The sequence below is a fragment of the Chiloscyllium punctatum genome, chromosome 36, assembly GCF_047496795.1.
Source record: "Chiloscyllium punctatum isolate Juve2018m chromosome 36, sChiPun1.3, whole genome shotgun sequence".
Lineage (NCBI taxonomy): Eukaryota > Metazoa > Chordata > Chondrichthyes > Orectolobiformes > Hemiscylliidae > Chiloscyllium > Chiloscyllium punctatum.
Window position 1 is genome coordinate 59,158,176 of NC_092774.1, and position 72,089 is coordinate 59,230,264.

Consider the following 72,089-nt stretch of genomic DNA (forward strand, 5'->3'; position numbering starts at 1 on the left):
GGTATTCACGCATCGACGAGTGACGTTAAAACTCGAAAAGGACACAATCCATCGTGTATGGGGAGTGCACCAAGTACTGCTGAGAGTGATTTTGGGAAGCAAAAAAAGTGTGTAAATCCAGGATGAACCTGCAATGTAGTTGGGGTAGGAGTCATGGCATAAAAGTATTCCTACATAAAGACTCATTCTAAGAGAATAAATGAATCAAGAAAAGGGTTCAGTAAACTCGCGTGGTATTTGAGCAAAACTCAAGGGAAAGGATTGCCGTCTCCAGAGTTCTTAAGAGACAGCGAGTTTAAGGGTGATTTTAGACTTGGAGCCACCATTAGTTGAGTTGGACTCGCCGAAGACGTACTGGGTACGTGGTTTCTTGGTTTACAAAAACTAAGGCATTGAGGCAGATGTGCTAAATGCGAGAGGGGACCTTCGGAGGTAAAAGCAAGTCAAAGGGAAAAGATAACGGTACCACGGGAGAGAGCGAGCGAGCGAGCGAGCTGAACACTTTTCCAGTAACGCTGAAAATGGGCTCCTGCAAGATCAAACAAAAGGAGAGTCCACACTGGACTTGGAATGGCCAACGAAAAATACAATACATGCTAAATAATTACGGTCCAGAGTCTGTAAAGCAGTTAGTATTGTGAATTAAGGAATGTGGTTTTCCGGAGGGAGGAAGTTTTAGTAAAAGGCAGTTGGAAATATTGAGGTCGAGGTTGGAGGAGAGAGAGGAGGAGAAAAGGAAGGGAAAAAATGGAACCTATGAATTGGAGTGCTTAGAACATGTGGAAGGCTGAGGCTGATATCAGGGAAAGGAAATCTCAAGTCAAAGATAGATCAAATACACGTGCATACACCAGCACACATGCAGACGCACGTGGAAAACAACCTAATGAAGTTGTGCAGTGCCTTCAATCTGTTTCAGATCCTGACCTTGATGACTACCCTCCAAGACATACAGCCTCCCCCCCCCCCCCCATGAGATCCGCCTGGCGAAGGTCCCAGGTCAGCGGCTGTCGCTGGATCAATGATAGCACGTCATACATGCAACCAATTGAAGCAAGAAGCCCAAAAGAAGGACAGCCATTCCAAGACGGAAAGGCATCCAGGGTCTGTCCACGATCATCCCCTGACAGATGACGAGTCAGAGGGTACTGGTGTACGATCGTCCAACCAGGTAGTTCTGCAATCCCCAATGGTTGAAGTCACAGGCCCAGAAGAGTATCCAGTGTTGGTCCACCAGCCATGATCCATGAAGGATCTAGAAAGTGCCTATGGGCAGTTGCCTGACCCACGCAAGGTTGGAGGTAATAGGTTCGCTGAAGAAGTGACAAAGTTCTGTACTGAGTTCCATCCCACATCGCATTAGATGAGACATCTCCTGGGATGAAAACAGGGTGCCGACGTCACCAAAATCAAGTATAAATGGCCAGCTGTAAATGTCCCTGCCAGAGTAGCCGACCCGCAAGCGGACAAGAACGGAGACTTTGATGTTTTTGTGGCAGCCACCCGTAGGGAGGCATTCCCAGTGCAAATGGACATGACCAAAAGTGCAATGTGTAAACAACAAGGTGAGATGCTGTATGAGGCACACCTGAGAAACAGCTTCTTCAATGAAATGAAGGACAATATAGCGATAAAGGTAAAAGACACATGTAATACCTGGGACATGGGAAAGCTGAATTTGATAGAACAACACGCGATACAGGCTGAAAAATTGCTTACGCAAGAGAAGGATAAGTGGAAACTAAAACAGCAAGCACATAAAGCTCAGCTTACTATGATGCAAATGGTCGCCCAGCCATTGGAGGGAGGTTGCGGAAGAGGAAGAGGTGCGGGCAGAGGTAGATCTGGCAGGTGCTTAGTTTGCGGAGCAATGGACCACTGGACGAGACAGTGCCCACACAGATACCCTCAAGCGGCCCTGGAGGCTGAGCGACAGGGTGACTGACAGGGCAAAGCTGAGGTGGAGGTGGACAGCCCACGAGGTACAGGGAAGCCTCTTTCCTTTATGCTTGGCAATAAAAACTCACTTGTACTAATCTCTTCTACAAACCTTACAGGCACTGAGCCATGTCCCACCTCTATATCAAGCACTGAGATTGTGAAGTGTGGACCGTCTGTTCAATATCACAATGATGCGTAATAGTCGATGTCTACCTCTATGTTATATGGGGAAGGTATATCTGGTACCTTTTAAGTAGATACAGGGGCAACATACTCAGTCCCTAAATTAAGCCAGTTTAGACAATCGATGCAAATAAAGAGTGAAAGGTTCCTGAACACAATGAGTGCATCAGGAGTCGTGGTGCGGGAGAGATTTTCTACACCCCTATTGTGCGAAACTAGTAACGGGAAACATTCCAATTCTCCTTCCTGTTATCGGAATTTTGACCTTTAAATCTGATGGGTTGGGATCTCATAGGGAGACTGGGGTTGGATTTGCTCAGTACCCATACAGACTTGCAGGTAATTCAAAAGGGAAGATTTACCCGTGCAGGCTGTAAACTATGACCCACAACCCCTGATGTATGTCCATGAGTGGTGATTAAGCCAGACAGTGATAAGTTCAGTGAGCAATTCACTCGCCCTGGAAGCAAGTAACTATGTTAATCTTATTAACACCAATTTTCTTGCTGGAGATATGCTGCACTGCACAGCACACATACATACACCGGTGACGGCCCTGACAAACCATCTGAGAAAGATTGGTTCAGGGGATTGGTGAAACCAGATCAGTTGGTATTGCGCGAATTTCATTGGAATGATAACAGATGTGCAGTGTGAACTTATCTCAGGTATCTGTAACAGCAAGCAGACCCTAAGTTTTTGATGTGGAAGGCTCTTTTCCTCATGTGTCACTGGTGGCAGAATTTGGGACCATGGGTGCTAAAGGCACAAAGAACGAAATGTTGGGTCTTCAGAGACTATGTGGGTATCTGGTTCAATGCAGATATGCAGATACATAGGAAGAAACTAAGTTGGCTAACTCAGGCAGATGGGGCAGTCCAAGTAACCCCTGCTAGCCCTGAAGAGCCTCGGAGGATAGCCTGGCATTTCCCTAAGATAGAAGTCTCAGACCCAGGATTAAAAACGGTCCCTGAGTTGTGGGCAAAAGGCAAGCATGATGTGGGGCTCATACGAGGCTGTGAACCCACACAAATAACCCTGAAGTCTGAGTATCGTCCTTACAGAGCACAACACCCGTTAAAACCCGAGGCTATCGAAGGAATTACTTCAGTCTTTGAATCCCTCCTCAAGGCTGGGGTGATAATCCCCTGTGAGAACTCACTGGTGAGAATCCCCATTTTTCAGGTCAAAAAGACAAACATGAACCGAAGGAATGCAGGTTTGTTCAAGACCTGCAGGCAGTCAATAATGACGTTGTCCCACGCACCCCAAATGTTTCCAACCCCTATACTATATAAGCTCAAATTCCACCAGACAGTAAATGGTTCTCAGTTGTGGGTTTAGCAAATGCCTTTAGTGTACCGGAACACCCAGATAGTCAATTCTGATTTGCTTTTTCATTCAAAGGGAAATCATATACAGTAACCTTGACAAAGACACGTGAAGGTAAGTCCCCCACCATATATAACAAGGCTGTACACAGGAGTCTGGAGACTCTTGTTCTAACCCCAGGGTTAGTGCTCCTGCTGTATGTAGATGATTGCTTGATAGCGGCAACAACAAAGGAACAATGTGAGAAGGATAACCTTGTGTTGCTCCGCCATCTAGCGAGAGAAGGGGACAAAGCCAGTCTCACAAAGCTACAATTTGTGTAACAACAGGTAAAGTGCTTAGGTCACTTAATATCTGGACAAGGGAAGGCCATTGGTCAAGACAGAGCTCAAGCAATCCAGCAAATTCCAAAGCCTCACACAAAGAAGCAATTGCTATCATTTTTGGGCATGTGCTCCGACTGTAGAATGTTTATCTACATTACGCAACCCTTGCAGCGCCCCTAAGTGACATAGCCCATGGCAAAGGAATGCAGAACTGACTGCAGTGGACCCCAGAGGCCGAAAATGCCTTTGTTGAATTGAAAAAGGAGCTCCAAACTACACCTACACTGGGGATTCTGAATCCAAACAAGCCTTTTGTACAAATGGTAGATGAAAAGCATGGCTGCATGACATCTGTGCTGTTACAGGATCATGGGGGATGATTGAGGCCAGTAGCATATTTTTCGTCTAAACTAGACCCCGTAGCGGCAGAATTGCCTGAACGTCTGCGAGCCGTGGCTGTGGCTAAAAAGGCTGTTGTTGCATCCAGGGATATAGTCGGCTATGGAGAATTAACCCTTCTGGTCCGACATGGAGTATCCTTACTGCTTTCCGAGCAAAAGACAGCACACGTGGCGGCAGCACGTTGGTTCAAATACAATAGTGTTATTGGAGATGCCTAACATTACAATTAAGCAATGTAATGTCCTTAGCCATGCTAGCATTCTCCCCACAGAAGGAGACGGAGACCCACATGATTGTGTCGCTGTAACTAATGAGATTTGCAGCTCTCGACCAGATTAGTAGGATTCACCACTTCAGAATCCAGATATGGAGTTTTTTTGTGGACAGGTCCGCATTCAGGAGCAAGGACACAGGCCAGAATTGTGTTGGGTATGCTTTAGTGACTACCCATGATCACTCCCTTCTCATCTGTCAGCGCAAGCAGCGGAGCTGATGGCCATGACTGAGGCCTGTAAATTGGCTGAGGGAAGGACAGTGAATATTTACACTGTTAGCAGATATGCATTCGGGGTTGTACATGATTTTGGAACCCTGTGGAAACAAAGGGGTTTCTTAACCTCCACCGGAAAGCCCATCACACACAGTGGCCTGATCTCTGACCTCCTGGAAGCAGTCCTATTGCCTAAATCAATCGCTGTGTGTAAATGTGAAGCCTATACAAAAAATAACGATTTTATTTCTCAAGGCAATGTGAGGGCAGACTCAGCAGCAAGAACGGCAGCCTAGCAGCCGCCAAGTGAGCAGATAGACATGTGTATGACAAAAATTTGTACTCCAACAGCAAACGTATGAGAGTTACAGTCACAGGCCACGCCAGAAGAAAACCGTGAGTGGACGAAAGCAGGATGCAGTGTGAGGAAAGGAGTATGTGGTGACCCCAATGGTAAACCCTGTCCACCACAATCATTATTTCCATTCTATGCCAAAGGACCATGTGTCAAAAGGGGGGGGATGTATGACAGTATTTCGGCACACTGGTACATTAAGGGATTTACTCATTACTCTCAGAGATATTGTGAACGATGTTTATCTGTGCCACTAATAATGTGGGGAGGGGAATACAGATCAGTCAGGCAGCACACCCCCAACCCCTTGAACATTTACAGATTGATTTTATTAAACTAATGCCCAAAGGGAAAAGGTATTGTCTGGTAATAGTTGATATCTTTTCCAAATGGGTGGAAGTGTTCCCCACGTCTAAACAGGATGCCAGTGCAATAGCCAAGGCTTTGCTAACTGTGATAATTCCAAGATGGGGCATCCCTGAAAGGCTTAGGAGTGACAATGGGACACCATTTGTCAATAATGCTTTACAGCAGACCAGTGATTATTTGGGAATAAACATGAGACAACACTGTGCCTACCACCCAGCAAGCAGTGGGGCAGTGAAACAAGAGAATGCTACCCTCAAAAAATAAATTGACAAAATGCTGTGAGGAACTCGGGGTGACATGGACAAAGACACTTCCAATTGTGCTAGTGTATATGAGATCTGGGAGGAGAGGACGAGCTAATCTTAGCCCATTTGAGATTTCGTTTGGTAGACCGCCCAACACAGGAACTGGCCCAAGATCTAAGGTAAGACAGATAGCAGGCCACTGTGAGGATGAGATGCTGTGTTACTGTATAAAACTCTCTGCACTTTTGTCTCAAATGCAGAATCAAGTAAAAGCAGCACTACCCCAACCAGCAGAAGGGAACCTGCACGATCTAGAACCTGGAGACTGGATAGTGATGAAAGAATTCAGGAGGAAAAGCTGGAAGACAAAGAAGTGGCTGGGGCCGTTTCAAGTGCTCCTTACAACACAGACAGCTGTTAAGATCACTGAAAGAACCACATGGATACACGCCAGCCATTGCAAATGTGTAGCTGGACCTGAGGAGACATCAGACAGCACCGGAACCAAACTAGCATCTACAGGAAAACAACACACATGGACCAAATACTTAACTACAGATGCAATTATCACAACATCCGCAAATGAAGCTGCATTAGGACATTATTTGACTAAGCCACCACACACCGCAGCACGGAGGAACTATGAACAGTAGAAGAGAAATACCTACACAGCACATTTAAGAAGAACGGGTACTCAATCAACCAATCCACTTATTTCTCAACAACAAACCCAAACAACCAGACATGATGTACCCAGAAAATCCTAGCCATGTTTGTGGGCGGCATGGTAGCACAGTGGTTAGCACCGCTGCCTCACAGCTAGAGACCCGGGTTCAATTCCTGCCTCAGGCGACTAACTGTGTGGAGTTTGCACATTCTCCCTGTGGGTTTCCTCCGGGTGCTCTGGTTTCCCCCCCCACAGTCCAAAAATGTGCAGGTTAGTTGAATGGCTATGCTAAATTGCCCGTAGTGTTAGGGGCAGGGGTAAATGTAGGGGAATGGGTCTGGGTGGGTTGCGCTTCGGCGGGTTGGTGTGGACTTGTTGGGTCGAAGGGCTTGTTTCCACACTGTAAGTAATCTATCATATTTCTTGGCAACATGGTAGCCCAGAAACCTACCAACACACTTAATAGCAGTGAATGAACTTAAAAGAACCCACACAAACAACCACCAAAACGAATGCCATTTACGAAATACCATGCAAAGAATGTAACAAAGATTATGTCAGACAAACAGGCAGAAAACTAGCCACCAGAATACATGAACATTAACGAGCTACAAACAGACATGACCCACTATCACTAGTATCTCTACTTACAGATGAAGGAGACCACTACTTTGACTGGGACAACACACCCATCCTAGGGCAAACCAAACCAACATACACAAGCATTGCGCAAAGCATGGCATCCCAACCAGAACTCCATCAATAAACATATCGATTATGGACCCCATCTACCATCCTCTGGGGCAAAGAATCAGAAATGATATCACCCTAAGAAACCAAAACACAGAAATAGAAAGCAGGATATAACACCAACGCTTCAGCAGAGGCTTACTGATGATGTTATCAAGTATGGTGTCGAAACATCTGAAAATGAACCTTCTAGATCAGCGAGCAAACTTACATCTAAAATGACACAAAAGCTGCCACGAGGTTGGAATTCTCTCCCAGAAATGACAGTTGATGGTGCCCTCACCAAGATGGCCGCCCGCGCTCCCCGCCCCAATACAACATGCGCCTTACCCGGGTTGCCCGGGCAACGCAAAAGGTCCCTTCCCAATGAAGTGAACACTGGGCCGGTGGGTTTTTTTTCCGAGGCCTCAGGCCTCCCCCTAGGAGTTTATAAACTCCCCAGTCTCCCTCCTCCCGCGGTTCCCAATCCTACCCTGTCTCACTGTCTCCTCTCCCCGGGGGCAGGAGCCAGGTCTTGGCGCTCGGGCCTGGCGACCTCCCCGGGATGTTTCTGAAACCTGGTCCTGTCCTGAAGGAGGATCACCGGGACCCGAAACCCGTCCTCACATTTCTCCCGACACGAGCTGCCGGACCTGCTCAGCTTTTCCAGCGGGTCCTGTTCTTGTTCCTTCAGCCGCCGGCGCCATTCCTCTCCCACACTCAGTAACACTGCCTTCGTCCGGCCGCGGGACCTTCACTGCACATGCGCCAAGGGGCGGGGTCCCTGCCCTTACGTCATCATTGGCTGTGGAGTCCTCTGACCAATCGGAGACAATAGGGGCGGGGCGATCATCTCATCAGCTTTTAAACTTTTCAGCCTGTTCAGAATGTTATTCTAACCTCTGGAAGGCTGAAACTTTGGGAAACTTTCAAATCGAAACAAAAGGATATTAAGAAAGGAATAAAAATAGCTAAGGTAGATTTTACGTTTACAGAGGGTAGAAAGTGTAAAATGATTGAGTACAGCATTGAAGTAGTCGAGCCTGGAGGTGAGGAAGGGACCAAAGAGGGTTCCAGCAACAGCTACTTTGAGAATGGGACAGGCTCGAATCAGATGCCAGAGGTGGATACAGGGTGTCTTCGTGTTAGCACAGATCAGAAGCTCCTCTCAGCATCAAATGCAGCTAGTTGCGAACAGCCTGACTGAATCTCAGTGAGTGACAAGGGAGAGAGATGGAGGCTGTAGCTCAGGAATGAAGATTGGTGCAGAGACTGGAAACAGTGGCTTAATTCTTCCCAACGTTTATTTGTAATGGATCCATCAATATGAAGAGTCTCCAGAACCAGAATGGACTATTAAAGTATTGAAGGTTCAAATTGGTTTGGCCGAATGGCCTTACTTCCACTCCTATGTCTTATGGTCTCATGTTTTCAGCTGGAGAGAAGGAACATGGTGGGGTTTAGCGAATCCACCTTCACCTTGTTAGAAATGGGGAAAAGTGTTGTTTTTGCAGATATAGAAAAAACATACAGAAAAGGGGTACAGCAAGAGAACTATTAACTCTGCAGGTACTTAGGGAAGAGTATCTCTACTTTTCAGTGCATGATTGTGGATAATTAAGTACTAACTTTAATGTAGATTTATTAAAGAAAATAATTCCTTTTACTGTAATGTTTAAAACAACAATTTCAGCAAAAAAAGCTAAGATTACTGAAACATATAAGCGAAGCATGAAAAAGATACATTGTTAAGATGTATGTACAAGATTGGAATGTACCTATGGATAATGAAAGAAGGTACAAAGGGGAACTTTGAGATAAGAGTTTAGCCTTATGACAGCACGTGCAAGGGGGAAATTGCCAACTTGGAAAGAAAGGGGCAATGGGCGTGGAGCATAGATGGGTAGAGGTGAAAAAGTAAGAGAGATTGTGTAATTGGGATTCTGGAGAGATGACCTCACTCAGCTCAAAGGGTATAACTGTACACTAACCTAAGTTCTAATTTGCGCTCATTTGCTTATGCAATCGAAGCCCTTACTTGCAATTTCGTAATAAATTGTCTTGTTTCCAGTTTTGGTGGTCTCGTCTAAATTTTATTGAATTTTGTTTCTAACAGATTTGGGGGCTTGTCTGGGATCCCAAGCTCCGGTTGCTCGGCATTCTTGGAGAAACGGAGAAGGTGCACCTCGCTGATTTCGGCGATCTCTAGTTTCCCTTTGTTGCCGAGGCAGCTTTGGGCGAGCGTGATCCAGGCTGGGAGACCCTGGAAACAAGACGGGCAGACGTGGCAGGTTCGGTCAGGTGACTCTTGTGCACAAGTTCCGGGTAAGAAAGGTCTTAAAAGATTTATCTGGGCGACTGGGGTAGGCAGCAGTATTTGCTGCCATTCGGATATATCCGGGGATCCGGGGAACCGGGGTGCTGGTGACTGGAATAGGCTAATCAGTCAGCCAGGATGGGTAGCTGTTGATACTGTTGCAAGGTGGATGTATCCGGGTGGCTGTAGTTGCTGCCAGTATGATATATCCGGGGATCTGGGGAACCGGGGTTCTGGTCGACCGGGGTTGGTAGCGGTATTTGCTGCCAGGTGGATACATCCGGGAGATCGGCAGCGGTATTTGCTGCCAGGTGGAGGCGTCCATGTATCCGGTGCCAGTTGGATATATCCGGGGAACCGGGGTTCTGGGCGACTGGGTGAGGCGAACCCGATCAACCAGGGTAGGTAGCAGTTGTCACGGTTGCCAGGTGGATATATCCGGGGTATTGCCGTGGGATAAGGGCGGGCGAATTCGACCAGGTAACTCTTGTGCACAGACCAAGGTAAGGAAAGGGACCTTTAAGTATTGGCTTGGTGGTCGGGGACGTGCAAGAAGTACGGGATGTACGAGAAGTACGGGTCATTGGCAGCTCTTAAATTAAAGTGTTTAATTGGCCAAGATTAATCTGATGAGTAAGGTGTCTACCTGATTCGATCACCCAGCCTTAGACCGGTTGTTAAGAGGGGAAATCTCTCACGCGAAGGTCAGGACTCTGAAGTGGGTGTGGAAGAAGGTGACACTAGACCTCAGTAAGGTTAACTAAATTATATAAAGAAACGGCCGATCATAGAAATGGGGAATAAAAATAGTGATTTAGATTGAGAAGAGGACATGAGAGGGACGTCCGAGGACCACATCCCAACGGACAGTCCTTTAGGAAAAATGTTAAGAGATTGGAAGTACAATCCTCAGAAGCGAGGAAAGGATAAAGAACAAATGATAAAATGTCAATGAAAAACAGACTTACAGTCAGTAGGAATTAGATTATGCTTCATGTCTGAATGGCTAGTAGCTGAAGGGCTACTGAAGGTGCACTTCGCAACTAACTTATGGCCAGACGCCCAGAAAAATATTCAAAAGCTAGAGGAGTCATTGCGGGAAACTCAAAGTGTCTGTGTGTCTGTGTGTCTGTGAGAGAGAGAGAGAGAAAAGAGCTGGACAGCTCGTAGAAAGTTTAACCCTTTGTGATTCAGTGTGAATGCACATTTGTTTGTTGGTGTTTGAATGTTCCCTGAAGCTTGAGATCTGGGACTGTTTTGAATCTGATTTCTATTGTGGAAATGTTAACATGATTTCTTTTATGGTTAAGGATTTTGCAAGATGATGAAATAAAATGTTCTTTTTACAGGTCATGACTGCCTTACTATCAGTTTCTAACTAATCTCTTTTATCCTTACATAGAAACCATTTATGGAGGACAGTTGAAGTTTTAACTTGAATAGACAAATCCTTTAAAGGCAGCTCTGGTTATTTAACGACCTATAGCATTGTAATTGAGCAACGACTGGTCAGGACTACTTGGGAGGACTAGTTTTGGATTTGAATCAGGGGACTGGAACCAGGTGATTGTGGTGGATTTCAGAGTTGGGAACTGTGTGCATTTTGCATTTTGAATATTAAACACTGAATAAATGAATTTATAATATATAAATATATATTTACAAGTAAGATTCTAAAATGTATAGTTAGGAACAGGCTTTAAAGAAAAGCAAGCATCAATTGATGAATTGTATTTGAGATTACAGGGAGCAAGAAATATTGCAATATTTCTTTAAAAGAATCAAGGTCTAAACAAAACATTGGATGATGAGGAATGGCCATGGGGTGACCCTAAAGCTGTTCAGTTGGTTAAATCGGCTCAGCAATTGATCTGGCAACGTAACATGAGAAGCAGAAACAGAAGGCAAAAATAATGATAAGCCACGGTTAATGAGGTAATAAAGAAAAGGACAAAACTAAAAGGAGAAGGAAACCGGAATGGTGGCGGGCAGCATGTTGAAACTAAAGTGAGGAGACAGGATCAGGGAGGAGATGTTAAGGGGTCTGGTAGACAGGAACAAGGATCCAAGTGGAAATCCCCACAGGCGGGATGTTATTACTGTGGAAAGACAGGTCACTTTAAGAGAGAGTGTCCAGATCCGAAAAAGGAAGTAAAGGCAGTGCCGTTTGTGAATCTTGATGAAAAATAAGGGTGTCAGGAGTTCCTGCCCCCGGGGACCCACCAGGAACCCTTGATAAATTTAAAGGTGAGACCTTACAAAGAGGACGTAGTTTTCCGAGTCAATACGGGGGCAGCAAGGTCATCCTTCAATTTTAAGCCCAAGGGAGTGGGAACAAAAAAAAGTTAATTGGATTATGGCAACAGTTTTGTGATGAGAGGCACGAAGAATCAGTTTTGCGCTCATGACGAGATATTGCCACCAAATTGGGGATTTAATTAACTGCAAAAAGTGCGATGGAATCTGTTGAGGTTCTTAAAAGTGAATGTGCTCGAGAAAAACAATTACAGAAACAGAATGAGAAGTCACAAGTGACTGGTAAGCAAACAGAACTACGCGATTACAGTTTTTAAAATGTTTCAATCACTTGTTGTGTTTCCATCCTGAATTATATAATATATAGTTAATAATTAATATTTATAATAATTCAATTGTGTTAGCCTGAATCAATATTAATTGGCAGGATTCCTTCATACATTCTCAGTGACCTGTCATATTGATTCATGCTTAATTTAAAACATGACTGCATTAATTCATTGTTAATTAAAGAATGGAAAGCTACATTACTGGCCAGAGTGTGTGCAGGCAGTGGCAGCAACAGCCTTATTGGTAGAGGAGAGTCGGAAACTTACTTTTAGGGGAGCCTTAGCAGTCAGCAGCCCCCATCAGGTACGGTCAGGAGAAGAAAGGGGCTTGATTAGAAGAGCTGCTCTGAGGGAATGGAAAAGAGAGACATCCGGTGGGTGAGGGAGTGATACCAGCCAAAAACAAATTCCCCAATGTGGACCCACGTTGGAAGGGTATGGATGAACACGATAGAGGAAAAATGAGGGACTTATGACAAATGGTCATTTTGGGTATTAAAGAAGCAGCACCTAAATCTCAGGATTCTTTTAAGCCTTTGAAGTAAGACAGGAAAAGGAGGAAGCCCCGTCAGCCATTTTACAGAGATTAAAAGAAGCCAGTAGAAAATATTCGGGAATGAATCCCGATGATCTGGTAGCACAGGGTCTTTTAAAGGTCCAATTTGTGACTAAATCATGGCCGGACATACAAAAGAAATTACAGAAATTAGAAGGCTGGAGTGAAAAACAGATAGAAGATCTGTTATATGAGACACAAAGTGTGTGTGAGAAGGGAAGTGGAGAAACAAAAACAAAAAGCTAAAATAATGGTTGCAGCAGTTGAAGAAATTACGATAGACAGTGTCCAAGGTTCGGACGACAAAGAGAAGCGGTATCATTGATGATTTTTGATGAAGATTAGGGGAGTCAGGGGTTCCCTCCTCCTGTGACCCACCGGGAACCCTTGATAAATTTAAAGGGGGGACCTGAAGGAGAGGAAACAGTATTTTTAGTGGATACGGGAGCAGCACGATCATCCCTAAGCTTTAGACCTAAGGGTGTTAAATTAACTAACAAAGGTCTCAAGGTTTCTGGAGTAAAAGGCAAAAAATTCTTAAATCAGAATGCAGGTCAATGGCTCACAGACTCTAGGATCTTGAAATAGGAGACAATTTTAATAGAACAGGATGACCTTGTGTTAGTCACAGACAGTTGCTTGAATCCAGCTGCATTTCTGTGGTGGAGAGAGGGGGTGGCCCCTGTCAATCCAGAACATGACTGTCTTGATATTACAGAATATCAGACTAAAGTGCGAATGAACTTAAGAGATGTACCGTTGCATGCGAGAGCTCGGTTGTTTATCGACGGGTCCTCCCGGATGATTGAGGGTAAAAAGCACAATGAATATACTGTAGTAGACGGGATAGAGGGAAGCATTATCGAGGCGGAAAGATTGCCTAAAGGCTGGTCAGAGTTCAATGATAGGTTTTTAAAGAACTATATTGTGGCGCTCGGCTCTTCTTTGTCTATTCTTAGGAATAAAGGCCTGTTGGTACAGACACTGCCACTCGGGTTTGCAGTACATCGAATACAACCGGGTGATAGGGTCCTGATCAAGACCTGGAAAAATACCAAACTGCACCCGAGCTGGGAGGGACCATTCCTAACCCTCCTGACTACTGAGACAGCTATTCGGACTGCTGAGAAAGGGTGGAGTCATCACACTCACGTTAAAGGTCCTCTGAACGCCCCAAAGAAGTGGGAAAAATCACTTTACAATGCTCTGCCAGAATTATGCTAAACAAGAGGTACTTGCCGACTGTTGGTTCTGTGCAGAGGTCCCACTCCATGGCGAATCTGGAATCCCCACCTCAGTAATACCATTCACCAAAAAAGAAGTGTATGATGTACAATAATTTTATGTGGGTTCAAATAATACAAAGTGGAGATCTGAAAGGAGCACATATAGCTTTGCGGGATGGTTCCCAAGGCCAGCCCCGAAAAATCAGGGCACTATTGATAGTCTTAGAATTTCCCCACCGAAAGAAGCAGTGAATACCACCTGTTTCTGTCATCAGAATGATGCTGCACCTTTCCAACTAGGAAAATCATCTTGTGTCCACACCAGTCAATATCCATTTATTCCCGGGGAAAAATACGTTCGTGTGATCAAATGTGTCATGTTATGAAGTTGACGAAACACTTCCTCAAAACCAGAAAGGTTGGAGTGGCTGCTGTTCCCTCACTTATATAGTCCCTCACCTCCGAATAGAAAAGCATGAGCCCAACCTGAGAAAGGAGGGGGGGATAAGACGTAAGACCCGAGAGGTCTCTGATGAAGACTGTCTATTGTGGACACTACTCCCAAGCTATGGCACTACAAGGGCAGGGGTGGAAATACAGAAATATCAGCTGCCCTTGAATATTTAATTAATGATACCACCGGCACGATGGGAGAAACTCAATCCCAAATATCGGCCATAACCACTGAAATGATTGCCACAAGACTGACAGCTTTACAGAATCGAATGGCTTTAGACTATCTTTTGGCCGAAAAAGGGGGAACTTGTGCTCTGATTGGTAAAGAGTGAAAGATAAGATGGAAATAGTAAAGAAAAAGAGAAACAATATAAGAGAAATTGAAGATGAACTCCAAAAAGATGAAGGATGGGGATGGGGTAACTGGAGATTGACCGGGTGGGAAAATGGTTAGTGAATTTAGGCATTTATGTGCTACTAATAATTGTAGGTTTACTGATAGGGTTTAATGTGTTAAAATGGATAATGACTAAGCTGGTTATGTCTTTGGGAGGACAACAACCAATAATGGTACAAACTTAGAAGGACAGAAATGACTAGATTGTGAACCTCGACACCACAGGGTGAAAAAAGGGCAGAAAATAAGATTGCAGAAACAACAAATGGTTAAGAAAATAAATGGGGGAATTGTTAGAAATGGGTGAAGTATTGTTTTTGCAGATATAGAAAAAGCATACAGAAACGGGGTACAGCAAGAGAACTATTAACCCTGCAGGTATTTAGGGACTTTTCAGTGTATAATTGTGGTTAATTAAATGCTAACTTTGGTGTATAATTACTATAACAAAAAGTTCTTTTTGTAAAATGATGCTTTCAGCAAAAAGCTGAGATAACCGAAATGCTTAAGCTATACAAAACGATACAAGTTAATGAAATGTCCGAGGATGGAATGTACCAGCAGAATTGATACAAAATGTTAAACCAGATCTAGATGTACTGTCGACAAAATAAATGTATGTGTCATCACTTACAGAAAGGAAGGTTGCCAACCTGGGGAAGGGGGAAGTAATAAGGGTGGAGCGCAGCTGGGCAGTGGTCTGGTACAGTGAGAGAGATTGGGTCATTAGGAGTCTGGAGAGATGACCTCACTCAGCTCAAAGGGTATAACTGTATACTAACCTGAGTTCTAATTTGCTCATTTGCTTCTGCATTTGAAGCCCTTTCTTGCAAGATCATAGAATAAATTGTCTTGTTTCCAGTTTTGGTGGTCTCGTCTAAATTTTATTAAACTTGTTTCTAACAATACTAAAGCTCCTGACTAATACACCTAACCTGCACATCTCTGGGCACTGTGGGTAATCTAGAACTGCCAGTCCACCCTAACCTGCACATCCCTACACACTATGGATAATTTTGTATAGCAAATCCCCCCTAAAATGGATAAAGTTAAAAATCACACAACACCAGTTTGCAGACCCACAGATTTGTTTGGAAGCACTAGCATTTGAAGCGCTGCTCCTTCATTAGGTGGTTGTGGAGAATAAGGTCATAAGACATAGAATTTATGGAAAAACATGACAGTGTCCATGTCATTGAAATGACATGTTGAACAAACCTGGATTGTGAAGTCTTTCATCTTTTTGATTGGGTTGCAGGCATCATTAACATGCAAATCACGTCTCGTGTCGTGTGGGCATGAGAGAGAGAAAATGTCTATTTCCATCCTGTATATCTCTACCTATTTGAGAACAGATGCCTTATTTCTGGTGGTGTAAGTATTGTTGTAAATCATAGCTGGGTACTCATAGATAGATATAAGGGGGAAGAGAATTCCTCAAGTAGGGCAGTATAAGAATCCTGGGTGATCCCCATTTCTGGTTTACTTCCTAATGAACAAACATTAAACACAAGCACCTATTTATTTCAAATTTGGTTTCATTTTTCTTGTTTGATTCCCTGCTGTGACTACACTGTGCCTGGATGGTTGACAGGCTGGGAGATTGTGGGTTGGGGCTTGATTGACTGAATGGTTTATTGTTCCAGAAGGTGTAGAAGAGAACAGAGGGCAGAGAAATCAGGCCCTGAAATCTGAGCTGACACCAGACTACCCTGTAATCAGTGCTTTGATTAGCAGTGCCAACCCTCTACCTTTACCGAGCTTCCCATTTGAGGACACCCTCAATATTCAGGATCCAATCCTTGTCATCCTCAAGCCATGTCTCTGTAGGGAGTGTCAGATCGCAATTATTCTCTTCAATGTATGTAGTCAATTCATTCACTTTTGTCACAATGCAGCACACATTCAGACACACCATTTTTAGTTTCAATTTTTGTGATCTTTAGAATCCAGTTTTGATTGCTGGTACATTTACTCTCCTTGTCCCTTTCAATTGTTCTCTGATGTTCATTTTCCACATCACTACATTACTCACCAGTCTTGATTTGGATTGGCCATAATGTCCAGGGATGTGCAGGTTTGATCGGTTAGCCATGGGAAATGCAGGGTTATAGTTTCGGAGTAATAGAAGCAAGAGTAGGCCATTTGGCCCATTCAGCCGCTCCGCCATTCATTAAGATCATGGCTGATCTATCCATTGTCTCAGCTCCATCTCCCTGCATTATCCCAACTACCCTTAATTCCCCTACCATTGCAAAAACCCATCCAACTGTGTCTTGAATATACTTAATGAAGCTGCCTCCACTGCTTCTTTGGGCAGAGAATGCCAAAGATTCACTACTCTCCAGGAAAAGCAGTTCCTCCTCATCTCTGTCTTAAATTTACTCCTCCTAATCTTGAGGCCCAGTTTCATTCACCAGCAGAAATTACTCAATAGGTAGAGCTTCATCCCCACAGTGCAATGAATTCCCACTTTCCATCAAAGTACTGGATGTACTCACTCAATCAGTTCTGTCTCACAAATGCAAGATTTCATTGTAACTTCTTCTGTTCCCATTAAGGGTTAAACATCTTTGAAAGCTGCTCTGAAACTCCAGCCTTCACAATCACACTTCTGCTTTCACCAAAGATTAGAGTCATACAGCACGGAAACAGCCCATTTGGTCCAACTTGTCCGGCCAAACAGATATCCTAAATCAACCTAATCCAATTTGCCTGCATGTGGCTCATATTCCTCAAAACCCTTGCTTTTCATGTACCCATCCAAATGCCTTTTAAAGTTCTCCTCACCTCAAACATATACTCTCTAGCTTTGGATCTTTCTACTTTGGCAAAAGTAACTTGGGTATTCACCCTATCCATGCACCTTACAAATGTCTATAAGCTCACCCTTCAGCCTCCAGTGCTCTAGGGAAAATATCCTCAGCCATTTGAGTCTCTCCCTGTAGCTCGAACCCTCCAACTCTGACAGGAGCCTTAAAAATCTTTTCCGAACCCTTTCAAAGTTTCACAACATCTTTTCAATAACAGGGAGACCAGAAATGAATGCAGTCTTCCAAACGTGGGCTTCCAAACACAGCTGCAACATGACCTCCCAATTCCTGTATTCTCTGCTCTGACCAATATAGGAAAGCATACCAAATGCCTTCTTCACTATCCTGTCTACCGGTGACTCCACTTTCAAGGAACTATGAACCTGCACTCCAAGGTCTCTTTGTTCTGCAACATCCCCCTTAACTGTGTCAGTCCTGCCTGGACTGCTTGACCAAAATGCAAACCACACATTTCTCTAAACTAAACTGTCACTCCTTGGCCCATCAGCCCACCTGATCAATTCTCATTCATCGTGAACTCTCTTTCCTCTTATTCCCTTGAAGTTGAAAATCTCCACCCCAGACTCTCTCTCTCCATTCTCAGTTTGCTCAACGTAATCCCTGCTGTACCGCATCCTGAAGGGCCTGCTTCATGCTGATTAACAGGCCCACACTCAGGGTGGAGGGGGGTGGGGACCTAATTGAAATAAGGAATACTGAACAGCCTGGACAGAGTGGAAGTTAGGAAGGTGTTTCCATTGGTTGGAGGGACTAGAACCAGTGGGCACAGCCTTAGAGTAAAGGAAAGACCTTTCAGAATGGAGATAAGGAGAAACGTCTTCAGCCAGAGAGTGGTGAATCTATGGAATTCACTGCCACAGAAGGCTGTGCAGGCCAGGTGATCGAGGATATTTCAGATTGAGATGGAGACATTCTTGAGTCTCAAGGTGATGGAGGGTTACGGAGATGAAGTGGGAGAATGTGGCTGAGGAACCTATCAGCCACGATTGAATGGCAGAGCAAACCTTGAATGGTCCAATTTCTGCTCCGATGCCTTATGTTCTCTTGCTATCCTGGACAAACACAGAGCACATTGGAAGCAGGAGTAGGCTGTTTGGTCTTTCAAGCCTGCACCAACATTCAACAGATTATCGGCAGATTCACAACCATCAAGATAAATAGGTTGGGACTTGTTCACTGGATCACAGGAGGTTTAGAGGTGACCTGACAGAGGTTTATTAAATCACAAGGGGTAGAGATGAGGTGGCCGCTGCGTATCCTTTTCCTAAGGTGGGGGTATCAAGATTAGGCGGCAAATTTGAAGGTGCGAGGAGAAAGGATTTTAAAAAGACAGGGGACGGGCTCTTTTCTTTTTACACAGAGTGGTTTGTATGTGGAATGAATGTGGATGCAGGTTGAGTATCAACATTTAAAAGACATTTGGATAAGTATATGAATACGAAAGGTTCGGAGGAATATGTGCCAATCACAGGTCGGTGGAATTAGTTTAGTTTGTGAATATAGTCGGCCTTAGACTAGTTTGACTAAAGGGTCTGGTTCTGTTGGTGTCTGAGTCTGTAACTGTTCTATACTGGTGTTAAATCATTTACTTGGCTTCCCCCAGAATCATCCACTTCTTTGGTTATCAAAAATCAGATGAACTCAGCCTTGAATAATGTTCAATGACCCCCTAACGCAGGAAGATATCCCCATTTCTGAACTCAATTCCTCTTGCTAATATAACCCTTGCCTTGCTGATTGCTTGCTGCACCTGTCCAGGCAAAAGTGAGGACTGCAGATGCTGGAAATCAGAGTCTAGATTAGAATGATGCTGGAAAAGTACAGCTGGTCAGGCAGCATCTCAGGAACGGGGGGGGGAAGAATCGACATTTCAGGCAAAAGCTCTTCACCTACACCTGCCTGACAACTGGCAGTGCCTGGTGTAGGAGGACGCTGAGGCCTCTTTGCACATCCACACATCATTCCTGATGAGGTGCTCGGGAACGAAATGTCAACTTTCCTGGTCCTCGAATGCTGCCTGACCTACTGCCTTTTTCCAGCCCCACACTTTGACTCTAATCTCCAGCATCTGCAGTTCTCACTTTCTCCACATCCCAATATATCACCATTTAAACAATACATCTCCTTTCTGCTTTATTTCACAGCAATGGCTATAACTTCACGTTGAGATACTGCATTTGTCACGTGTTTGTAAATTGTGGTCTTCTCTACATCAGGGAGACCGAGCATAACCTTGGGGAACAGTTTGGCGAGCATCACAGCTGGGTCCGCAGAGGCAGACCAGACCTCCCAGTCACCACTCATTTTAATTCCCCTTCCCACTCCCTTTCTGACAAGAACATCTTAGGCTTCCTCTATTGCCACAACGAACCAAACCGCAAATTGGGGGAACAACACTCCATCTTCCGCCCGGACAGCCTACAGCCTGTAACACTCAACATCAAGTTCTCCAATTTCAAATGACCTCCCTTTCCATCCCCCGACTCCCTTCTCAGCCCCATGCCCCTCATTTCCACTTCTCCCCTTTCACTAACCTGATTTCTTCCACCCATTGACTTATCAGACCGTACCCTCTCCCTGTCTTCACTTATCCCCACTTTAGCCCCCTGCCCCAGCACCCGTCCCCAGTCCTGAAGAGTTACACCCGAAACATCAACTTCTCCACTTCCTGATGCTACCTGGTTTGCTGTGTTCTTCCAGCCTCCTGCCTGTCTATTTTGCCAATTGAGACACAGACCTCGACCACGTTTCCAGAGTCTATCCCCTCCCTGGGTTCACTCCCTTTCCTTTCAGTTGCTGCAAATTAACAATTGAATCCCAGAATGAAAACGAAACGGAAAAGGGGGCGAGAAAAGAGAGTGCTGTACTCACAGATCTTAGAGGAAGGAATTTGCAGTCTGGGTGAAGCTCAATATTGATTCAGAAAGAGAGGAGCAGGAGTAGCAGCTTCAGAAACGCATGGTCCAACTTCCGCATTCAGACAATGCAGTGGCTCTGATTGGCAGGAGGACCAGTCTCCTTCCGGTCCTCCGGAGTTCCCTACTGTGCCATCAAAGGAACGTACTGGATAAGTGGTGCTGGAAGAGCACAGTAGTTCAAGCAGCATCCAACGAGCAGCGAAATCGACGTTTCGGGCAAAAGCCCTTCATCAGGAATAAAAAAGCGGTCGCGGGCCTTTTTTTTGCGGAACGCGATGAGCATGGCCAGAGTTTTGCTGATACCCGTGGGCATGCGCACTGCGTTGCTGACACCGGATAACATGCGCATTGTGCTCACCAGGGATGCTGGTGTTCCTGGAGAAAGTGAGGACTGCAGGATGCTGGAGATCAGAGCTGTTCGAGGAGAAAGTGAGGACCGCAGATGTTGGAGGTCAGAACTGTTCGTGAAGCTCTGAAGAAGGGCTGATGCCCGAAACGTCGATTCTCCTGTTCCTTGGATGCTACCTGACCTGCTGCGCTTTTCCAGCAACACATTTTCAGCTCTGATTTCCAGCACCTGCAGTCCTCACTTTCTCCATTTCTCACCCCTCCTGATTCCCAGGTAGAGTCATCACCATCCATTTTCTCTGTGTGTGTGTGTCCTTTGAAGGGCTTGATACAGCGGTCAAAGCTGGTTCGAGGCATGAGAAAGGATGGGTGTGGTGGGGGCTGGGGAGAAAAGAGACAGAATGGGTCGGGGACAGAGAGGGAGAAAATGGAGGGGATAGAGAGAAACTGGGGGGGGGGAACAGAGAGAGAGAGAATAAGTGGGGTTGATAGAGAGATTGGGCGGGGGAGAGAGAGTGGGCGTGGCGGAGAAGTGGGAGATGGCACAGGGCAGGGTGACACTAGGCACGCAGATACACCAGATGATCACTGAGCCATCAGTTGGCCAACTTGGCACACAAGATGGCCGCCGGATGACAATATGGAGAGAAACAGCAGAGCTGATACAGACACTCCCTGGGGCCACCAGAATACCAGCACAATGGACTCACAACCCAGTTGATTTTTTTTTATTTCAAAATATACTTTATTCATGTAAATAAATTTTTGGTACTTGTACAATTTTCCATGTCGTTCATAGTTATATACATTGCATGTCTTAACATTTACAAAGAACAAATTGAATTAATTCAATTCACAGTTATCCTATTAACAGTTACCTTTATTAACTATCCAGTCTCTTGGTATTTGGCTGTGGCTTCAGCGGAACCCACCTACTGAGTGGGTGCCCTGTTACATGAAAGCAAATGAAACTTATTTAACCCCCAGTTTATGGGGTTACCATTGTCCATTTGACTGTCCTGTCTCTGGGGTAGCTTGTCTACATCCCCAAGGTAAGCACGAACTGCTGGACCTTTGCTGGGCTGAGGTAGCTATCCAGCTCCTCACTGGGGTCATTTACCCGCTCTGGTGTCATTGAGCCAAGGCAAAAGTCCTCCCTGTCCAGTTCTGTGTCTGACAATGGGACTGTCAGAGGATCACAGCTTTCGGTTGCCTGTAGTTGTGGGGCAGTGGGTACCTCCTGGTTCTCACTGGGTGGAGGGTGGACTTCGGGGGGTCCGTTGTTTCCTGGTTGGGAGGAAATGCCCTCCTCTTTACCGACGGCGCTCTGTCTCTTCTTCTGGTGGTGATGGCCTTCTTTGCGTCCATCTTCCCTCTCCGAAGAGCTGGCCGTCCCTCCCTCGTGCAGCTGTCTTTTCCCCTTTTGCTGGGAGGCTTTGGGGGCCTGGCAAGATTTCCTCTTCCTGTTTTTAAAAGGTATCCACTCCTCTGCCTGCTTGATTACCTCCTCCTCCATTTTTTCCATCTGCCCGGCTAGAGCTAGGATCAGCTGCTGTGTCTCTCCGCTGGCTGCCGCCTCCTCCACTCCAGCCTGTTCTTCTTTCTGGGTGTCACCAGACTCCGTTTCCCTGCTGTCCGGTTGGACCTCACTGGTCTTTGGGGGTCCACGGCTCACATTGCCACCTCCAGCCATCTGTGCTTAAGTGGGGCCCCCACGTCTTGGGCAGGTCTTATACATATGGCCCGCTTCTCCGCACAGGTTGCAGCTCTTTTCTTCCTGACAGTCCTTAGTCAAGTGACCCTCCTGTTTGCAGTTCCTGCAGATGGTCACTTTGCAATCCGCCGCCACATGCCCCGACTTTCTGCAGGTTCGGCACACTTTCGGCTGCCCTGCGTATGTCAGGTAGCCTCTGCTCCCTCCAATTGCAAAGCTCGAGGGGGGGTGGGTGATGTTCCCACTATCATCGGCCCTCAGAGTTACCCTGACCTGCCGCTTACTGGTCCAGATCCCAAAGGGGTCGATCACATCAGTGGCTTCTCCCTCAACCTAGACGTACCTTCCCAGGAAGGTCAGGACATCAGCCGCTGGAACATAGGGGTTGTACATATGGATTGTAACAACTCGATTCCCCTGTGCAGGAAGCACACAGAATGGGGTCACTGACAAGATGGAAAACAGCAGCTCCCCTTCCTTCTCCTTGAAGACCTTCAGGAGCTGTTTGCACTGCTTCACGCTTCTGAAGGTCACATCAAAGTAGCTTGCCCCAGGGAAATCCTGCAGGCAGTACACTTTTTTTTATTTCAAAAATATACTTTATTCATAAATGATTTGATGGTCTGTACATTGGATCATGCCATACATATGTCCATATTTACAAACACAGATTCGACTTTATTCTTGTCCTTTACAATCCTGTGCATTTTTTCAATCTTGTATATATACATATATTTGGCTGAGGCATCAGCAGAGCCCAAAAAAACGTCTGTATGGGCCCCCTGTTCTTCTTTCGGCAGGCCGATCTTACACGGTGGTCTTTCCCCACCGCGCCTTGGCGGCAGCTGCCCCAAGCTTCAGCGCGTCCCTCAACACGTAGTCTTGGACCTTGGAATGTGCCAGTCTGCAACACTCGGTCGGGGTCAACTCCTTCAGCTGGAAGATCAACAGGTTTCGGGCCGCCCAGAGAGCGTCCTTCACCGAGTTGATGATCCTCCAGGCGCAGTTAATGTTCGTCTCGGTGTGAGTCCCGGGGAACAGGCCGTAGAGCACGGAGTCCCGCGTCACGGCGCTGCTCGGGACGAACCTCGACAAGCACCACTGCATTCCTCTCCAGACTTCCTCTGCATAGGCACATTCCAGAAGGAGGTGTGTGACAGTCTCGTCCCCCCCGCAGCCACTTCGAGGGCAGCGTGCGGTGCGGCAGAGAGTCCGGGCGTGCATAAAGGATCTCACAGGCAGAGCCCTTCTCACCACCAGCCAAGCCACGTCTTGGTGCTTGTTGGAAAGTTCTGGCGATGAGGCATTCTGCCAAATGGCTTTGACAGTCTGCTCAGGGAACCGCTCGACAGGATCCGCCCTCTCCTTTTCCCGAAGGGTCTCAAGGACGCTACGTGCTGACCATTTCCTGATGGACTTGTGGTCAAAGGTGTTTTTCCTCATAAATTTCTCCACGAAGGACAGGTGATACGGAACGGTCCAACTACTCGGAGCGTTCCGCGGCAGCGAGGCCAGGCCCATCCTTCGCAACACCGGGGACAGGTAGAACCTCAATACGTAGTGACACTTGATGTTTGCGTACCAGGGATCCACGCACAGCTTGATGCAGCCACACACAAAGGTGGCCATCAGGGTGAGGGTGGCATTGGGCGTGTTTTTTCCCCCATTGCACCGGTCTTTGTACATAGAGTCTCTTCGGACCCGGTCCATCTTTGATCTCCAAATGAATTGGAAGATGGCCCGGGTGACTGCGGCGGCACAGGTCCTGGGGATAGGCCAGACCTGTGCCACATATAGCAATACTGAGAGTACCTCACACCTGACGACCAGGTTTTTTCCCGCGATGGAGAGCGACCGTTGCCCCCATCTGCCTAGTTTCTGTCTCATCTTCCTGATCCGCTCCTCCCAGGTCTTGGCGCACGCCCCAGCCCCCCCGAACCAAATACCCAGCACCTTCAGGTGGTCAGTCCTGACGGTGAAGGGGATAGAGGATTGGTCGGCCCAGTTCCCGAAGAGCATGGCCTCGCTCTTGCCTCGGTTTACCTTGGCCCCCGAGGCCCGTTCGAACTGGTCGCAGATGCACACGAGTCTGTGCACGGACAGCGGATCTGAGCAGAAAACAGCAACGTCATCCATGTACAGGGAGGCCTTAACCTGCAGGCCCCCGCTGCCAGGAATAGTCACCCCTCTCAGGCTCGCATCCTTCCTGATGGATTCGGCAAATGGCTCTATGCAACACACAAACAAGGCGGGTGAGAGGGGGCATCCCTGCCTGACTCCAGATCTTACAGGGAAGCTATCTGATTCCCACCCATTGATTGAGACTGCACTGACAATGTTGGTGTAGAGCAGTCTGATCCAATTTCCGATTCCCTCCCCAAAGCCCATTTTGGAGAGGACATCCCTCATATATGTATGCGATATCCTGTCAAAGGCTTTCTCCTGGTCCAGGCTGATGAGGCAGGTGTCCACCCCCCTGTCCTGCACGTAGGCGATCGTATCCCTGAGGAGTGCGAGACTCTCAGAGATCTTCCTGCCCGGTACAGCACAGGTTTGGTCCGGGTGGATCACTGATCCCAGAGCAGACCTGACCCGGTTGGCGATGACCTTTGACAGGATTTTGTAGTCTGCATTTAACAGTGAGATCGGTCTCCAATTTCTAATTTCCTCCCTCTCCCCCTTCCGCTTGTAGACGAGGGTGATGATGCCTTTCCTCATGGATTCACTCATGGTACCTGCCCGGAGCATACTGACATACACCTCCAGCAGGTCCTGGCCGATCAAGTCCCAAAGAGCGGAATAAACCTCGACCGGTAAGCCGTCACTTCCGGGAGTTTTATTCTTTTCGAAGGACTCGAGGGCCTTGGTCAGTTCATCCAGAGATAGCGGCTGGTCCAGCCTCTCTCGTGTTCCGTCATCTAGGACCTCCGTGATAGAGGACAGGAACGACTGGGAGGCCGCGCTGTCGGTCGGCTTCGAGTCATACAGGCTGGCGTAGAAGGATTTGCTGATCCTCATGACGTCAGCCTGAGATGACGTTACCGAGCCATCTTCTTTCTTCAGGCTGCTGAGCACAGAGCTCTCTTTGTGCACCTTCTGGAAGAAGAAACGTGAGCACGTCTCGTCCTGCTCCACCGAGCGGACCCTGGACCGGAAGATTATCCTGGAGGCCTCCGAGGCAAAGAGCGAGGCTTGCTGGCCCTTCACCTCCTTGAGGTCCTCCGTGACATCCACCCCCATCGTCTGCAGCAGGAGCAGGTTCTGCATACTTTCCTGGAGCTGGGACAGTTTTCCCCGCCTCCTGGACACCTTTGAGGATAAAGTACACATCCACTGCAGCGAACCCACAGCATCGCATCAGTACCTTCATAATAAACAAGGTGCGGTCGAGTGGTGTACGATCCTCAATCTTCTTCACAGTCACCCTGACTGTGTTTCGAAGCCCCTGCCCAGGGCTGCGGGCAGCTGTCGAGGCCATAGCTCTGAGGTTGGCTGGTCCCTGAATTGGCGTTAGGCCGAAGCCAGCATGAAGATCCACCAGGAGCAGGTCAGCACAACCAAACGATCCTCCAACGTCCAATCACGATCCAGCGATGATCTCTTCACTAGCTCTGATGACTCGCAACTCGACACCTGTCCTGATAAGAACAGACACTTGATCTTAGCCAAAAGGCCAACATCTCTCATGCTTCAAGTAGCTTGAGCTGGACCTCTCACACCACTGGATGGGCCACAGTGTTTGAAGCTCAGTTTAAGGTGGATGGGGGAGAGAATACACATGAGTAATGAACACTGCCCGCCGAAGTGTCTGGGTCCAGCCAACACCCATTATAGAAGTGCTAACAGCTTGATACAGACTCAATACCAAATGCTAATAGCCAGGGCTGCAGGAATCCCCCTTCTCAGGAAGAGCAATTAGCGCCCATTACTACAACAATGGATTTGAAATGGACAATGTCTGCACTGAAACTGACAATGACTGTGCGGAAATTAACAAAGGCTGTGCCTGAACTGACAAAGACTGTACCGATTCTACAATGATTACCATGAACAAATCATATTACAAAGACAATAATCTCATCCCTGACCGATTTATACATCTTGTGATACAAAGTTTCTTGACGTGTGGTCCGGGTCGAGAGAAGACTCGCAGCTGACACTGTGCTGTTGGTGTCTTTCTCTCCCCAGAGCCCCGGTATTTCCTTGAACCTCAATTCTGACTCCGAGCCAGGTGTTTTTCCCCACAATAGGGGAGAGAGAATGGGCAGGGTGGCAGATGGTGGGGGGAGGGAGAGAGAGAGAATGGATAGAGAGGAGATGGTGCAGGCCTGGAAGAATAGAAATGGGACAGAGGGTGTGGTGAGAGAATAGATGGGGGCAGAGGGTGTGGTGGAGAGAGAATAGATGGGGAAGAGGGTGTGTAGAAGGACTGGTCAGAAGGCAGAGGATGAGGAATGAAATGACAGGGTTGCGTGAGAGAGAATGGACAGGCTGTTTGAAGTATAGAGGGAGAATGGACAAGAAGCTGGGGATGGAAAGAGATTGGACAAGGCGCGCTGTGGGTGGCGGGGGAGAATAGACAGTGGGAAATGTGGGTGATGGGGGGGAATGGACGGGGGAGCTGTGGCTGGCCAAGATCAAAAAGGTTGATGACAGTCAACATTTATCAGATTGTTTCTGGAACAGAAAAACTTGCACTGGCATGTCCCAGAAGAGGGGGTGTCTCGTATCTATTCTTTCAATTTGTTTTCAAATAATTGTTGTGTATCTTAATTGTTAAGGTATACCTGGCACATAGAGAGATGGCTGTGGTTGTTGGAGGTCAGTCATCTCAGTTCCAGGACCATCTCTGCAGGAATTCATAGGGTAGTGTCTTAGACTCAACCATCTTCATCAATGACCATCCTCCATCATAAGGTCAGAGGTGGTGATATTCACCAATAATTGCACAATGTTCACAACTCCTCACAAACTGAAGCAGTTCAGTTTGAAATGCAACAAGATCTTAACAATATTCAATGGGCTGATGAGTGGCAAGTAACATGAATGCCACGTCAATGCCAAACAATGACTCATCCCCAAAAGAGATAATCTGACCACTGCCCCATGATATTCAACAGTGTTACTGTCACTAAACACCCCACTATCAACATCCTTGGGGTTTACCATTGACCAGAAACTCAACGAGACTAACCACAGCCACAATGGCAACAAGAGCAGGCAACAGGTCAGGAATATTGTGGCAAGAAACTCCCCAAACGCTGCCCATATTCTACAAGGCACAAGTCAACAGTGTAATGGACTACTCTCCCACCAGCTTGGATATTTGCAGCTTCAACAACATTCAAAAAGCTTGATACCATCCAGGACAAAGTCACCTGCTTGATTGGCACCATCTCCACATACATCCACTCCCTCTGCCGCACTGTTCAGAAGCAGGAGTGTATATGATCTACAAGACACAACACAGAAATTCACCAAAGATCCTGAGAAAATACCTTCCAAACCAACAACCACTTCCATCTAGAAGGATCAGGCAACAGATACTTGGGAACACAACTTCTTGCAAGTACCCCTCCAAGCCACTCACCATCTTGACCATATTGCTGTTCCTTCAATGTTGCTAGGTCTAAATCCTAGAATACCCTCCGGAAGGATATTATGGGTCACCTACAGCGTGTGGACCACAGCAGTTGAAGAAGGCAGGTCACCATTACCTTTTCAAGCGGAACTAAATGCTGGCCAGCCAGCAATGCTCATGTACCATGAATAACTTTTCATAAATGGTTGGCATCTGCAAACTAAAAAAAAATCAACGTTCAGGTGGAACAGACGTCGGGCTTTGATTTGGTCCTTATTTGAGGACGGACAAAGAACGATATACTGACACTGAATGGGAAATAGAGTTTCGAGTTAACACCTGTAGTGTTTCACTCAGTGGATCAATTGAAAATCGATTAAAGATTGGCTCCTGCCGTGTACGTCATGAACACATGAAAAAGGACGGTTAAGAAGGCATATTGGACTCTTGATTTAATCTCTTTCATGGCTAATATACTACCCACAATCCCATGCGACCCAGATACTGCTCTATCGGCTGTGAGCAATGTTCATGGTGCGCATGTGTGAGATCGGAGCGGGGCCCCGCCCCTCATCGTTTTGATGGACGGTGCGACCACCCTTTGGGAATCCCAGGAGGACCGGAAGGAGTCTGGTCCTCCTGCCAATCAGAACCCCCGTCATTGTCTGAATGCGGAGGTTCGACCATGAGCTTCTGAAGTTCTGTTGCTCCTCTCTCGCTGAATGAAGATTGAGCTTCAGTCCAGACTGCATCTTCCTTTCTCTGTTTTAAATCTGGGAGTACCGCACTCTTTTTTCTCGCCCCCTTTCCCATTTCTTTTCTTATCCTTGGGTTCAGCTGTTGGTTTGTAGGAGCTTAGGGAAGAAGGAAATCAATCGAGGTGAAGGGACAGACTCTGGAAAAGGTTGGTCTAGATCTGTGCCTGTTAATGTTTGATAGGCTTTGTTTCCTGAGCTTGATACATTCACTTGTCTGGCAAAAAAAGGATGGCCTCTTGATCCATGTTGGGGATGGAAGTGGATTATGCTGTGGGTGACTTGCCCGTAGTAGTCCAATAAGTATTGGATAAGTAATCAAGACTCACAAACCTTGAGTTATTGACTGTTTATTCGGGAGCTCACGGGGAGAGCCAAGTCGACCTAATAGTCACAAGTCACTCCGACGAGAAACAGAGTTATGTGATTATATAGGTTACAGTCATTTAACAATTAGCAAACTGTTTATTACAGGATATTGAGCAACGAAGTCACTTTGCCCAGCGACGTAGTGTCTGGACGGTGTTGGTTAGTAGCTGATAAGTGTGCAATAGGTCCTTGCAAAGAGAAGGATATTCCCATGGAAGGAAAGAATTTGTTTATCAGGTCGCAGTACAGCTGCAAGGCTGAGTGTCTCTGTTGAGTCTAGGAATTGAGGGTAGTTGGGACAATGCAGGGAGGAGGAGCTCAGACAATGGATAGATCAGCCATGATCTTAATGAATGGTGGAGCAGGCTGGATGGGCCAAATGGCCTATTCCTGCTTCTATTACTATGAAACTATAACCCTGCATTTCCCATGGCTAACGCACCTAACCTGCACATCCCTGGACACTGTGGCCAATTTAGCATGGCCAATCCAAATCATGGCCGGTGAGCAATGTAGTCATGTGGAAAATGAACATCAGAACAATAGAAAGGGACGAAGAGAGTAAATGTATCAGCAATTGAAACTGAATACGAATGTCACAAAAATTGAAATGATGCATGGTGAGTCTGAATATGTGCTGCATTGTAACAAAAGTGATTGAATTGACTGCACACATTGAAGTGAATAATAATGATCTGAGACTCCTCACAGAAACATGGCTTCAGGACGGCAAGGATTGGATGCTGGATATTGAGGTGTAGTCAGATGGGAAGCAAGGTAAAGGCAGAGGGTTGGCACTGCTCACCAAAGCACTGAGCACACAGTAGTCTGGTGTCAGCTCGGGTTTCAAGTGTTGATTTCTTTGTCCTCTGATCTCCTTGTTCCCACAGAATGAGATGTCGGTCTGACCTCAGCTTTGCTGGACTTCTGGTGAAGCTTTCACACCTCTTTTACAGCTTCCAGAACAAGAAAACATTCAGTCAATCGAAAGCCAACCCACAATCTCAGCCTGTCACCCATCCAGACACAGAGTGTAGTCAGAGCAGGGAAACAAACAAGAAAAATGAAACAAAATCAGAAATAAATAAAGGCTTAATGTTTGTTCATTAGGAAATAAACCAGAAATAGGGGTTTCCCAGGATGAGAGTGCCCTACTTGAGGAATTCTCTCTCCCTTCGATGTTAGTATTAGTACTGTTGGGGCAAAGTAACTCGTGTGTCAAATCATTTAAAGCAAAGTAGTCAGGAGAGGAGACCTTGAGCAATTAACTAGCTTTATTTGTTGCCATGGGGAATGCCTCTTAGTTCAAAACAAAGTCCGACGTATTACAATAAAATACAGAATGTTACAAGTTTTATGTAAAACACAAGCCCACTGTCCATTAATTATGCACCTGGGGGACAGTTGTAAGGTTCACATACATTGTCCAGACCTACACTTCCTAATGCCTGCAAAACTGAATGTTTTCTTATACTGCAGGTTCAGCTAGGCTCAAATTACTAATAAGGAACAGAGAGAACCAATCCATCATTCTATGAATTACTGCTTTTCTAACGCAGTATGTAGATTGTCCAACCAGAGGGAAGGCCATATTGGATTTGGTACTCGGTAATGAACCGGGACAAGTGGCGGGCTTGTTAGTGGGTGAACATTTTGGTGATGGCGACCACAATTCTGTGACTTTCACCTTGGTTATGGAGAGAGATAGGTGCGCACAACAAGGAAGTTTTTACAATTGGGGGAAGGGAAATTACGATGCTGTAAGACAGGATTTGAGGAGCATACGTTGGGAGCATAGGCTGTCAGGGAAGGATGTCGTGGAAATGTGGAACTTTTTCAAGGAGCAGATACGACGTGTCCTTGATATGTATGTACCGGTCAGGCAGGAAAGAAATGGTCGTGTGAGGGAGCCTTGGTTGACGAGGGAGGTTGAATGTCTAGTAAAGAGGAAGAAGGAGGCTTACATAAGGTTGAGGAAACAAGGTTCAGACAGAGCAGCGGAGGGATACAGGATAGCCAGAAGGGACCTGAAGAAAGGGATTAGGAGAGCTAAGAGAGGGCATGAAAAATCCCTGGCGGATAGGATCAAGGATAACCCCAAGGCATTCTATGCGTATGTGAGAAACCTGAGAATGACGAGAACGAGGGTAGGTCCGATCAAGGACAGTGGTGGGAGACTGTGTATTGAGTCGGAAGAGATAGGAGAGGTCTTGAACAAGTACTTCTCTTCAGTATTTACGAACGAGAGGGACCGTATTGTTGAAGAGGAGAGTGTGAAACGGACTGATAAGCTAGAAGAGATACCTGTTAGGAAGGAAGATGTGTTGGACATTTTGAACAACTTGAGGATAGACAAGTCCCCCGGGCCTGACGGGATATATCCTAGGATTATGTGGGAAGCAAGAGAGGAAATTGCAGTACCGTTGGCAATGATCTTCTCGTCTTCACTGGCAACTGGGGTGGTACCAGGGGACTGGAGAGTAGCGAATGTTGTGCCCCTGTTCAAAAAAGGGAATAGGGATAACCCCGGGAATTACAGGCCAGTTAGTCTTACTTCTGTGGTAGGCAAAGTAATGGAAAGGGTACTGAGGGATAGGATTTACGAGTATCTGGAAAGACACTGCTTGATTAGGGACAGCCAGCACGGATTTGTGAAGGGTAGGTCTTGCCTTACAAGTCTTATTAAATTCTTCGAGGAGGTGACCAAGCATGTGGATGAGGGTCGAGCAGTGGATGTAGTGTACATGGATTTTAGTAAGGCATTTGATAAGGTTCCCCATGGTAGGCTTATGCGGAAAGTCAGGAGGCATGGGATAGAGGGAAATTTGGCCAATTGGATAGAAAACTGGCTAACCGGTCGAAGTCAGAGAGTGGTGGTAGATGGTAAATATTCAGCATGGAGTCCAGTTACAAGTGGAGTTCCGCAGGGATCAGTTCTGGGTCCTCTGCTGTTTGTAATTTTTATTAATGACTTAGATGAGGGAGTCGAAGGGTGGGTCAGTAAATTTGCAGATGATACAAAGATAGGTGGAGTTGTGGACAGTGAGGAGGGCTGTTGTCGGCTGCAGAGGGACTTAGATATGATGCAGAGCTGGGCTGAGGAGTGGCAGATGGAGTTCAACCCTGCCAAGTGTGAGGTTGTCCATTTTGGAAGAACAAATAAGAATGCGGAATACAGGGTTAATGGTAGGGTTCTTGGTCAGGTGGAGGAACAGAGGGATCTTGGGGTCTATGTACATAGATCTTTGAAGGTTGCCACTCAGGTGGATAGAGTTTGTAAGAAGGCCTATGGAGTATTATCGTTCATTAGCAGAGGGATTGAATTCAAGAGTCGTGAAGTGATGTTGCAGCTGTACAGGACTTTGGTTAGGCCACATTTGGAGTACTGTGTGCAGTTCTGGTCGCCTCACTTTAGGAAAGATGTGGAAGCTTTGGAGAGGGTGCAGAGAAGATTTACCAGGATGTTGCCTGGAATGGAGAGTAGGTCGTACGAGGATAGGTTGAGAGTTCTCGGCCTTTTCTCGTTGGAACGGCGAAGGATGAGGGGTGACTTGATAGAGGTTTATAAGATGATCAGAGGAATAGATAGAGTAGACAGTCAGAAACTTTTTCCCCGGGTACAACAGAGTGTTACAAGGGGACATAAATTTAAGGTGAAGGGTGGAAGGTATAGGGGAGATGTCAGGGGTGGGTTCTTTACCCAGAGAGTGGTGGGGGCATGGAATGCGCTGCCCGTGGGAGTGGTAGAGTCAGATTCATTGGCGACCTTTAAGCGGCATTTGGATAGGTACATGGATGGGTGCTTAATCTAGGATAGAAGTCCGGCACAACATCGTGGGCCGAAGGGCCTGTTCTGTGCTGTATTGTTCTATGTTCTATGTTCTATGAAGCAGCACAGTCTAATGACCTGACGAGCAGAGAGAGCCTGCAGTTACAAGGTCAGCCTATCAAAACAGAATTCCTTAGCCAGGGCTCAGACAGCATTAAGTTAACAGGCTACATTTTCCTCTAAACATTGCTTTGTGATAAAATGGCTTCCACGCAGTTTTGTGTCAATTTTGATCAAATTCTCCCACAATCCCTCCTGTTTTATTAAAAAGACGAGATTGGGGGTGTCAGCAAAAGGGGGATTATACCCAGAGCCAGGGGGATTGTCAGGGGTTGGTGCTTGGAGATCGGACAGTTCGTCCTGTGGTTCAGTAAAGACAGGGGGAAAAGGCTCCAGGGATTGGGAATCATCATCAGGGGTTTCATCAGGAATGAGAAATCTCGGCAACTGGGAAATCACTGGAGAGAAGGGCCACAACAGTGAACTGAGCCGAGCACAGGATTGTCTGCGGGGTGACTTTGATTTCCAATCGAACAGTTCCAAAGGCAGGGGGAAAGAAAGCTTCAAGTCGCTCAAATTACATAAGGGCTCGCTTGGTACGAGTTCGGGTTGGATGGGGATATGGGCACATAGCCAGCAGCTGGAGTGGTTGACCTTCTGTGCATGAAGAAAAGTATTAAACTGTAATTTCTGTTTACTAGAGGTTATCAGGCCCAATCAAACAAAGTTAGTGAAAGAAAGATAAGAAAGAGTGCAGTGAAAGGGAAAATGATCAGGCTGAGCCATTCACGGATGAAGGCTGAAGATCTGTCTCTGACGGGGTCTTCTGGTGTTCCTCCAGGAGGTGGCGCTCGTTTGCATTGTGTTGTGTGTGTCCATGCAGCCTCCCCATGACCTTGACTGCTGATCGGGTAACCCAGCAGGACAAGGAACGGGCCTTTCCATCTCAGCTCCAATATGCCCCGGTCCTAATGCTGAGGCTTGGCGTACCCATGAATGTAAACCCTGAAGAGTTTTGGTTAACTGATGCAAATATTTCCCACTTGTCCAACATTAGAGTGTCAGCTATTTCAGCCATTGGGATGGTTTTGATTCATCGACTAAATACATCTACTCTTATTAGACAATATTCATAACAATGTACGCGAGGTGATTCTGTAAAAGCAAGTTATAGACAGGGAAAAAGGCTTACCAGGCAAGGAGGTTGCTCGCAAACACACTCTGTTTGCCTGCCTGCCTGCACCTCTCTCTCTCTTTGCCTGCCTGCGGCTCTCTCTCTCTTTGCCTGCCTGCACCACTCTCTCTCCCCCTTTCTCTCTCTCTCTTCTTCTCTCTATCTATATGCCTCCCTCATGCGCATAAGCACACATAGAAGTCCATGGCAGTGAATGTGTATCTGCAGAATTAAATTTGCAGATATATTCTATTTTGCTCAAAAATGCACAATCTGCAGGCAGTCAATACATGGAATATTTTGTGAATTTTGCTTTGGAAATAGAATCAGTCTGATTCAAGATGGGGACACAGTATTGTCTGAGCTGAGATGTCACATTTTGCTACAAAACCTTGAGTTATCTTGAGAAGGTGACAGACAGAAGATGTGGGATTTACACAGTAATGATACCTGCAACCCATTTGAAAAGATGAAAAACTTAACAATCCAGGTTTGTTCAATATATCATTTCAGTGGCAGGACACTAGAATGTTTTGCTATAAATACAGTGTTTTGTGATATTATTCTCCACAACCACCTGAAGGAGGAGCAGCACTCCGAAAGCTGCTGGTTCCAAACAAACCTGTTGGACAAAACCTGATGTGTGGTTTTTATCTTTGTCCAGATTAGGGTGGGTTGACCCTGCTAAATTACCCATAGTGCCCAGCGATGTGCAAGTTAGGGTGGATTGGTCATGCCAAATCACTCAGAGTTGGTCATGCTAAATTACCCATAGTGCCCAGCGATGTGCAGGTTAGGGTGGATTGGTCATGCTAAATTATACATAGTGCCCAGGGATATGCAAGTTAGGGTGGATTGGCTATGTCAAATTCCGCATAATATCCAGGGTGTGCAGGTTAGGTGTATTACTCAGGGTTACATGTAGAGCAGTGGGGGTGGGGGAATGGGTGTGGGTGGGTTACCCTTGGGAGGGTCAGTGTGGACTCGTGGGTCAGAGTAGCCTACTTCCACACTGTGGGGATTCCCTGAAGGGAGGGGATTCTCCTCCCCTTCTGCTGCAGGTCCGCGCAGATGCAGTGAGGGGACCCGCTGTCCACCTCGCCCCGCCCCGCCCCTCACCCGTCATCTTTCCCCGCCCCTCTAATGACGTCACGAGGCAGATGTGGCCATGTCAGTTTGAGTGACACTCTCTCCCTCTGGGCAATTCATCATCCTGGGAGGGCTGGAGAGACAGGAGGCGGGGAAGTCTGTTCTCTTGTTGCAATTGGAGTGAATTCAGGGAGGGAGCAGTCTCCGCAAACTCAGGTAGGTTTCTTAATTACCCCAGTGAAGAGGGACTGAAGGATAGAGATTGGAAAGGGGGAAGGGTGGATATTTTTTCTGTTTTGATGTTTAAAATGCACCCGATTCCCACCAGTAACTGCAACAGGTACAAGTACAGCACATGTGATATTCCTCATTGAAGGTTCAAGCCGGTTTTGCATCCTCTGTTCTTCCTCCACCTTGGCTCCGGCACATTCAGCTTCCTTCCCTCATTCCCGTCCCTCCGCTCTGATGTCCAAGCTGACCCGCAAAAGTTTCTCCATTCTTTCTCCAGTGTCTTTTGTGGGTTTTGAAAACTTTCTCAATCCTTTAATTGAGTAGATGAGTTGGGAGGTTATGTTGTAGCTGCACCAGACATTGGTTAGGCCACTTTTGGAATATTGTGTGCAGTTCTGGTCTCTCTGCTAGAGGAAGGATGTTGTGAAACCTGAAAGGATTCAGAAAAGATTGACAAGAATGTTGTCAGGGTTTGAGCTGAACATGGTTGCGCTGTTTTCCTTCGAGCGCCAGAGGCTGAAGGGTGACCCTACAGATTTCTATAAAATCATGAAGGGCATGGTTAGGATAAACAGACAAGATGTTTTCCCTGGGATGGGGGAGTCCAGAACTACAAGGTTTAGGGTGAGGGTGTGGGGAAGATTTAAAAGAGACCATTGGGGCAATGCCTATGTTGAGGGCAGTGCATGTAAGGAATGAGCTGCCAGAGGAAGTGGTGGAGGCTGGTACAATCACAACATTTAAAAGGCATCTGGATGTGTAAATGAATAGGAAGGGTTCATTTTTTTTTAATTGGCAGCTCTCAGAATGAACAGGATGTCTGTCACTCCTGTGTATTTTAAACTTTTTTTTCCTTTTAACTCCCATGCTACCTCCTAACTGCAGTAGTGCTTATTTTTTTCCCCAAAACCCATGTTGTGTGTGTGTGCAGGTGTGAGACACAGTGTACGAATCTTTATTCAATTTCCACCACCAGGAAAAAAGGAAACACCCGAGTGGCCAATGACAAGCAGTGCCCTTCACAAATAGGAAGAGTTTACAGGGATATGGACCAAGTGCTGGTAAATGGGACCAGATTGATTTAGGATATCTGATCAGCATGGATGAGTTGGACTGAAGGGCCTGTTTCTGTGCTGTGCATCTGGTAGACAATGGTCCTTAGAATTCTGTTCCCATTAGGCTCTCTCTTAACTATATTGCAAGTGGGCTTGGTGACAGTATGAGAATCTGAAAAGAAACAGGACCCATAATTGCGCAAAGGAAGGATTCCGTACATGGAGATGGGTATAGTTACCTATGCCACATAAGGCCTGCTGTATCCCAGCCAGTGGAACGCAAGCTGTTTGTCTATATGGGCAGGAGGTATATGGCCCCTTTGTCTTATAGGATTAGGTGAGACAAGTCTCAAATAGGCAGGAGATGTTATGTGGAACATGCACACCCATAGCTGGTTCCATTAAAGCAATTCTCATATGACCCTGCAGTAGAGATATAAGAGATCAGCAAACAGGTGGCAGGAGGGCTCATACAGTATTGGAAAACTTATCCTTAAACATTTTGACTAAAATGTTTAATTTTGAATTATACAACACATTTGCTGCACAACAGAAACTAGGCAGGGACAGTAAGACAATTAAGAACGTTTGCCTGAACATCAGTGAATCTGTATAAACAGGACACCGAATGGTAACATTCATGGCTGTTCCTTTGTGAAATTAATAACAGTGTTTGATTCTGACCTCAAAATGAAACTTGCTACAATTTGACTTCTCCCTTGAATTATTGTCCTTCACTATTATCTGTCAAGTTCAGAACATGCAGTGCTTTTGTTAACTTTTTGTGTTTGTGACAGTATAGCCTTTGTAAACTTGTGTATAAAGGTAGTCTTCTAGGAGAAAGTGAGGACTGCAGATGCTGGAGATCAGAGCTGAAAATGTGTTGCTGGAAAAGCGCAGCAGGTCAGGCAGCATCCAAGGAGCAGGAGCTCATGCCCGAAACGTTGATTCTCCTGCTCCTTGGATGCTGCCTGACCTGCTGCGCTTTTCCAGCAACATATTTTCAGCTATAAAGGTAGTCTGTTTGTGATAGTACAACAAAGTAGCGTGCCAGGGCTCTTGAAGGAAGAACAATGTCCTACTCTCATGGGTTATTAGAATCCAGTTAGCCTGGCTTATAGGTATCGGTGTTATGTTGAAACAATGATGCCATGAGTAAATGAAAGGGATGATTAAAATGAAACTAAAACTGTCTGCAAAAGTCTTTGTAAAATTCCAGACTACCAAAGGTCCGATCTCCGGGATGAACCAAGAGAAGCTTGCAAGTTGAGTTCATAAGGAATTCCTTGGGCCATCTCAAATCTGTACTTTATCAAGAGTTCTTCATTACTATTACCAACAAAGTGCGGTCCATTGTCCAAGCTAATGCATGCAGGTATACCGAAGCAAGGAATAATTTCCTTAAGCAAAATCTTCACCACAGTCTCAGCAGCAGTGTTAGGGGAAGGGTAGGCTTCAATCCATTTAGAAAAAAACATCAACAATAAGCTAAACATATTTATAGCACTGACATTTCTGCAACTCAATGAAGTCCAGTTGAAGTGTCTCAAAGGGACCCTCTGGCAAGGGAGTTCTACCTGGAGTGCAAGGCAAGCCTTTTCCGGGGTTATGTTCCTGACAAATAAGACACCGGCCGCTAACCCTTTGAGCTCGTTGTTGGAGGCGGGGATGCCACCAAGCCGTCAGGAGAAAGTCAGCGACCAAACAGCGCCACTGTGAGTTGCATAATGTACACAGTTAATAACTCATAGAGTAAGATCACCAGACATACAAGTTTAACCCACTGGAGGAGTCCAGAGTTGGAATTGTCCTCCTGCCTATCAGAGCCCCCCATTATCTGAATGCAGAAGTTGGACCATGAGCTTCTGAAGCTGCTATTGCTCCCCTATCTCTCTCTGAATGAAGATTGAGCTTCACCCCAGACTGCAATGCCCTTCCCCTGTCCAACATCTCTGAGCACGATACTCTCTTTTCTCACCACTTTTTCCAGAGTGGTGAAGGGAGGTGATTTGAAATTAGAGAACTCAATGTTGATCCTCAGGGCTGCAGGCTGCCCAGGCACAAGATGAGGTGTTGTTCCTCCAATGTGCAGTTTGCTTTGTTGTGGCAATGGAAGAAGCCAAAGATGACCATACTCGGAAGGAGAATTAAAATGGGTGGTGACTGGGAGGTCCAGTCGGCTTCTGTGGACCCAGCTGCGATGCTTGGCAAACCGTTCCCCAAGTTTATGCTCAGTCTCCACGATGGAGAGAAGACCACAGTTGGCAAACACATGGCAAATGGAATGCCACAATGTAAAGTTACAACCTTTTCTATGGAAAAAAAAGCAGAAAGGAGGTGAATTTCCAATGCTAGAGATCAGAGTCGAAAAGTGTGATGCTGGAAAAGCACAGCAAGTCAGACAGCACCCAAGGAGCAGGAGAGTTGATGTTTCGAGCACCAGCCCTTCATCAGGAATGATGTGTGGATGTGCAAAGAGGCCTCAGCGTCCTCCTACACCAGTCATTGCCAGTTGTCAGACAGGTGCAGCAAGCAATCAGCAAGGCAAGTGGTATATTAGCAAGAGGAATTGAGTTCAGAAGTGGGGATGTCTCCCTGCAGTTAGAGGGTCATTGAATATATTCAAGGCTGAACTCATCTGATTTTGGAACAACGAAGAAGTGGATGTTTGTGGGGAAAGGCAAGAAAATGGTTTCAAGACCAGTACAGAATAGTTAGTCAAACAGCACAGAAACAGACCCTTCAGTCCAAATAGTCCATGCTGACTATATTCAGAAACTAAGCTAGTCCCACCTAGATTGGGCCATATCCCTCCAAACCTTTCCTATTCATGTACTTATCCAAATGTGCAGGTTCATAGTTCCTTGAGAGCGGAGTCTCAGAAAGATAGTGAAGAAAGTGTTTGGGATGCTTTCCTTTTATTGGTCAGAGTATTGAGTATCGGGGTTGGGAGGTCATGTTGCAGCTGTACAGGACATTGGTGAGACCACTTTTGGAATACTGCATTCAGTTCTGGTCTCTCTGCTAGAGGAAAGATGTTGTGAAACTTTGACAGGAGTTGGAAAAGATTTACAAGGCTGTTGCCAGGGATGGAGGGTTTGAGCTACAGGGGAGGCTGAATAGGCCAAGGATATTTTCCCTGGAGCATGAAAGGCTGGTGTTAAGCGGTGAGGATAAATTATACAAGGGGGACAGATTGCACCTGAATAGGTGGGGGACCAGCATTCAGGCAGGTAGGTTTGCCACTGCAACACAGCTGCGTTTAAACTAAATAGCGGGGGGGGGTACAAACTGGAAGTTTAAGAAGAAAGTTAAAACAAGAGAAGTCAAGAAAGACAATGGAGCAGAAAACTCAAAAGAAAAGGATCATGCCGTAAGGTCAAGTGAAATAGGGATTGATAGGGAGGGTGAGGGGAGTAACAAATTAAAAATATTAAATATGAATGCACGAATCATTAGAAGTTAGGTGAATGAGCTTGAGGCTCATTTGGAAATTGGCAGTTACGATGATGTGGGGATAACTGAGATGTGGCTTCAAGTGGACAGAGCCTGGGAAATGAATATTCAAGGGTATACGTACTATCATAAGGACAGACTAACTGGCAGAGGGGGTGGGGTGGCCCTGTTGGTAAGGAATGATATTCAGTCCCTTGCACAGGGCGACCTAGAATTGGGGGATGTAGAGTCAGTACGGCTAGAACTGAGAAATTCTAAGGGTAGAAAGACCCTAATGGGAGTTATCTACAGGCCCCCAAACAGTAGCCTGGATGTAGTGTGTAAGTTGACTAAGGAGCTGAAACTGGCCTGTCGCAATGATATTAGTACAGTTGTTATGGAGGATTTCAACATGCAGGTAGGCTGGGAGAATCAGAATGCTACTGGACCCCAAGAAAGGGAGTTTGTGGAGTGCATCCGAGATGGATTCAGCTTGTGCTGTAGCCGACCAGGTGTTGTGCAACGAACTGGATTTGATCAGGAACCCCGAAGTAAAGGAGGCATTAGGAGGTAGTGACCACAATACAATAAACTTTAATCTGCAGTTTGAAAGGGAGAGGGTAGATACGGAAGTGATAGTATTTCAGTTGAGTAAGGGAAACTATGGAGGTATGAGGGAGGTGCTGGCCAACGTTCAATGATGCAATCCCCTAGCAGGGATGGCAGTGGTGGAACAATGGCAGGTTTTTCTGGATATAATGCAGATGATGCAGGATCAGTTCATCCCAGAAAGGAAGAAAGATCCTAAGGAGAGGCAGGGGTGGCCGTGGCTGATGAGGGAAGTTAAGGACCATATAAAGACAAAAGGGAAATAGTATAACATAGCAAAGATGAGTGGGAAATCGGAGGACTGGGAAGCTTATAAAGAACAACAGAGGATAACTAAAAAGGAAATACGCAAAGAAAAAATAAGGTACGAAGGTAAACTGGCCAAAAATGTAAAGGAGGATAGTAAAGGCTTTTTTAGGTATGTGAAAAGAAAAAAAAATGGTTAAGATTAAAATTGGGCCCTTGAAGACAGAAACGGGTGAATTTATTACGAGGAACAAAGAAATAGCAGAAGAGTTGAGTTGATATTTTAGAACTGTCTTCACTGGGGAAGACACGAGCAATCTCCCAGGTGTAATATTGGCTGAAGGACCTGAATTGAAGGGAATTTGTATTAGGCAGGAAATGGCGTTGGAGAAACTGTTAGGTCTGAAGGCCGATATGTCCCTGGGACCTAAGGAGGTGGCTCTAGAAATCGTGGATGCATTGGTGATCATTTTCCAATGTTCTATAAATTCAGGATCAGTTCCTGCAGATTGGAGGGGGGCTAATGTTGTCCCACTTTTTAAGAAAGGAGGGAGAGAGAAAACAAAGAATTATAGACCAGTTAGTGTGACCTCAGTGGTGGGAAAAATGCTGCAGTCAATTATAAAGGACTAAATTACGACACATTTGGATAGCAGTAACAGGATAGGTTAGAATCAGCATGGATTTATGAGGGGAAATCATGCTTGACTAATCTTCTGGAATTTTTTGAGTATGTAACTCTGAAGATGGACAAGGGAGATCCAGTGGATGTAATATACCTGGACTTTCAGAAAGTCTTTGATAAAGTCCCACATAGGAGGTTAGTGAGCAAAATTAGGGCACATGGTATTGAGGGCAAAATACTGACATGGATTGAAAATTGGTTGGCTGACAGGAAACAATGAATGGTGATAAACGGCTCCCTTTCGGAATGGCAGGCAGTGACCAGTGGTGTGCCGCAGGGATCAGTGCTGGGACTGCAGCTTTTTACAATGTACATTAATGATATAGATGAAGGTATTAAAAGTAATATTGGCAAATTTGCTAATGACACAAAGCTGGTGGCAGGGTGAAATGTGAGGAGGATGTTAGGAGAATACAGGGTGACCTGGATAGGCTAGGTGGGTGGACGGATGCATGGCAGATGCTGTTTAATGTGGATAAATGTGTGGTTATCCACTTTGGTGGCAAGAACAGGAAGGCAGATTACTATCTAAATGGAGTCAAGTTAGGTAAAGGAGATCTAGGTGTTCTTGTACATCAGTCAATGAAAGTAAGCATGCAGGTACAGCAGGCAGTGAAGAAAGCTGATAGCTTGCTGGCCTTCATAACACGAGGAATTGAGTATAGAAACAAAGAGGTCCTTCTGCAGCTGTACAGGGCCCTGGTGAGACTGCACCTGGAATATTGTGCGCAGTTTTGGTCTCCAAATTTGAGGAAAGACATTCTGGCTATTGAGGGAATGCAGCGTAGGTTCACGAGGTCAATTCCCAGAATGGCGGGCCTGTCTTATGCTGAAAGATTGGAGCGACTGGACTTGTTTACCTTGAGTTTAGAAGGTTGAGAGGGGACCTGATTGAGATGTATAAGATTATTAAAGGATTGGACACTCTGGAGGCAGGGAGCATGTTTCTGCTGATGGGTGAGTCCTGAACCAGAGGACACAGTTTAAAAACAAGGGGTAGGCCACTTAGAACAGAGTTGAGGAGAAACTTCTTCACCTAGAGAGTGGTGGGTGTATGGAATGCTCTGCCCCAGAAGGCTGTGGAGGCCAATTCTCTGCATACTTTCAAGAAAGAGTTTGATAGAGCTCTTAAGGATAGTGGAATCCAAGGTTATGGGGATAAGGCAGGAACAGGATACTGATTGTGGATGATCAGCCATGATGGTGCTGGCTCGAAGGGCAGAATGGCCTACTCCTGCACCTCTTGTCTATTGTCTGATGGATGCTCATAAGGGGCATGGATTGGGTGAATATCCAAGGTCTTTTCCCCTGAGTATGGGAGTCCAGAACTATAGGGCATATGTTTGAGCTGAGAGGGGAATGTTTTAATAGGGACCTGAGGGGCAGACCTGCTCACTCTCAGCAGTATCCCAGTGTTGTGAAAGATATTCACTTTCAGGTGGATTTATCTTGACATTAATCTTGACGTTTTTGCTTTTCTGCACCTGTAAGATCCTGAATCAGCATCTTCAGGGGAGTTAGTTAGAGCGGAGTGAGAACAGACTGGGAGAGAGAGTGGGATGGTGCTTTCAATTTTGTGGAATAACAAAAGAAAAGAATATTCCGCAGAAAGTAGAATTCCTTGTTCTGAATTTCTACCCTGCACTGACAATGGTGACTTTTGTAATCTCTTTTTAACAGAGTATTCGACGATCTGAAGACAGAAGTTTCAAAATCAACAGATTGAAGGGCTCTCCATTGTCTGCAGTCCTCACTTTGACATCAATGTCTGACAGTCACTCACTCCATCGGGACGACAACAATTTTCCAACTATGATTCTGTGAGAAGGAGCAAAGCCTTTTGGTTCCAGTTTGCGCATGTTTTCAGCATCAATGGGACTGGATGAGAGACCCCACTGTTGCAGCGCACTGAGTGTGGAGCCTGAAGCAGTTATACAGCCTGGAAAAAGAAATTCACGGTGGGGAGGGGCTCCACACGCGTTTGTGTGTGGCTGAAGCATTGGCCATGGAGAAACCAGAGGAATCCTGCCCCGTGGAGAAACCGTGGAAGTGTGGCGACTGCGGGAAAGGTTTCCATGTCCCGTCTGTCCTGGGGACTCATCGGCGCAGCCACACCGGGGAGAAGCAGTTCTTCTGCTATGTTTGCGGGAAGGGCTTCAGCGATTCCTCCAACCAACTGACCCACCAGCGAGTCCACACGGGGGAGAGGGCCCTTCATCTGCCCTGAGTGTGGGAAGGCTTTTCGTGATTCCTCTGCCCTGCTGACCCACCGGCGGATCCACACAGGGGAGAGGCCCTTCAGCTGCCCCGAGTGCGGGAAGGCCTTCAGTAATTCCTCCAACCTTCAGACCCACCGGCGGATCCACACGGGGGAGAGGCCCTTCATCTGCCCTGAGTGCAGGAAGGCTTTTCGTGATTCCTCAGCCCTGCTGAGGCACCGGCGGATCCACTTGGGGGAGAGGCTGTTCCCCTGTACAGAGTGCGGGAAGGCCTTTTACACCTTCCAGAACAATAAAACATTCAGTCAATCGAAAGCCAACCCACAATCTCAGCCTGTCACCCATCCAGACACAGAGTGTAGTCAGAGCAGGGAAGCAAACAAGAAAAATGAAACAAAATCATAAATAAATAAATGCTTAATGTTTGTTCATTAGGAAATAAACCAGAAATAGGGTTGTCCCAGATTCTGAGAGTGCCCTACTTAAGGAATTCTCTCTCCCTTCGATGTAAGTATTAGTACTGTTGGGGCAAAGTAACTTGTGTGTCAAATCGTTTAAAGCAAAGTAGTCAGGAGAGGAGACCTTGAGCAATTAACTAGCTTTATTCGTTGCCATGGGGAGTCAAATAAAGTCTGACGTATTCTAATGTAATACAGAATGTTACAAGTTTGATGGTAAATCACAAGCACAATCTCCATTAATTATGCAACTGAGGGGCAGTCGTAAGTTTCACTAACGTTGTCCAGACCTACGTTTCTTAATGTCTACAAATCTGAATGTTATCTTATACGGCAGGTTTAGCTCGGCTCGAATTACCGATGAGGGACAGAGAGAACCAATCCATCATTCTATGAAGCAGCACAGTCTAATGGCCTGAGGAGCAGAGACAGCCCGCAGCTGCAAGGTCAGGCTATCAAAACAGAATTCCTTAGCCAGGGCTCAGACAGCATTATGTTAACAGGCTACATTTTACTACAAACATTGCTTCGTGACAAAATGGCTTCCACGTAGTTTTGTGTCAGGGGTAGCTAGGTTTTCTGTTTTTATTTTTAAAATGCAGCCGATTCCCACCAGTAACTGCAACAGGTGCAAGTACATCACATGCAATATTCCTCATTGCAGCTTCACGCCGGTTTTGCATCCTCTGTTCTTCCTGCGCCTTGGCTCCAGCACATTGAGCTTCCTTCCCTCATTCCCATCCCCCCGCCCTGATGTCCAAGCTGACCCACAAAAGTTCGGTTTGCCCCTTCGTTCTTTCCCCGTTGTCTTTTGTGGGTTTTGAAAACTTTCCCAATCCTCTGATTATAGGAGTTGAATTTATGTTGTAGCTGCACCAGACATTGGTTCGGCCACTTTTGGAATATTGTGTGCAGTTCTGGTCTCTCTGCTAGTGGAAGGATGTTGTGAAACTTGAAAGTGTTCGGAAAAGATTGACAAGGATGTTGTCAGGGTTTGAGCTGAACAGGCTGGGGCTGTTTTCTCTCGAGCGCCAGAGGCTGAGGGGTGACCCTACAAACCTTTATAAAATCAGGAGGAGCATGGATAGGGTAAATAGACAAGATCTTTTCCTTGGATGGGTCATAGCTTCAGGGTGAGGGTGAGATTTAAAATGAACCTAAGGAGCAACTCCTATATTCAGAGGATGGTGTGTGTAAGGAATGAGCTGCCAGAGGAAGTGGTGGTGGCTGGTACAATTACAGCATTTAAAAGGTACGCAGCTGGTGTAATGGAAAATGAACATTTATTGTGAAATCTATAAATGCATAGGGAAACAAAGAAGTAAGGGCCTGACTTTGCAGACAGGCAGAAAAAAAATGTAAAGTTAAACTGATCTAACAGCAGACTTACAAGGCCAGTAACCTACCATATCAACAGTCAAGGAATGAGAAAAACAGTTCCATACATGAAAAGGTCCTCAAATGTTCCAGGCTCCTGGTCTTGAGCTGTTGATAAGGAGAAGTGAATCCAGCCAGGACTGACACAGTTAAGGCGAGTGTTGTAGAGCAAAGAGACCTTGGACTGCAGGTTCATAGTTCCTTGAAATTGGAGTCACAGGTAGGCAGGATAGTGAAGAAGGCGTTTGGTATGCTGGCCTTTATTGGTCAGAGCAGAGGGTACAGGAGTTGGGAGGTTAAGTTGTGGATGTGCAGGGCATTGGTCAGGCCACTTTTGGAATACTGTGTTCAGTTCTGGTCTCCCTGCTGTAGGCAACATGGGTGATACTTTGAAAGATTGACAAGGCTGTTGCCAGATTTTGAGGGTTTGAGCTACATGGAGAGGCTGAATAGGCTGGGAATATTTACCCTGGGGCATCAGAGGCTGCATGGTGATCTTATAGATATTTGTGAGGGGCATGGATAGGGTGAGTACTTAAAGTCTTTTCCCCAGGGTAGGGGAGTCTGTGGCACAGCAAGGAACCGTAATGACCTCCTCAGGAGACAGACACGTGCTGCAACTGACAGGGTACCCTTCGTTGTTCAGTACTTCCCAGGGGCTGAAAAATTACGCCATGTTCTTCATGACCTGCAACACATTATCAATGAGGATGAGCACCTCACCAGGACCTTCTCCACACCTCCGCTACTTGCCTTTAAACAACCACTAAACCTCAAACAGATCATTGCTCTCAGGACAACTCAATACAACCCTGTCACGGTGGACGCTGCAAGACGTGTCAGATTGTGGACATAGATACCACTATTATGCGTGGGAACACCTCCCACCTTGTACATGGCAGGTACTCATGTGACTCAGCCAACGTTGTCTATCTTATACTTTGTGGGCAAGGATGCCCGGAGGCATGGTACATTAGGGAAACCGAGCAAAGGCTACGACAATGGATGAATGGGCACCGCACAACAATCAACAGACAGGAGGGTTCCCTCCCAGTTGGGGAACACTTCAGTGGTCCAGGACATTCAGCCTCGGATCTTCGGGTGACCATCGTCCAAGGTGGACTTCGGGACAGGCAGCAGAGAAAAGTGGCCGAGCAGAGGCTGATAGCTAAGTTCGGTACCCATAGGGAGGGCCTCAACCGGGACCTTGGGTTCATGTCACATTACAAGTGATCACCATTGCACCACACACACACATAGATATTCCTACACAAACACACATGGACACAGGTACACACAGATGTGCACACAGGCACTCACACACTCACACATGCACCCCCTCACACACTTAAGACACTGTGCACTCACTTCACACTCACAACTCCCAACCCAGATAGACACACACACACACAAAGACCCACATGCACACATATACTTTGTGTGCTGAATTTGTACTTGCAGAGTTACATTGCACTTTGCTCAAAAACTGCATCCATTGTTGTAGAACTCTGAGCTCAAAAACTGTACGAATTTATGTAAAACTCTGTTATATAATTTTTTAGATTAGAATCAATCTAAACATCAGGTCATAGACAGAGAACACAGGGGGCTAACTCCTTCAACATATTGTCTAGCTATCACCATTGTTAACAGCTAACCCGAGAATGCAACTTTAAAAAAAGGGTTTTGTGATTTACACATGAAAGAAGTGAAACTATCACTGTATTCTGACAGATGAAAGGCTTAACAGACAATCATTTTTTCATGTATAATTTCAGTTACATCACACTGCAAATTATTGCTAGAAATTCTGTGTTACGATCGAGCCCTCTATAATCACCTGATAGAGCGTCGCTCCGAAAGCTAGTGTGCTTCCAATTAAACCAATTGGACGATAACCTGGTGTTGTGTGATTTTTAATTTTGTACACCCCAGTCCAACACCAGCATCTCTAAATCCAGGCAACAGGAGTTTTTTCAAAACCCGAAAAGTAACGAAGTTTAACGACCAGAACCCGAAAATAAACGAACTCCCCTCAGAGTTCAGCAATTTTCAAAGAAGATTCTATGTTCTGTGATGAAGTTGTGCAATTGCATTTGAAAATTGCACATTATTTATATGTTTTTGAAGAAATAGTAGTCTTAATTACGAGAAAGACCAATCCCAAATAATAAGGTGACATGATATTAATCCAATGATATTTTCTTTAAACCGAAAAGTAACGATGTTTAAATGACGCGACCCCAAAATAAACGAAGCTACAACCCGAAAAATAACGAAGTTCAAATGAAACGAACCCGAAAATAAACGAAGTTCAGGCAATCGGAGTTTTTTTTAAACCGAAAAGTAACGAAGTTAACACAACCCAAACCGAAAATAAATGAATTTTAAGCGATCGAATTTTTTTCTATTAAAAGGATAACACCAGAAATAACCAATCTCTGGAGATTGATTTTGTTTTACTTCTGAAAGCAACGAAGCTCGGGAGAAAGAACTTTTTTAAAAAAAACAAAATTTAACAAAGCTTGGGAATTCAGATTCCAACCCTCCCCTCAGAGTTCAGCAATTTTCAAAGAAGATTCTGTGTTCTGTGATGAAGTTGTGCAATTGCATTTGAAAATTGCACATTATTTATATGTTTTTGAAGAAATAGTAGTCTTAATTACGAGAAAGACGAATCCCATATAATAAGGTGACACGATATTAATCCAATGATATTTTCTTTAAGAAGGATATCTAATTTACATAAATTGTCATGCCATGTATTAGTTCAATGTTAGTTCAAATGGTCAATTAATGTGTGAGTATTAATCTTATGAAAATTCTATTGTCCTCTTATCTTTGAACTGCAAGTTAATTCTGTGAATCAGCAGTACGGTTCACAGGCCATTTTGTAGTATTCTTTTAAATCGAGAAGCCATTTTGTTGAAATAAAAATCGACATATTTTGTTGCCTAAATTCCAACTTTAGATCCTCACACCCACCTCCCAATTCAATCTATCACGACCAGACTAGACAGCAGTTTCTTCCCCCAAGCCATCAGGCTCCTTAACACGATATGATTTGACTCTTTTCCATCTGAATATTTTTGCACATTTTTGAATTTCTGATCAAAAAATGTCCATTATTTATCATTCTTTTATTATGCTGTAACTTGAGTGTTTTGCACTCTGGTCCCTCAAAGTAGAGATGACAGAAACATTGGGAGCGTTCACAAAATTAATCCCGGGAATTGACATGTTTGCTAATGATGCAAGGTTGAGTCGCTTAGTTGAGCATTCGTTCGAGTTTGGAAGAATGAGAGGAGATCTTAATGAATAAATATCAGAATTTGAGTGGGCATGAAAGGTTAGTTGCCAAAAAGGTAGTGTTCATTCGTGGGAGAATCTCAGACCAGAAGGAATAGCCTCTAATCTTAAGTGTTTGCATATTTATTATGGAGATGAGGTGGACATCTTCTCTCAGAGGGTAATGAATGACAGGGCTATGGAAGTTCAATCACTAAGTATAATCAAGGCAAATGTTGGGCAGAATTTTAATCAACAGGGGAATCAATAATAAGGCATGAATGTGGATTTTTGGATTATAATATTAATCATTATGGTAATAAATGGTGGAGCAGATTCGATGGGGTGAATGGATAATTTTGGCCGAAGTGCTTATAAACATCCTGTGGGACCTTGACAGGGGAGATATGGATAAAATGCTTCAACTTATGTATGATATTCAGACTTAGGGTTCCACAGGATATGTCAGTCAACATTTTTCAGCATTTTCAGGAGAATGGGAATGAAGGTGATAATAGCTACAGCAGAGTAAGAATGGAGGGAGACTGTAGCATTAAGATTCACATTTTTGAGGGAGGGAGAGAAGAAAGAATGTTCCACAGAAACCAGAATTGTCTGTTTTGAATTTCTATACTGTCTAGACAGCAATGTCTTCTGTAATCTCCTTTTACAGGATACGAGAAAGGGAGGATTTACAGACAGAAATCTCAAGACAAGATCTGATAGAGACAATCAATTCATTGACATCGGCCTTTGAATCTAGTAGAATTTTTTTATTTCTCTCCTGTCCTGTCTGCTTCACAAGGTTTCAAACATCAGTGAGACTGAGGTATGCATACCTGAGTGACAGTGTTCCAAAGAATTGACTGTGGAAAGAGCTTTAAGCGGGTACACAGCCTGAAATAGCAACACCCCATTCGCAGCAGCAATAGATGGAACACGTTCCATACATGTGTGGTCTTTCAACTGATTGTCAAAGCTGGAGAGAGACAAGGATTCCCACATCATGGAGAAATCGTGGGAGCAAAGCAGTATCTTCGCCCTTTCCATTCCTCATCCTGGGAGGGAGAGGGAGAGGGAGGAAACGCTATTCACTTGTAGCAACTGAAGTGAATCGAGGGAGGGAGCGGACTCTGCAAAGGTGTCAGATGCTCTCTGTCCTTCTTAACGGTATATTAATTTTTCCCCTCAGTTTGACACGTTTATTTAAGTACAATTTGCATTGTGGAAAAAGATCGCTTCTTTCCTCATGTTCAGATTTAAAAGGGTAGTTACTCATGGGATGGAGCAGAATCTAAGGGATTGGCACGTTGCTATAAAATGTAGACATATGTTGCTCCATATGGTGTATATCTGATATTATTCACTTTTATAAAAGCTTTGTGGCTATTATTTTTCACATTCTAATCTAGCACTGAAGTTATATTCTGTATTTCTTGTCATCTTTTTTATTAAATAGGACAGCAGAAAGTCATTCAGCAACTTTACTGGTTTGTTTTTCTCAAGTAGCCTTGACATTTCATTTTCATTGTCCTTGATTCAGCTCCATTTCCAGCGCCTTTGTAGGCAGCTTGTTCCAGGTTATTGTCACCGAAATGAAGATTTCCTCCATACACACTTAAGGCTATCTGGCTGCATGAGGGTTTTCGGGTTTCTGTGTCCTGAATAATATGTGATCAGGCATCTGACAAACTATAGGAATTGTCACCAATGTTATGGTCATTTAACAGTACTGACTGTGATCACGTATTTTGTGAATTTATTTTTGCAGAAACACATGTAGAAAGAAATCTGAAAGCAAATGATACATCAACTTCTGACAGAGCATCTTGATTCATTGGGATTTGAATATCAGCAACCATTCCAATTGAGAAGAAATGTTTGCGTTTGTCTGCTTGAGAGATTTTGGACACTTTGGCAGGAAGAATACGGAGACACAGTGCACTGACTGTGAAAATTGCTTGAAACCAGTTACTCAGTTTGGGGAATCAAAGTTTCATCCCTCACGGTGGAAAGAGATTGTGTACCCATTCTGTTGGTAATTTCAAACCCAGAGCGACACAAGGAAAACTCTCCCCATGGGGAAACTGTGGAAATGTGGGGACTGTGGGAAAGGGTACCCTTCCCCGTCAGTGCTGGAGACTCATTGAAGCATTCACACAGGGGCGAGGCCATTCACCTGCTCTGTGTGTGGGAAGGGATTCAGTTGGCTGTGCAACCAGATGATGTACTGGCATGTTCACACCGGGGAGAAGCAATTCACTTGCTCCAAGTACAGGGATACATTCGTCAATTCTCCTGGCCTGCTGAAACATCCTTGGGTCCGCAATGGGGAGAGGCCGTTCACCTACTGTCACTGCAGGAAGGGGTTCATGAGTTGATCCACCCTGCAGACATACCAGTTGGTCCACACTGGGATAGGCTGTTCTCCTGCCCTGACTGCAGGAAGGGATTTGGTTGGGTGAACAACTTCCGGAGGCACTAATGAGTTCATGTGCCATCACTGGGAGCGAAGGAGCAATGGCCAAGTGATATTATCAACTAGATTACCCACTCAACTCTGGGAACTCCCGGGTTTGAATCCTGCCACGGCAGATTGGAATTTGGTCAGAAATCTGGAGTTCAGAATCTAATGATGAAACCATTTTCAGGGGGAAAACGTCCTCATCTGATTCACTCATGGTTTTTTTTAGGGAAGGAAACTGCTGTTGTGGAAAAGGATTCACTCAGTCGTCCCAGATGCATCCTTTACCCGGTCTGGCCTACACATGACTCCAGAGTCTCTGCAATATGGTTGACTTTAAACCCCTATCCCCACCCCTGCCCCCGGAAAATGAGTGGGGAGAAATTTACTTGGATCTAGTATATGGGTTGAAATTGCTGAGTGAGACATTACTTCCTCCGGGTTAAGACTGTATCAAGGATTCAGTTACAAAGGGACACCTCAGTGCTTACCAATAGTAAAGCAACTGGGGTGGCAGGGGAGGTCAGGGATGTGTGTGTGCTTTGAGCTTCAGCTGTTGAAGAAAAGGAAAGCTACTTTTTGTAATTTTTTTGCTGGGGAGATCATGAAGCTGTAACAAAGTTGGGTCGCAATAAAGATTACCTAAATTCGGACTCAGACATTGAAAGATTTAAAATCCAACAGGCTTCTGTTTTAAAGCTGCTCACTCAGCTTCCAGCACTAAGGTGCCAAAGTCGTGTATCAGAAGGAGCAGTGAATCAGTAGCAAGTATCGTTAGAAACTGTTAAGATTTTCATTTCTGCAGGCACTGCATCGTTTCATCAGCATTGTAATGTTTACTGGCAGCAGCAGGAAGTGTTGTGGCTGTGTTCATGAGAAACAACGTTAAAAATCACATAACACCAGGATATAGTCCAACAGGTTTATTTGGGAGCACGAGCTTTCGGAGCACTGCTCCTTCATCAGGTAGCTGTGGAGCAGGATCATAAGACACAGAATTTATAGCAAAAGATCAGTGTCATGCAACTGAAATGATACATTGAACAAACCAAGATTGCTGTTAAGTCTTTCATCTTTTAGAATGGGTTGCAGGTTTCAGTTCATTAATATGCAAATCCTAGAACTTCTTTTAAGTCATATCCTCGAGATAACTTAAGGTAGATAGGATAGTGAAGAAGGCATTTGGTATGCTTTCCTTTATTGGTCAGAGTATTGAGTACAGGAGTTGGGAGGTCATGTTGCAGCTGTTCAGGACATTGGAATATTGTTGGAATATTGCATGCAATTCTGGTCTCCTTCCTATCGGAAAGATTACAGATTACATTACAGTGTGTAAACAGGCCTTTCGGTCCAACAAGTCCACACCGACCCGCCGAAGTGCAACCCACCCATACCTCTAACCGAACACTATGGGTAATTTAGAATGGCCAATTCACCTGACCTGCACATCTTTGGACTGTGGGAGGAAATCGGAGCACCCGGAGGAAACCCACGCAGACACGGGGAGAACGTGTAAACTCCACACAGTCAGTCGCCTGAGGCGGGAATTGAACCCGGGTCTCTGGCGCTGTGAGGCAGCAGTGCTAACCACTGTGCCACCGTGCCACCCATAAGATGTTGTGAAACTTTAAAGGGTTCAGAAAAGATTTACAAGGATGTTGCCAGGGTTAGAGGATTTGAGCTATAGGGAGAGGCTGAACAGGCTGGGGCTGTTTTCCCTGGAGCGTCGGAGGCTGAGGGTGACCTTATAGAGGTTTACAAAATTATGAGGGGCATGGATAGGATAAATAGACAAAGTATTTTCCCTGGGGTCGCGGAGTCCAGAACTAGAGGGCATTCCTTTTGGGTGAGAGGGAAAGATATAAAAGAGACCTAAGGGGCAACTTTTTCACGCAGAGGGTGGTACGTGTATGGAATGAACTGCCAGAGGATGTTGTGGAGGCTGGTACAATTGTAACATTTAAGAGGCATTTGGATGGGTATATGAATAGGAAGGGTTTGGAGGGATATGGGCTGGGTGCTGGCAGGTGGGATTAGATTGGGTTGGGATGTCTGGTCGGTATAGACGGATTGGACCGAAGGGTCTGTTTCCATGCTGTACATCTCTAAGACTCTATGACTCTATTTTATAAAAAGAAGTGACAGCTCAGACAATGCATAGAAGGTGTGAGGTTCAAGTCTGTCAGTATCTCAATCTTGAGTCAGACTGGTTCTATTTCCAAAGTAGGAATTTATAAAATATTACATGCATTGACTGCCTGCAGATTGTGCACTTTTTGAGCAAAATACAATGTATTTGCATATATAATTTCGCAAATTCACCCTATTGACTTATGTGCATGTGTGTGTGTGTGAGAGAGAGAGAGAGAGAGAGAGAGAGAGAGAAAGAGAGAGAGAGAGAGAGAGAGAGAGAGAGAGACTGTTTTGTATAGTGGAGTCACATGTAGTGTGACATCAACCCAAAGTCCATTTGAAGCCATCCTCATGGCTATTGATACCCAAGTTTGGAATCCAAGTTGAACTTAGCCTCTGCTCGGCCACCAGAAATGATTAAGCAGTTACACAACACACGTTGGAGAGTGTAAGGTGGGACTTGCCTTTTGATTTGCAGAAGGTGGGAGGTTCTGGATGCTGTGATCCAGGGCAAACACATACTGGTGGACATTCGGCTCAGAGAGATGGAGCTGAAAGCGAGGGTGCAGACCTTTGATGAAAAAGATAACCAGACATTTTATTCCAGGAGTTGGTCATTCCTCTCCGGACAGACCCTTCTGATTGAGTCAGTGGACAGGGTCAGGAGGTGTGAGCGTGGATCAGGCAGGTAAAGGGGATCGGAGAGAGGGCTGCAAGGAAGTGGAGGAGCAAACTGGCTGGGTACTGGGAGTACGAACAACATTGGGGAGGTGGTGGTAAGGGACAGAATAGTGATAGGGATTGTCTCTGGTCTCCACAGTTGGTAGCAGGAGGCCAGATGACATCGGTGTCTATCTGGTGCCAGGATTCGGGAACCAATGTGCTCAGGGCTGAAGATGTGGGAAAGGGAGGTTACAGCAGGTGTGGTCCACAAATGTCAGGAGAGAGCCTCTGCTGAGGGTGCGTGAAAAGTTAGAAGCTAACTCTGGATGGCACAGTGGCTCAGTGGTTAGTACCGCTGCCTCACAGTGCCAGGGGTCCATGTTTGATTCCATCCTTTGGCAACTGTCTGTGTGGACTTTGGCACGTCCTCCTCCTTGTGTCTGTGTGGGTTACCTGTGAGTGCTCTAGTTTCCTCCCACAGTCCAAAGATCTGCAGTTTAGGGTGGATTGGCCATGCTTAAGTGTACAGATTAGAGTGGGTTAGCCATGAGGAACTGTAGGGCTGTAGGGTCAGCAGATGGGTGTGGATGAGATGCTGTTTGGAAGTTCCGTGTGAATTCGATGGGCCGAATGGCCTGTTAGAATTATGATTCTACTGCTTTCGCCACGTATATATTGAGAAATGATTAACCCAAGTCTGATGTGGGAGGAGTGGGTTCCAGTTTGTGAGATATCAACACCGGTCCTGGGGAAGGTGGGATTTGGGCAGTCTCTCCCCCCCATCCTCTGCCCCCCGTCCAATCTCTCCCCACCCACTGTCCCCTGTCCATTCTCTCTACACCCCCACCCTTCTGCCCTGCATTCTCTTCCTCCCCACCTCTGCCCACCAGTCTTTCACTTTCCCTCACCATCGGTCTCCACAATCTTCTCCATTCCCATCACCCTCTGATCACCCCAGTGTTCTCATCCCCCCACTCTTTGTCCCCCGGTCAATTATCTCTCTCACCCCCTGACACTCTGCCCCTCCGTCCATTCTCTCTCCTCTTCCAGCCACTCCCTGTCCTTGTGGATGCCTCAAACCCTCTTTAATCGCTGTATCCAACCCTTCTAGGAAGAGAGAAAGAGAATGGATGTTGATGACTCTACCTGGTCGACACAGCTGCACGAGAAATGACTGATCTTTAAAATTGAGAATAGCTAAAATGATATATTCAGAAATATCATGAAAGCATGTTCAACTTTATCGAAAAGCTGCAGACATCTTTCTGAAACTTGCATTCAAATATGTCCAGTTAGTCCACAGTTGAGGACAGGGTGTAATTTGTGGATGGCCTATTCCTAGTCTTGTGAAATTGATTCTGACTATGCAGAAATAGAACCATAGAGTTGTACAGTATGGAAACAAACCCGTCGGTCCATGCTGACCAGGTATCCTAAATTAATCTAGGCCCATATACCCATCCAAATGTCTTTTAAATTTTGTAATTGTACTAGCCTCCACCACTTCTTCTGGCAACTAATTCAATACATGCAACACCCTTTGCGTGAAAAATTTGCCCCTTAGGTCCTTTTTATATCTTTCCCCTCTCACCCAAAATTTTCGTTCTGGACTCTCCCACCCAGCGAAAAGACCTTGTATATTTAACATATCAATGCCCCTCATGATTTTATAAATCTCTATAAGGTTTTATAAACCCTCAGCATCCAACGCTGTATGAAAAACAGTCCCTGCAGCTGAACCCCTCCAACCTTCGCAACTTATTTATAAATCGTTTTTGAACCCTTCTAAGTTTCACAACATTATTGCTACTGATGATTAATAGGCTGTGAACAATCTATCTTGTTCAGGGCATAAGAGGGGGAATTAACATTCAAACTGTTTTTTTCTGACTGTGAGGTCCCTTTTAAATATTTTCCCTGTAAATGGAAATCTATGCCCTCTCGCTTGGGATTCCCCTACCCTGGGGAAAAGACATTGAAAAGTTGAGGAGTCACACAAAATGCAAACGCAATAAAATGTCGAGCTACAGGTAAAAAAAATTGGCTTCACCTTTTTTTTAAACTCCTGTTGCCATTTGACATTCGGGTACAAAATCTTGTCAGCAACACCAGCATCGCCACAGACCACACTGCGCATACTCCTCGGTGTCAGTAGGTATTGCGCATGTTCAGCGGTGTTAACAAGAACTGCGCATGCTTCACGCTGTCCACAATTACGGACCGCGACCTTCTTTTGATGGACCAATGGGGGGCTCGGGATGAGCGGAAGGAGCCTGGTTCTTTTGTCAATCAGAGCCCCGCTATTGTCTGAATACGGAAGTTTGATCATGAGCTTCTGAAGTTGCTACTGCTGTTGTTCCTCTCTGAATAAAGACTGAGCTTTACCCCAGACTGCAACTTCCTTCCTCTGTCCAACATCTGTGAGTACGGCACTTTCTTTTCTCACTCCCTTTTCCATTTGTTTTCATTCTGGGGTTCAATTTTTGTTTTGCAGTAATTGAAAGGAAAGGGAGTGAATCCCGGCGAGGGGAGAGACTCTGGAAAAGTTAGTCCAAGATTGTGTCTCAGTTTGCAAACACATGGCAAATGTAGTAGCACAATGTGAAGTTATCGCATTTGCTGTTTTACAAAAAAGCAGAAAGGAGACGCATTCCTTAAATAGTGATATATTGGGATGTGAAGAAAGTGAGGACTGCATATGCTGGAGATCGGAGTCGAAAAGTGTAGGGCTGGAAAAGCACAGCAGTTTCAGGCAGCATCTGAGAAGCAGGAGATTCGACATTTCAGGCACGAGCCCTTCATCAGGAATGATGTGTTGCTATACAAACAGGCCTCAGCGTCCTTCTATATCAGCAAGCAATGAGCAAGGCAAGTGGTACATTAGCAAGAGGAATTGAGTTCAGAGGTGGCGATGTCTTCCTGCAGTTTGGGGCGGGGGGGGGGGGTGTCATTGAATATATTCAAGGCTGAGTTCATTTGAATTTTCGACAACAAGGAAGTGGATGGTTCTCGGGGGAGGCAAGAAAATGGGTTTAAGACCAGTATAGAACAGTTAGACAGTCAGTCATTGCAGAAACAGACTGTTCTGACCATCTAGTCCATGCTGACTATGTTCTCAAACTCAACTAGTTGCACCTGCCAGTGTTTGGCCCATATCCCTCTGAAGCATTCCTACTCATGTGCTGATCCAAATGCTTTTTCACCCTTTTAACTGGACTACATCCACCACTTGAACTGAATTGAATTTATTTATTGTCACATGTACTGAGGCACAGTGAAAAGCATTGTCTTGTGATCAAAAAGGCAGATCACATAGTTAAGTGGCATAGTAAATAATAGGTAAACAGTGGCAAAAACAAAAACACAGGTTCAGGCAAGTCCTGAGAGTTTGAGAGTCCATTCAGTATTCTAACAATAGGGTAGAAACTGTTACAAAATTGGCTGGTGCGTGTGTTCAGGCTTCTGTACCTTCTTCCCGATGGTAGAGATTGTAGACAAACATTACCAGAGTGGGATGGATCTTTAAGAATGCTGGCGGCTTCCCTTGACAGCAAGCCTGGTAGATGGATTCTATAGATGGGAGGTTGGCTTTTGTGATTGTCCGGGCTGAGTTCACCACTCTCTGAAACTGTCTCCAATCTTAAATGGTACAGTTGCCATACCAGGTAGTGATACATCCAAGACAGCTTGTTGTGGATGACCACTCCCAGGAGCTTGACACTCTCCTCTCATTCCACCTCTGTGCTGTTAATGTATATGGGGACATGAGTAACATCCCGCCAAAAGTCAATAACGAGTTTCGTGGTTTTGGCCTGTGGGTCAGGAAACTGAGGATCGAGTTGCAGAGAGTGGGGCTTCGTCCAAGATCACGAAGTTTAGTAATCAGTCTCGAGGGGATAATAGTGTTGAAGACTGAACTGTAGTCAAGTAGGATTCTTAAGTACCTGTTCTTGGTGTCAAGATGTTCTAGGGAGGAGGAAAGGGCAAATGATATGGCATCTGACATGGATCCCAATTTGCTGATAGGCAAATTCAAAGCAATTCATGACCACCGAAGTTAGGGTAACTGGGCGGTAGTCATTGAGACATGCTGCATGAGTCTTCTGAGGCACAGGGATGATGTTGGCCCTCTTGAAACAGACAGGGACAATGGCCTCCTGCAGGAAGAGGTTGAAGATGTGCGAGATGACCTCTGCCAGTTGATCTGCACATGCTCTGAGTGCACGGCCTGGTCCTCCGTCTGATCCCATCACTTTCCTTGGATTCACACGAAGGAAAACTGATCTGACCTCTGGACTTTGTCTGGACATTCATTCCACACACAAACCACTCTTAAAAAAGGGTGCTTCTGATGTCTTTTTAAAATCTTTCTCCACTCACCTTAAAAATTTGCTCCCTAATCTTGAAGCTCACATCTGAGCGAAAGGACATCTCTATCCTTCGTGATTTTATAATCCTCTGTAAGGTCATCTCTCAATATCCTATGCTCCGGAGAAAAAGATTCCCAGTTTATCCATCTAGCTGTAGGTAGATTAATATCCAGTCATGATCTGTTGAATGCTGGTGCAGGCTTGAAAGACCAAATGGCCTACTCCTGCTCCCAAGTTTCTCTCACTGTGTGCAGAACAGCAAGAGCCTATAGGACACAGGAGCAGAAATTAGGCCAATCAGTCCACTGGGTCTGCTCCACCATTCAATCATGGCTGATAAGTTTCTCAACCCCATTCTCCAGCTTTCTCCCCTTTATTACAGACTCCCTAATAGTCAGAGGGAAATTGAGAAACAAATTTTGTAAGGAGATTTCAATTATCTGTAATAAAAATGGGGTGGTTATGGTCAGGGATTTTAACTTTCGAAACAGAGACTGGGACTGCCGTAGTGTTAAGGGTTTCGATGAAGAGGAATTTAAATGTGTACAAGAAAATTTTCTGATTCAGTAAGTGGATGTTCTGACTAGTGAAGGTGCAAAACGTGACCTGCTCTTGGGAAATAAGGCAGGGGAAGTGACTCAGCTGTCAGTGGAGGAGCACTTTGGGGCCAGTGACCATAATTCTATGAGCTATAAAAGAGTGATGATAAAGTCGAGACCAGCTCTAAATTGGAGGATGGCTAACTTGGTATTAGGCAAGATCTTCCAAAAGCTAACTGGGAGCAGATGTTCGCAGGTAAAGGGATGGCGAGAAAATGGGAAACCTTCAAAAATAAGAAACTGAGAGTCCAGAGACAGTATATTCCTGTGAGGTTGAAAGGGGAAAGACTAGGTAAAAACAAGGACTGCAGATGCTGGAAACCAGATTCTAGATTAGATGAAGGGCTTTTGCCCAAAACATCGATTTTCCTGCTCCTCGGATGCTGCCTGAACTGTGTTTTTCCAGCACCACTCTAATCTAGAACCTAGGGTGAAAGGGGAGGCTGGTAGGTGTAGTGAATGCTGAATGACGAGAGGAATTGAGCTTTTGGTTCAGAAAAAGAAGGAAGCATATGACAAGTATAGACAGGAGAGACCGAGTGAATCCTGACAGTACAAAGGCAGTTGGAGTATACTTAAGAGTAAACTCAGGAGGGCAAAAAGGGACCATGAGATAGCTTTGACAAGTAGAGTTAAGGAGAATCCAAAGGGTTTGTATAAATACATTAAGGAGAAAAGGGTAACTAGGGAGAGAACAGGGCCCCTCAAAGATCAGCAAGACAGCCTATGTGTGGAACTGCAGGAATTGGGGGAGATAATAAATAAGTATTTTGCATCAGTGTTTACTGTAGAGAAGGAAATAGAAGAAATAGAATGTGTGGAAACAGATGATATCTCGAAAAATGTAAAAATGTCTGTACTACAAAGGAGGTGGTGCTGCATATCTTGAAATGCATGCAAGTGGATAAATCCCCAGAACCTGATCAGTTGTACCCTAGAACTCTGTGGGAAGCTAGAGAAGTGATTGTTGGGTCCCTTGCTGAGGTATTTGTACCATTGATAGTCACACGTGAGGTGATGAAAGACTGGAGGTTGTCTAATGTGGTACCAGTATTTAAGAAAGATTGCAAGGAAAAGCCATAGAACTATCAACCAATGAGCCTGACATTGCCGGTGGGCAACTTGTTGGAGGTAATCCTGAGGGACAGGATTTACATGTATTTGGAAAGGCAAGGACTAATTCGGGACAGTCAGCATGGCTTTGTGCGTGAGAAATCATGTCTCACGAACTTGATTGAATTTTTTTAAGTAACAAGGGATTGACAAGGGCAGAGCAGTAGACATGATCTCCATGGACTTCAGAAAGGCATTCAACAAGGTTCCTCATGAGAGATTGGTTCGCAAGGTTAGCTTTCGAGAAATACATGGAGAACTAGCCGTTTGGATACAGATCTGGATTGAAGGTAGAAGACAGAGGGTGGTGGTGAAGGGTTGATTTTCAGACTGGAGGCCTGTGACCAGTGTCTGTGACCACAAGGATTGGTGCTGGTTCCATTACTTTTCGTCATTTATATGAATGATTTGGATGTGAGCATAAGAGGTATAGTTAGTAAGTTTGAGGATGACACCAAAATTGGAGGTGTAGTGGACAGCAAATAAGGTTACCTCCGATCACAACGGGATCTTGATCCGATGGGCCAATGGGCTAAGGAATGGCAGATGGAGTTTAATTTAGATAAATATGTGGTACTACATTTTGGAAAAGCCAATCAGGTAAGGTCCAAGGGAGTGTTGCTGATCAAAGAGACCTTGGAGTGCAGGTTCATAGCTCCTTGACAGTAGAGTCGCAGGTAGATAGAACAGTGAGGAAGGCATTTGGGTAGTAAAGTTGAGAGGTCACGTTGCAGGTATATAGGACACTGGTCGGCCACTTTCGGAATATTGTGTGCAATTCTGGTCTCCTTCCTATCAGGAGGATGCTGTGAAACTTGAAAGGGTTCAGAAAAGATTTATAAGGATGTTGCTGTGTTTGGAGGATTTTAGCTGGAGAGGCAGAATAGACTCAGGCTGATTTCCCAGAGCATCAGAGACTTTTGTGGGGGTGGGGGCGGGGGGGAGGTGGTGATCTTTCACACGTTTATTCTATCCATAATCCTCATGATTTTATAAACAGACAATGTCTTTTCCCTGGGTTGTGGAGTCCAGAACTAGAGGGCATCGGTTTAGAGTGAGAGGGGAAAGATTTTAAAAGGGACCTCAGGGACAAGTGTTTCATGTAGAGGGTGGTGCATGTATGGAATGAATGTCAGAGTAAGTGATGGAGGATGGTACAATTACGGCATTTAAAAGGCATCTGGATGGGTATATGAATAGGAAGGGTTTAGAGCGATAGTGGCCAAGTCCTGGCAAATGGGACGAGATTAGATTAGGATAATTGGTCAGCATGGACGAGTTGGACTAAAGGGTCTGTTTCCGTGCTGTACACCTCTACGACTTTACTTCAGGACTCTGAAATTGTTCATGAAAACCACTTCAGTAATCTGCCCAGTTTTAAGACTACAATATACAGGAGCAGAATAAGGCCATTTGGTCCAGTGAGTCTGGTCCACCAGTCGATCATGGCCGATATGTTTCTCAATCCCATTCTGTTACCTTCTCCTCGTAACCCTTGATCCCCTTGCTTATCAAAGACCTATCTATCCCTGTCTTAAATGTCCTCTGCAGTGATGAGATCCACAGATTCACCATCCTCTGCCTGAAGGAATTCCTCCTCATCTCAGTTCTGAAGGGCATTCCTTCACCCTGAGCCTATGTCCTCTGGTCCTCGTTTCTCTTACTGGTGGAAACAGTATCCACTGTATCCAGTCAGAGTCACACAGCACGGAAATAGATCCTTCGGTCCAACCAGTCCATGTCGACCATTATCCCAAACTAAACTAGTCGCACCTACATGTGCTTGGCCCAATATCCCTCTGAACATTTCTTATTCATGTACTATTCCAAATGTCATTTAAATGTTGTGACTGTAAGCGCATCTACCACTTCCTCTGGAAATTCATTCCACACATGAAGCACTCTGTGTGAAAATGTTGCCCCTTACTTTGTTTTTAAATCTTTCTGTTCTCACCTTAAAAATATGTCCGCTCGTCTTGAAATCCCTCATTCCAGGGAAATGACTCCTGATATTGATCTTCTCTGTATCCAGCAAGATTTTATAAATCTCTAAGAAGACCTGAAATGTTAGCTTGCTCTCTCTATGTGGACGCTGCCTGACCAGCTGTGATCTCCAGCATTTGTTGTTTTCAGGACGGATTCCAGCATCTGTTGCAATGCACTCCTAAATGTTGGCTACCTCTTTCCAGATCCTTCGAGACTTGACCTTACTCAACAATCCACTGTGCGGTACAGTCAATGAAGTTCCACATTGCATCTCTTTCAGCACACATGGGCAGCACATGGCTCAGTGGTTAGCACTGCTGCCTCACAGCACCAGGGACAAGGATTTGACTCCAGCTTTAGGTGACTGACTGTGTGGAGTTTGCACATTGTTCACCCCGTAGCTGTATGAGTTTCATCCAGGTGCTCCGGTTTCCTCCTACATCCAAAGATTTTCAGGTTAGGGTGAATTGGCCATGCTAAATTGCCCCATAGTATTCAGGCATGTGTGGGTTAGGTATATTAGTCGGAGGTAAATGGAGAGAGTGATAGGAGTAGGGAAATGGGTGTGGGTGGGTTACTCTTCAGAGTGTTGTTATGTACTTGTTGGGCCAAATGGCCTCATTCCGCACTGTAGGGATTCTGTGTGGCAACCCCCCAGCTTTTTGCATTTCCGTAGGGGAAGTGGGGACAGGCCGAAAGTTCAGTGAGTGTGAAGCGAAAATTAAATGTAGTGCTTTGCTTGAGCTCAAGCTGAGTGACTTGGTGGCGGGACTGGAAAAGGAAGGTACGGTGTCTCAGTGGTTAGTGCTGCTGCCTCACGGCACCAGGGCCCCAGGTACAATTCCAGCCTCGGGACCGTTGTCTGTGTGGATATTGCACATTCTCCAACTGTTTTTTGTGGCGGATTTCTTCCAGTGCACCTGTTTCTTCTCACTATCCAAAGATGTGCAGGTTTGGGTGAATTAGCCATGTTAAATTGTCCATAGTGTCCAGGATGTGTAGGTTAGATGCATTAATCAGGTGTAAATGTAGAGCAATCGGAGTAGGGTAAATGGTGCTTTCAATTTCATGGAATTACAAAAGAAAAGAATGTTCCGCATAAAGTAGAATTGCTTGTTCAGAATTTCTACCCTGACTGACAGTGATGACTTTCATAATCTTTTTTTCAAGTGCATTTGAAGATCTGAAGACTGAAGTTTCAAATTCAACAGATGAAGGGCTTATGCCCGAAACAGGAACTCTCCTGCTCCTTGGATGCTGCCTGACCTCTGTGTATTTCCAGCACCACACATTTTGACTGACTCTCCAGCATCTGCAGTCCTCATTTTCACGTCAATGACAGACAGTCAATCAATCCATTGGGACTCTAACGATCTTCGATTTTGATTCTATGAGAAGGAGCAAAACTCTTTGGTTTCTGTTTCAGTCCGCTTTCAGCATCAGTGGAGCTGGATGAGAGACGCTACTGTGGCAGCGCATTAAGTGTGCAGCCTGTAACAATTATACAGCCTGGAAAGAGGAATTCACGGCAGGGAGGGGTTGTGCATGCGTTTGTGTGCAGCTGAAGCTTTGGCCGTGGAGAAATCAGAGGAATCTCGCCCCATGGAGAAACTGTGGAAGTGTGGTGACTGCAGGAAAGGCTTCAGTGTCCCATCTGCCCTGGAAATTCATCAGCGCAGTCACACCAGGGAGAGGCCGTTTTCCTGCCCAGAGTGTGGGAAGGGATTTATCCGCTCTTCCCACCTGCTGGACCACCGCTGGGTCCACACTGGGGAGAGACCATTCACCTGCCCTGAGTGCGGGAACAGCTTCACCCACTCCTCCCACTTGCTGGCGCACCAGCGTGTCCACACCGGGGAGAGGCCCTTCCCCTGCTCTGATTGTGGGAAGGCCTTCGGCAAATCCTCTGACTTACTGAAGCACCAGCGTGTCCACACCGGGGAGAGGCCATTCAGTTGCCCCGAGTGCGGGAAGGCCTTTAGCGATTCCTCTGCCCTGCTGAGGCACCAGTGGGTCCACACAGGCAAGAAGCCGTTCCCCTGCCCTGAATGTGGGAAGGGCTTCAGCAGTTCCTCCTCCCTGCTGACACACCAGCGGGTCCACACTGGGGAGAGGCCATTTGCCTGCCCTGAGTGTGGGAAGGACTTTACCCAGCCCTCCCAACTGCTAACCCACCAGCGAGTCCACACCGGGGAGAAGCCATTCTCCTGCTCAGTGTGCGGGAAGGGCTTTGCGGTCTCCTCCAACCTCATGGCCCACCAGCGGGTCCACACGGGGGAGAGGCCCTTCAGCTGTCCCGAGTGCGGGAAGGCTTTCAGCAATTCCTCCCACCTGCTGAGGCACCAGCGGGTCCACACCGGGGAGAAGCCGTTCTCCTGCCCAGAGTGTGAGAAACGCTTTAATCGCTCCTGCCACCTACTGACCCACCAGCGGGTCCACACGGGAGTGTAGACGTTTTATTGCCCTGAGTGCAGGAAGGGCTTCAGCAATTCTTCTGCTCTGCTGACCCACTGGCGGGTCCACACAGGGGAGAGGCCATTCAGCTGCCCTGAGTGCGGCAAGAGGTTCACATTTTCCAGCAACTTGTAAAGACACCAGCGGGGACACCAGTGCTCCCAACAATCGGATACCGCCAGTGACGCTACTGTGGACTAAACCTTGTGCCCCACTCTGACAGTGGGTGCAGTGGGAACATTGTTGGGCTTTTAAAACAATTTTCTGGACTGCACACCGCCTCGCACCCCCAAGTGCAATCCTAAAGTGGCTCGGGGTGACATAGTGGCTCAGTGCTTAGCACAGCTGCCTCATAGAGCCATGGACCCGGGTTTGATTCTACTGTTTGATTCTCCCGTGTCTGCATGGGTTTCCTCCGGGTGTTCCGGTTTTGCTCCCACTATACAAAGATGTACAAGTTAGGGTGAGTTAGCCTAGCTCAATTGTCCATAGTGTTCAGGGATGTGTAATGTGGTGCGTTAGTCAGGGGTAAATGGAGACTGGTCAAGAGTGTGGTGCTGGAAAATCACAGCAGGTCTGGCAGCATCTGAGGCGCAGGAGCATCGACGTTTTGGGCATAAGTCCTTCCTCAGCAATGATGCCTGAAACATTGATTCTCCTGCTCTTCGGACGCTGCTTAATCTGCTGTGCTTTTCCAGCACCAGACTCTCGACTGTGATCTTCAGCATCTGCAGTCCTCACTTTCTCCAAGTAAATGCAGCAACCCAGATAGCGTTAGGAGGTGAAGTTAGCATTTCGTGTATTAACACTCCTTCAGGACTGAAGAAGGGTTCTTCCCAAAACATTGACTTCTGTATCAGAAACAATTTACCAGGATGTTGCCGGGGGTCGGAGGGTTTGAGCTGCAGGGAGAGGCTATTTGGCTGGGTGAGAGATTTAAAAGGGACGTAAGGGGCAATGTTTTCATGCAGAGGGTAGTGCGTGTATGGAATGAGTTTCCAGAGAAAGTGGAGGCTGGTACAATTATACCACTTAGAAGGCATCTGGTTTCGGACATGAACAGGAAGGGTTTAGACAGATATGGGCCAAATACTGACAAATGGGACAAAATTAATTTAGGATGTCTTGTCAGCATCGATGAGTTGGACCAAAGGGTCTGTTTCCGTGCTGTATATCTCTAAGTCTACCGGTCCTGATGTAAATTTTAAAATGGAGTCCAAGTAACTTTGAATAGTTCAGTCTTGTTGAACTCACCTCTTGAAAGGTTTCAAATGAATCCCTCCAAGTGATACTGTTTAAAAATGCCGTGTTGGACAAAATATCCCATTAAGTTCGACACAAACCCACAGCTGAAGGCATCAGAAGTCACACAACACCAGCTTACAGACCAACAGGTTTATTTGAAATCACAAGCTTTAGGAGCATTGCTCCTTCTTCAATGCTGCTGCTTCATCACTTCACCGACAAAGGAGCAGTGCTCTGAAATCTCGTGAGTTCAAATAAACCTGTTGGACTCTAACCTGGTGCCGTGTGACTTCTGACCTTGTCCAGCCCAATCCAACACCAGCACTTCCAAATCAGAGTTGACTCATGAGATCGGATTTTATTCAGTGTGATTAAGTGAGGTGCTCATCTGAAAACTCAAAACTGTTGGAGCGACAAAGACACGAGTCAGTGTTACAGCACGGAGACAGGCCCATCGGCCCAAACTGGTTCATGCTGACCAAAACATCCATCAACAGTAACCCCATTTCCCTGCACTTGGCCACTATCCTTCTAAACCTTTCCTCTCCATGTATTTGACCAAATGCCTTTTAAATGTTGTTGTTGTATCTTCCTCAACCACTTCCACTGGCAGCTCATTCCATACACAAACCACTCTCTAAAATTTTTGGCCTACATATTTTTTTCAATCTCTCCCCTCTCACCTACAAATGTGTCCCCAGTCTTGAAATTCCCCCATCCTAGGTAAGAGGCAACAATCCTTAACCCTATCTATAACCCTCACAGTTTTATAAACTTCGCCTGTCATCCTCCTCTGCTCCAGCGGGAAAAACATCCCAGCCTTAATTCTAATTTGTTAATAATGGCACAGTGATAATTTCAGCTGTGTGTGTGTCAAGGATCTCTCATTTCTAAGCCAATGCAGTGCCTCTTAAGTTTACCTGACCTTAAAACAAATGGTACCCCATTCATTTAAAATGTCTATGGTTTCTGTGCAAAGTCAGTCCTCATTGGAAAACAGCCAATCGTGTCTTAAATCCCATAGGCTGCTTCTGACCAGGTGTGTATGCTCTGTTTGGAGATGTAGGAGTAAAACTTCACAATAAAAGATTAATACAGCCTTTATTCATGACTCATTATTAAATGCACTTTCTCCACTTACAGCTGTAATTGAGAGGCTTCTCTGAATTTAGTCGACGTGTTTGTAACAAGTTGTGAAACATGAAAGGGCTCTGAAAAGATTTACAAAGATACTGCCAGGGTTGGAGCTGTTGCAAGAGGCTGAAATAGACTAGTGCTATTTTCCCTGGAGGGTCAGAGGCTGAGGGGTGACCTTACAGACTGTTTCGCTGTAGAGTGTTTCAGAAAAATAAATCTCAAACCTTTTTCCGATTATTGCCTTTGCCAATATCTGTTGGCCATTAGTGAAGTCCCTTAGCCCAGTCAAATTGGACCCTCTGCCTTTTACAACCCCTCTTGGGGAAAAAAAATCAAGACGACATAATCTTCTTAAAGGAGTAACATCATCACAACAGAGAGCACACAAACAGAAACATTTCTATCACAAGGTTGACAGTTAACAGGCCAAGATAATGACTTTTCAATTTAGCCAATCAATTCAAGTCAGGTCCTTTGGCTACCAATACCTACTAAATTTAAATCTGATAGGATTGGTCCTCTGTTGTCAAAACCATTGTAAAAACTCAATATGGCATCAAGGGTATAAAAGAAGGGGACAGTTGAACAGAGCCCCAGAGCTAACTCCCTATTGCTAGAGCTAAGAGTCCTCAGCACGAGAGCGAGACATCAGCTCTGACAGTCATCTGTGAATGAGACAGCATCATTTACAAGAAAACCAGAAGAGCAGGAATTCCTGACAAAAGATTCAATAGAATGATGCTTAGAATATTCTGGAAGACGTAACCAGGCTGTAATCTGAGAGACTAAATTCTATTTCTTGTGGTATTAGTGGGTCTTGTATTTATTGGAACAGCATATGACAAAAATCCTGTTTTATGCCAGAATCGTCAGTAGTTCGAAGGGATTTATTCGGTTTGTTAATAGTTTAGTTCAGTTGTTTACCATTCAAGTTGGATATGTAAATTGCTTTTTGTTGATTTTAAAGTGTCAGGGATTTATTTTTGTTTTTAAGACTAGAGCAGATGACACCACTTTTCACACTAATTTTGTATAGATTATAGGGCAACGCACTCCTCTTTTGGTGTTTTGTTTTGAGATCTCAGAGAGGGGAGGAGGTTCAGTATTCGCTGTAACAGTATTGACGTGCCGTCCTGCTGAATGCAAAGGAGTCATTGTTAATCCCAACCTCCCATTCTGGTTGTGGGTGAATCGCTTTAATTTGAATACTGACTCAGAAACTGCACAGACAACCAACTGTTGAACCATGATTTACACTTTATTGTAGGTATCAACCCTTCACGTAAGCAAGTTCACCCTCACCACCATCACCAACACCCCCCCCCCCCAACACACACACACCCCAAATCTTGGTTATCACCCAAATGATGGCAGAATTTAACATTGTTTCTACCAACAGTTCCCAACTCTGGAAGTTGATGCAGTGTTGTTCTTCCAAGCACTACAGCTGAAACGTTCTGGAGTTGAATTCTGGTGGAGTTCTGTAACTTTCAGATTTCTGGTGTAATGTTTCTTTAGATTCTAACCACCATCTCCCCACCCTGCTGGAGACCTCAGGTCTGTAGCTTACCTTCTTATCCTTGAGGGTTTTCCACCTGTTTGAAACAGCCTGTCCTGCAATTAACCCCTTTACGCCAAGGTAAAAACAATGACTGCAGATGCTGGAAACCAGAGTCTAGATTAGAGTGGTGCTGGAAAAGCACAGCAGTTCAGACAGCATTCAAGCAGCAGGAAAATCGATGTTTCGGGCAAAAGCCCTTCATCAGGAATACAGGATTCCTGATGAAGTGCTTTTGCCCGAAACGTCGATTTTCCTGCTCCTTGAATGCCCTTTACGCCAAGGCCTTTCTTCTACAAGCAGAATTAATTGTCCTTTTATCACACAGTTATTAAACACCATTATTTCATCTGTCCAAAGGAACAGCTCATTCTTCCCAGCGATAGTTAATGTATGTTATTTGTTAACTCCCTTGTAGCAGTTTCTCATTGGCCCTTTCGTTTCTTGGTCCAGAAGGAGTTATTGCTTACTCATGAAGTTATCAAAGTTCTGGAGTTTACAGGACCACACCACATTCCTCTCTGCCTCCCCCAGGAATAACGATTGCTCCTGAGATACTCGCAGTTCCTGACATTCCTTGGTATCCCCAAATACAATCCACATGTCAGGAAATCACTGGTGCTGCCCTGACACCAGACAGTCACTGTTGGAACACAAGGATTATGGGAAGAAAATTCAGAAATCCGAAGTGCAAAGAGACTTGGGAGTTCAAGATCAGGATTTTCTCAAAGTAAACTTGCAGGTTGAGTCAGTAGTTAGGAAGGCAAATGCAACGATGGCATTTATTTTGACAGGACTTGAATACAAAAGCAGGGATGTACTTCTGAGACTATAAAAGGCTCTGGTCAGGCCACATTTGGAGCATTGTGCAGTTTTGGGCCTCCTATTTAGCAAGGATGTTTTGGCCCAGGAGGGTGTTCAGAGGAGGTTCACGAGAATGGTCCCTGGAATGAAACAATTAACATATGAGGGACATTTGAGGACTCTGGGACTATGTGGAGTTTAGAAGGATGAGGGGGGTTGCAATTGAAACCTACAGGATATTGAACGGCCTGGACAGAGTGGATGTTGGGAAGATGTTTCCATTGTTAGGAGAAACTAGGACCAGAGGGTACAGCCTTAGAGGAAAAGGAAGACCCTTTAGTTGGGAGATAAGGCAAAACGTCTTCAGCCAGAGAGTGGTGTATCTATGGAATTCACAGCAACAGAAGGCTGTGGAGGCCAGATCATTGAGCATATTTAAGATGGAGACAGAAATGTTCTTGAGTATCAAGGGTTCCGGGACGAATGGGCTAGGGAAAGTTAACAGCCACGATTGAATGGTGGAGTAGACTCAATGGGGCGAATGGCCTAATTTCAGCTCCTATGGTCTTGTGATATGCTCATGTGTGGAGGGGTGATGAATGGGCAAAGAGATGAAGAGGGAAGAAGAATTAAGGGGAAGCTGGATACAGACACAAGGGAGAAAGAAGTCCAAGAACTGTACAATAAATGACAGAACTCTTAGGAGCACTGACATGCAGAGGGATCTGGGCATATAGATCCCTGAAAGTGGAAACAGAGGTGGGTATGGTGGTCAAGAAGGCACACAGCATGCTTGCCTTTCCTGGGTGTAAAAGTTGGCAAGTTACGTTACAGCTATTTATTTCAACCACATTGGGGATATTGTATGCAGTTCTGGTCACCACACTATCAGAAGGGTGTGGATGCTCTGGGAGAGGGTGCTTTAGTCAAGGGCTAATATTGTGTAATAGGAGTAGGTGAATAAGTCTGTGTCGGTTACTCTTCAGAGGGTCAGTGTGCACATGTTGCGCCGAATGGTCTTTTCCACACTAGGGATTCTATGTTACTCAGATTTTTTTTATTCCCCAGTGTGAAAAGATCAACTACAAAAGGGCACAGGTTCAAGGCAAGAGGAGGGCAGTCTTCAGAAGAAGTGGAGGGGAAGGTTTTTCACACAGAGGGGTAATGGGTGGTGGAAGGAGGCACCTTAGCAATGTTTAAGGTGTATCTTGATAGACACATGAACGCGAGATGAACTGAAGGATAGAAACCATATATGGGCAATAAATAACAGGTCCAAGTGAGAATTAAAAATTGGCACAGGCTTGATGGGGGTGCCTAAACCAAATAAGAAGGTCTTGTGACTGCTGTATTGTACTGATCCAGGTTTTCCCCACTATCCAAAAGTGGAGCGTTCCTATGAAACCTTTCATAAGGCAAAATAACATAAAGCGAAGAAGCAATGAACATTAATTCATTTATATCGTATATACTCAAGTAATAGTCAATGTTTTGACTACTTTTTAAGGTTAAATTTAGGGGGTCGACTGTTACTTGGATACTACTTGAGGGGCTGAAATTCATGCCTGTCAAGATTCACACCGTATCATAAGGAGAAGCTCAACTGATGAATAAAGCAAAAAAAAATCAATTATGGTAATTCTGAAAACTGAGTGGAACATACAGAGAACGGACTGGAAGACGGGAACAGAGCCGAATAACCGACAGACTGCAAAGCTGGAGTGGAACATGACGGCCATCACACTGTCTCACAAACATTGGTCTGTTGTCTATGAAGAACTAGGGTCGACTTTTACATGATCAGACTACTTTTCACAGCACTTGCAAGAGAAAAAAATCAAACACGTCCAATTCGCCATGCATGGAGCACAGGAAATATACAAAAGGATTTTTTTTAAAAAAGATTTCCATCATTCAGACACAACGATACATATGCACATGTCCATTTAAATACTGGGTAGGTCGATTCTTTGGAAGGTGACAATCGCAAAGAAATGAAGCTCTTCAACAAAACGCTGGATTTCGTTGAAAGATTAATTAGTATGCCCACTCCCCTCCCTCCACAGCCAAATCATCACTGGACAAGACAAAACCCCAGGATCTAAATAACATACCTACACACACACACACACACAATCCTACCCATTTTACGTGCGATTACCTCAAATCACAATAATAAAGCCTAACCATAGAGGTTTACACAGGCTCTCGTACACAATATTGCCTGTGACCTTCTACAGCGCTCTGTGAAGTGCTGCAAATCCCACGATGACAGTATTTCATATCCAATCTGTTAAATAACATTGTATATTTTATTTGAAAAGGTATCTATACATTATACACAATTGAATATCGGAACAGTTCAGTCAGATGGTACAGCCTGCCCTCCTACATGGATTATAGAAGGTGTATGGAGAATTAGATGGTGATTCTAATATAAATTATGTTTGTTTTAGGAATGGGAGTGATTGTGGCTCCAGGTTAATGGTGATCCGCCTTATCCCCCGGGTTCCCCCTCAGCCCAGCCCGGTACCTGGTAGAGTGAAGCCGCGGGTAGCTCCAGTCACACGGTCCAGCACAGCACCGAGTGCAGCCTCTCCTCCAGCTTGTGATCCGCGCCGGACTTTACCCCCCGCCGCCGCCGCCGCCGCTCCTCCACCTCCCGCCGCGGGCGCCGGCTCTCTCTCCTCCACCGCCGACATTTTTAATTTGTTTTCTCGTTCACCCGGTAACCGTCACCTCCCCCTTCCCGGGCCCCGGAAATTATACAAAA

At 45.5% G+C, this 72,089-nt stretch overlaps 1 long non-coding RNA gene across 4 annotated transcripts; it reads left to right on the plus strand.

Annotated features, from left to right (window-relative positions):
• Positions 1 to 28,665: 28,665 nt before the first annotated feature.
• On the plus strand, positions 28,666 to 51,019 carry LOC140460541 (uncharacterized). Of its 4 annotated transcripts, none has more exons than XR_011954175.1 (4): positions 35,326 to 35,403; positions 43,129 to 44,571; positions 49,464 to 49,960; positions 50,562 to 51,019. It is a non-coding gene; the product is annotated as an uncharacterized lncRNA (long non-coding RNA). The 4 variants fall into 4 exon arrangements; XR_011954176.1 differs by having other exon boundaries at positions 49,464 to 49,619; XR_011954177.1 differs by lacking the exons at positions 35,326 to 35,403; positions 50,562 to 51,019 and adding an exon at positions 28,666 to 28,875 and having other exon boundaries at positions 49,464 to 50,198.
• Positions 51,020 to 72,089: the final 21,070 nt, after the last annotated feature.